At 54.0% G+C, this 59,344-nt stretch overlaps 15 protein-coding genes across 15 annotated transcripts; 6 read left to right on the forward strand and 9 right to left on the reverse strand.

The window, feature by feature from the left end:
• Positions 1-400: 400 nt before the first annotated feature.
• On the reverse strand, positions 401-2,536 carry J7T55_001107 (uncharacterized protein; the record flags this gene model as incomplete). Its single annotated transcript, XM_053140389.1, has 1 exon — positions 401-2,536. One exon carries the CDS (start codon positions 2,534-2,536, stop codon positions 401-403), a length of 2,136 nt encoding a protein of 711 aa, XP_052996753.1.
• Positions 2,537-5,768: 3,232 nt separating this feature from the next.
• On the reverse strand, positions 5,769-6,941 carry J7T55_001108 (phosphoglycerate mutase protein; the record flags this gene model as incomplete). The annotated part of the gene is made up of 2 exons (XM_053140390.1): positions 5,769-6,713; positions 6,774-6,941. The coding sequence occupies 2 exons, from the start codon at positions 6,939-6,941 to the stop codon at positions 5,769-5,771; spliced, it is 1,113 nt and encodes a 370-aa protein (XP_052996754.1).
• A 475-nt stretch (positions 6,942-7,416) lies between these two features.
• J7T55_001109 (DNA excision repair protein) lies at positions 7,417-9,194 on the reverse strand (the record flags this gene model as incomplete). Its single annotated transcript, XM_053140393.1, has 3 exons — positions 7,417-8,644; positions 8,723-9,007; positions 9,163-9,194. The coding sequence occupies 3 exons, from the start codon at positions 9,192-9,194 to the stop codon at positions 7,417-7,419; spliced, it is 1,545 nt and encodes a 514-aa protein (XP_052996755.1).
• Positions 9,195-9,386: 192 nt separating this feature from the next.
• On the forward strand, positions 9,387-10,142 carry J7T55_001110 (uncharacterized protein; the record flags this gene model as incomplete). The annotated part of the gene is made up of 2 exons (XM_053140394.1): positions 9,387-9,507; positions 9,586-10,142. 2 exons carry the CDS (start codon positions 9,387-9,389, stop codon positions 10,140-10,142), a joined length of 678 nt encoding a protein of 225 aa, XP_052996756.1.
• A 6,104-nt stretch (positions 10,143-16,246) lies between these two features.
• Positions 16,247-16,489, reverse strand: J7T55_001111 (uncharacterized protein; the record flags this gene model as incomplete). Its single annotated transcript, XM_053140395.1, has 1 exon — positions 16,247-16,489. The coding sequence occupies one exon, from the start codon at positions 16,487-16,489 to the stop codon at positions 16,247-16,249; it is 243 nt and encodes an 80-aa protein (XP_052996757.1).
• Positions 16,490-23,373: 6,884 nt separating this feature from the next.
• Positions 23,374-27,102, forward strand: J7T55_001112 (uncharacterized protein; the record flags this gene model as incomplete). Its single annotated transcript, XM_053140396.1, has 7 exons — positions 23,374-23,605; positions 23,653-24,059; positions 24,120-24,229; positions 24,290-25,783; positions 25,840-26,001; positions 26,057-26,686; positions 26,745-27,102. The coding sequence occupies 7 exons, from the start codon at positions 23,374-23,376 to the stop codon at positions 27,100-27,102; spliced, it is 3,393 nt and encodes a 1,130-aa protein (XP_052996758.1).
• Positions 27,103-28,550: 1,448 nt separating this feature from the next.
• Positions 28,551-30,084, reverse strand: J7T55_001113 (tg5 protein; the record flags this gene model as incomplete). Its single annotated transcript, XM_053140397.1, has 4 exons — positions 28,551-28,741; positions 28,919-29,119; positions 29,485-29,572; positions 29,722-30,084. 4 exons carry the CDS (start codon positions 30,082-30,084, stop codon positions 28,551-28,553), a joined length of 843 nt encoding a protein of 280 aa, XP_052996759.1.
• Positions 30,085-35,182: 5,098 nt separating this feature from the next.
• On the forward strand, positions 35,183-36,769 carry J7T55_001114 (uncharacterized protein; the record flags this gene model as incomplete). The annotated part of the gene is made up of 1 exon (XM_053140398.1): positions 35,183-36,769. One exon carries the CDS (start codon positions 35,183-35,185, stop codon positions 36,767-36,769), a length of 1,587 nt encoding a protein of 528 aa, XP_052996760.1.
• Positions 36,770-37,285: 516 nt separating this feature from the next.
• Positions 37,286-38,667, reverse strand: J7T55_001115 (cell surface protein; the record flags this gene model as incomplete). Its single annotated transcript, XM_053140399.1, has 3 exons — positions 37,286-37,457; positions 37,541-38,467; positions 38,522-38,667. The coding sequence occupies 3 exons, from the start codon at positions 38,665-38,667 to the stop codon at positions 37,286-37,288; spliced, it is 1,245 nt and encodes a 414-aa protein (XP_052996761.1).
• Positions 38,668-42,399: 3,732 nt separating this feature from the next.
• Positions 42,400-43,458, reverse strand: J7T55_001116 (uncharacterized protein; the record flags this gene model as incomplete). Its single annotated transcript, XM_053140400.1, has 2 exons — positions 42,400-42,885; positions 42,961-43,458. 2 exons carry the CDS (start codon positions 43,456-43,458, stop codon positions 42,400-42,402), a joined length of 984 nt encoding a protein of 327 aa, XP_052996762.1.
• Positions 43,459-44,169: 711 nt separating this feature from the next.
• Positions 44,170-44,727, reverse strand: J7T55_001117 (uncharacterized protein; the record flags this gene model as incomplete). Its single annotated transcript, XM_053140401.1, has 2 exons — positions 44,170-44,616; positions 44,683-44,727. 2 exons carry the CDS (start codon positions 44,725-44,727, stop codon positions 44,170-44,172), a joined length of 492 nt encoding a protein of 163 aa, XP_052996763.1.
• A 1,116-nt stretch (positions 44,728-45,843) lies between these two features.
• J7T55_001118 (uncharacterized protein) lies at positions 45,844-46,323 on the forward strand (the record flags this gene model as incomplete). The annotated part of the gene is made up of 2 exons (XM_053140402.1): positions 45,844-46,001; positions 46,098-46,323. 2 exons carry the CDS (start codon positions 45,844-45,846, stop codon positions 46,321-46,323), a joined length of 384 nt encoding a protein of 127 aa, XP_052996764.1.
• Positions 46,324-46,962: 639 nt separating this feature from the next.
• J7T55_001119 (uncharacterized protein) lies at positions 46,963-49,175 on the forward strand (the record flags this gene model as incomplete). Its single annotated transcript, XM_053140404.1, has 4 exons — positions 46,963-47,043; positions 47,109-47,238; positions 47,470-47,848; positions 48,191-49,175. 4 exons carry the CDS (start codon positions 46,963-46,965, stop codon positions 49,173-49,175), a joined length of 1,575 nt encoding a protein of 524 aa, XP_052996765.1.
• A 1,739-nt stretch (positions 49,176-50,914) lies between these two features.
• J7T55_001120 (uncharacterized protein) lies at positions 50,915-51,948 on the forward strand (the record flags this gene model as incomplete). Its single annotated transcript, XM_053140405.1, has 4 exons — positions 50,915-51,118; positions 51,214-51,265; positions 51,450-51,649; positions 51,730-51,948. The coding sequence occupies 4 exons, from the start codon at positions 50,915-50,917 to the stop codon at positions 51,946-51,948; spliced, it is 675 nt and encodes a 224-aa protein (XP_052996766.1).
• Positions 51,949-53,399: 1,451 nt separating this feature from the next.
• On the reverse strand, positions 53,400-55,703 carry J7T55_001121 (uncharacterized protein; the record flags this gene model as incomplete). The annotated part of the gene is made up of 2 exons (XM_053140406.1): positions 53,400-55,311; positions 55,375-55,703. The coding sequence occupies 2 exons, from the start codon at positions 55,701-55,703 to the stop codon at positions 53,400-53,402; spliced, it is 2,241 nt and encodes a 746-aa protein (XP_052996767.1).
• Between the last annotated feature and the right edge of the window lie 3,641 nt (positions 55,704-59,344).

Raw genomic sequence — 59,344 nt, forward strand, 5'->3', positions numbered from 1 at the left:
AATATAGGGTGATGAGCTATCTGTCGCCTTGACCTTCCTCCTGCAAAGCAGTCACGTATTTTTAATTGCACTCTGTAGCTTCATGTGTAACACGAATAAGGGGGGTATCATTTCGTCAACTGCTATTGTAATTGTCCCCTTCATTTCCCAGTCCTTCGTCTTAATAATTCCTCTGCCACGGTCATGCACCTCAAGTTGCTGGGCGCCGAGTGCACACCCTCATTGTAGATAGGCCCTCTCTACCTGACACTGGAATCAAACCCGCTCTTGTCGTCTCGTAGAATACAGGGCAAACGTAGAACCGCACCCCTTCATCCAGCGCTCTGTCGCTGCCGCAAGCGTAGCAGCTTCCACCACGGTTCAAGATAGTAGATGTAGACGCGAACCCTACCCCGTCATCCTAGGGCCCGACATTAGTCCGTATCCATTCGCACCAGAGCCCAATGTCTTCCAAGAACATCAGCCGGCGGCCCAGGCGGTCCCTGCTCCATGCCGGGTTCGGCGCCGCGCCCTCGACCGGGTTGCCCGCCTCGTCGACCGCCCGGCCCTCGTTGTCGACGATATTGCACGACTCGACCTGGACCACGCCGTTGCGCTCGATGTCGACCGTGATTTGCGCGGGCCGGCCTCGGTATGGGAACATAATCTGCAGCTTGGGGTTCGGCTGTGGGTGGGCGTTCAACGTGATGTCGACCTTGAGTGGTCCCTGGTCAGGCGACGCGCTGATGGTCGCCTGTCCGCTATCCTCCTGTGTCTTTGTGTCCTTCTTGCCCTCATTCATCCAGGTATCGAACTCGTCTGCCTTGGCGGTTACCACCTGGACTAGTTCATCTGCCCTTGTCTTCGCGGGCGCCAATGCCTTGTCATTCCCGTTGCTGAATGCCCTGTCGAGAAGACATTGGAGAAAAGCATACTGGCGCAAAGTAGGGAGCATCGCGACCAATTGTGAGGGGTGCGAGAACGGTAGCTCAGTCAAGGCCTGTCCGTAAACGGGCTTGTGTATGAACAGGCGATTCTCGTGCGTCTTTGGTGCCGGCTTCTTGTCCTTGTTGAAAGCTTTGACTGTTTTCGTTGCTGTGATCATTCGCGGCTCTGCTGCGTTGTAGTCAGGCCCGGGAGGGAATATGAGACTGTCGAATGTTGGCATGTACGGCGGTGGGTCACCGACCGGTGCTCCTGTCACATGTCGCATCTCTATCCACACACTGAATGGGAGAGTGACAGGTGGATCAAATGCGGCCATGAACATGACATCGGGCAGCTTCGGGCCCGTCAGTGCCATCAATCCGTCGTGAGCCTGCGAGGCGTCGTCTCCGGGTAAAATGCAGTCGGGTGGTTGTTGCCAATTCAGTATAGGCTCTTGAAGCCCATCTGTGGCTGGCAGCTCGATGCCATCCGCCAGCCACTCGCTGGACACTCTGACTGGGGCAGGATAGAGGGGATCTCTTTGCGCGCAGCCGACCAGAATGCCCCAGGTTTTGGCACTCTTGTAATTTTCTTTGGCTTGCTCGCTGCGTGGGATGTATAACCTGCGCTCGCGCCAATAGTCCAAACACATTCCTACGCGCCCCCTCTCGTGCATGACAGGTCGGCCGTTCCGTTCACACATCGCAACGATCCGGATGTGTTCGTCGCCCTTTGCACTAAGCTCTGCGTCCTCGTGAAGCCGCTTGATGTCCCATTCATGCAACTTTTCCAGGCTCTCAAAGACTCCTGCTACGGCATCGTGGGTCACAAGATGTGGCTTCCCATCCTTATCCAAGACGCTCAGTCTGTCCAAGGCTGCGAGACGCTCCAGATTCGCAGCAAACTTGTCGAGGGACTTGGTCCAAGGATGTTGTCCAGGTGCCAATTTCAGGTCATCGACAAGAATGGCCTCAGCCTTGCTCGCGTGTTTCGTCACGGAGGGCTTCGACACAGTAAAGTTGAGCTCGACTTTCTGCGCAACATGGTCTTTCATGCCAATGTCTAATGAAATTGTTGCTCCCGCAACGACAAACGTCCTGATGGCTTTGTCGTCTTCCCACAAGCACTCTAGTCCGACCCTCTTAGTCAGTCTTTCCAGGCCCTCGTCGCTGACAATACCCTTCTTTTGCTGCGGAACTGTTAGCTCATTCTCCAGCCACGCCCCGGGGGGCCATGATCGAGTTCGCACCCTCAAAATATGTATCACATCATGAAGTCTCTTTTGCCTTTCCTCATCACCACTGGGCCGCGGCATGCCCATCGATGTGATCCCCATATTGTCTACCAAAGACGCATCGAAGCTAGCCATGAAGGCTGCGGCGGAGGGGCTGTCGAAGTTCATGGGCGCAGGGCCAGCCTGACTGTTGGATCCCATCAACGTGCCAGTTGTCGCAGGCGACTTCTTGATTTGCTGCGGCGACGATCTTGGCCCATGAGGGGAGAAGGCGTGTAGATTCGAGTACGGGGTCGAAGCCGAGGCGCCTGGAGTACCAGTCGCGCCATGGTACGACTGCTGAGGGGTCTTGCCCTGTTGCGAGGGCGCAGGTTTCATGGACTGCGGTGTGGCCATCTTGACGAGTCTTCCAAGATGAGATTCTTTCGGAGGTTGTTGGGCGAGATCGACGGTCGTTCCTGGACAGCTCGGGAGAAGCTCAAGCTCAAGCTCAGGGCACCTAGATGATCAGCGAAGGTGGCGCGTTGCCATTTCTCTCAATGGCCGAGCTTGGTGATTGTTTCAAAATCCGTAGAATCGGATGCGATGATGCGCACCCCGATGACGATAGATGTTGAGGGCGGCGACGTTGATGACTGTAGAGTGTTTGGATCGCCGGAGCCGAAGAAGCTGGCCAGGTAACGCGCCGACCGGCAGGCATCCTTAGTGCCTGGTCAGCCGGTCTGGCAGTCTGGTTGTGGAGCACGCGGGGCTCTGAGGAGCTGTAGCTGTAGGTAAGCTACGCCACTAGCTGCAGCCTGTCCACCAGGGGTCCCGCCCCCAGATCTTGTCAGATCTCAATCGATCGGAATCCCAGCGCACCTCACTAGGTAGGCCAGGTAGTAGTCTGTGGAGGGCGTCAAGGTCTGTGTCTTTTCTCTCAATGTCTCAGAGTCCCTCTACATCAAGCAGCATCATCGCTATGATCTTTCTTAGCTACTGTCCTTGGGCATTGAAACTGCGGACATTGGACGACAATCTGCACGGCAGAGCTCTGCTGCCGTCTCTGAAGTCCCAGAGTGTCGTCCAGAGTGTGATGACATCCCGAAATCTTCTCCTTCCAGCCTATTTTAAGGATTACGAACCAATGCCAAACATTGAGTAGCGGCCCAGAACAAACTAATGCAAGTTTGGCAACGTGGTCAGCCGCTTAGAACCGGGTGCTACAGATACTCAGTCCACCTGCGTGTGACGTGTTAATGTCTGGATCATGTAGAGACTATCCACCCAGGACCGTGCTATGTGAGGCACCAGTCATTGTCACATGATGAACTTTTTGGTGTTTTTGCATCATCACCTTTTAAGGCTTGGGTGGGATTCGGGGTCACTGTTATCCCGATATACACGTATTTGTCCAACGCGCGTTGTGAGCGAACAGCCTCGGTGTCAACGTAGCCACATGCCCCATGCCTACTCCTATCCAAACATAGCATCAAGGCATAAATATCTTCCGCGACATGAGCCCAAGTAACCCATGAATTCATTACGAGAGGGCATGGACATGCCAGAGCCGACATGGAACTCTAAACAGCTGCCGTGAGTCCCGGGGTGCGAGCTCGCTAAGACATCGGCCACCTGCGGATCCGCTCCTCTTTCTCCTCAAATAATAGCCTTTCGGTAAACAAAGCCAAGTTATAATGCGGAAGTTCATGTTGGTAATCATCAACGCGGATCAAGACAAAATAGTAGACAGTGCCCGAGCTGTCACCGAAGAACATGGGCCAGGTCGTATAGGTGGATCAATGATACGCATGCACTTTTGCTCATGTGACCACCAACGATGCCCAAAGTTTTTGATATGTTTGAGAGGCTGGTCGTACCAGTACCTAGACCCCCTTTTCTTGCTGTGCCTCCTTGTGCGCTCCGGATCCGCTTGACGCAGGTTGGTTGTGCTGCCTGTAATTCGGATATTTGATCGTCGGATTATCGACGTTGGGCAGCAATGTCGCGCCGCAGGTCGCGAGTGTAACGCTGCCCACCGTTTTTCGGCGGCCTCGGGAGGATAGGAGCACAACCAAAAGGGCAGGGAGGCCAATCGAGGGGAAACGGTGCCGTGACGGAGGTAGGAGATTTGCGTCGTATCCCAGATTTTTTCAGTTGCCCAAGGGTACCACGACATGTCGTCGAGAGTCTGGACCCGCGCATCGTCAATTCTCCGTCATCGGATGTGCCTTATTTACGGCTAGCTCCCAGCAATCCCACATATTTGGGTATGACTGGTATGACTTCACTAGCACATATCACACCTTCCCGTGTAAATAACCTCCTATGGCAATACCTCCGGGAGGATAAATCCCTATAGCATTAACAACTGCGAGATAATCTCTCCTAGGATAATCTGTAAGATGGTATCTTGTGAAGGTATCTTGTCTGCTTTCTATGTAGTTCTGAGTATTTGGCAGCCCTTTGGGATCCCTGTAATATGTACCGTGGTAACATCACCGTCACATTCTTGCTTTCAGTCACTCAAGGTCAAACATTGGGATGCCGAGGCCTCATTCGGAGACATCAGCACGTTGAGGCGTCGCGGCGCGCGATGGCACGGCATCGAGTACCATGGTAAGCGCTGGCTTGGTTTCCCCTCTCGCGACAGCGCTCGCAACGGGGCACACGAAGGGGCCGGCCGCGCGATCCAACGCCGTGCCACGGAGATTGCTGCCTTTTCCACAAGGCTGAAGGGCGTTCCACCCAGCCGCCTTAAGAGCTCCCCCTCCTCGGCAGGACCTACACTGATGTGAGGCTGAACAGATGAGACGGGCGGAGCTAGCAGGGGCTAGAGGGAGACGGCGCCCCCGGGGGCCATCAGCGTTGCATTCCTGTTTCCTGACCTGCATCAGCTCACGATCACGGGTTCCCCCACCATGCTTCCTCGTGGGCGTCTCCGAAGTTTGATTGATGCCCAAACCTTGCCACTCGGATGCTGGGGGTGCCCCAGCCGACCATGCAGCCCGTGGTGGAGGTCGTGGTTCCTGTTTGAAGATTCAAGCAGGCTGGCGCTCTTCGAAGAGGGGTCCTGGGTTCAGGCCGAAACAATGTCAAGCAAGCCACGCATTTCGTCAAGCCGTCCCAGGTTTGCCTTCGCAGGGACCTTGATGGCTCTAGCTCTAGCACGGTGTAGCACTTCTTGCATCTCTTGGCAACCCCCCATGATTCGTTCTATCGAGGAGTTCGAGTTTCGGTATTCCACCCGTATTATTGCATTTGAAGACGGCCGTACTACTATCGACGCGCCTAGAGTACCGCAGCGTTCACCAAAGTTGCCTAAAATTCGGCGCCTTAGTCTCGTACAAGAATTGAGGAGCCCACATACCTCGACTTACATGATTTACTGAGATCACGCCTCTTGCCAGGACGTGTTTGAACAAATCCCGCGCTGTCCCAAGTTTTCGATCTCGATATGTGACGGTGATACAGGCGCTGGTGGCCACTGAAAATGAGCGGAACCCTCTGGCTTGAGGGCGATCATCAAGTCTTGCGCAAGAGTGATTAGGTTTATCTCTTCGGCTATGGATTTATACAAAAGACACAAATTTATTTATATCTATCGAAGCTGTATTCGACAGCTACGTGGCGTCCTGCGTAGGCCAAGCTAGCCTCTCCTTGCGAGCTCCGTCGCAGTAGCTGTCGCCGTCGCGCTAGAACAAATACACCCGCCTGTGGCGAGACTGGTAACTGGTGGGGCAGTGCACGTCGCCTGAGATGTCCAGCCCGCAACAGTCGCAGACGGATATGCCTGATAGAGCCTTTCGGCCTTCACAAGCACCGGTATCGCCTGGCCCGTCGCAAGGCGGAACGCCCGGTGTCCAAGCACGGAGAGGATAGTCGAGATCTCGCCCGAGTGGCTTGTCACGGAGACCCACGTCGCGTCGTCCTCGCTGAAGACCTGGTCAAGCACAATCTTGGTGCGGGCTGCTTGGCTGGAGGAGTCTTCGCCCGTGATGCCATTCCAGTAGGGGTCTTGCTCGGGGAAGCCTGGCTCGAACTCCCATGAGGGGAAGAGACTGGAGATGTGTGTGCGGCTGGATCGGCTGTCACATGTATGGATGCTGATGCCCTCCCGAAAAAACTCCTTGATAGTTGGGGTGAATGGTCTGTCTGCAGGAAGATCTAGGCCACCAAATGTGATGTTTGCGGTGTACAGACATCGCCGCAACGGTGAGGTATAATACGACTCCGGTGCTGGAAGCCCAACTGAGCCGATTTGGCTACCCCAGAACGTGTTGGCCTTCTCAGCCTGCGCGATGCCATCCGAAGTCAACAGAGCATCCCTCCAGGTGGCGTTGGCATTGCCTTCCTGTTCGGCCCAGTAGCAATTCCAGGCAGGAGTGCCATAGAACGTCTCAGCGGCATTATGATAGCCTTCCCCGTGCCTTGCCAGAAAGAGAACCTTGTACGCGACATCGTCACTCGAGTTTGTGTTTAAGGCATCAACATAAGCTGAGAAGCGCTGCCATTGAGTCTGGTTCAGGACTCTGCTCCCATAGGACGAGTCGGTGGGGTAAGTCCTGTTGAGGAGACCAAAGCTGACCGTCGTCTGCAGATTCGTTAGCACAAATACATATGGAGGCCGAATTTTTGAATGACATATTCCTACGTAGTCAAAACTTGATGGGTCAGTGCTGGCTTCGTCCTGCAGGAAAAATCCTGGGACCGTGGTATAGTTGATGTAGTGGCTATAGGCATCACATTTCTCAGCTCCGATCTTCCACGCCGTTGAGGCCGAGGCCAAGGCTAAGACGAGTGAATGGGTAAGGGCAACCATGACTACAATATGGACAAGCTGGGACACATAGAGCACAAGAATCAAGAGAATCCTCGTTGAGCGTGTCCATTAAATGGAACTGCATTCCCTTCAGATCATCGCCGCCATGTCGACAGTTCGACTTAGTCCATCATGACATCTGGATTCCTGGAGATCGCGCCTTGGCATATTAACCAGCAAAGGCATTTGAGCCGTTGCATGTGAAGTGGTATTCGCTTGACACTGGTCCATCAAAGATTCCCCTCTCAGTCGCGGTGCTATCAAAATATTGATTTGGAGTTCTCGTGATGCCAGACCCACCTCAAGTGTGCATCCAGAGACGTTGACCAATCAATCGAAAACGTGCGTCAACTATCGCAGGGGTGTGAACTCAATTGAGCTTTCATCCGAACTCATGCATAGTCTGCAAGGATACTCAATATTTGCTCCTTTCGGAGAATGGTCCAGTGATGTTAATAACGATTCCCAGAAATATCTAGTTGAATGTGATCTTCTGGCCCATAAGACTTTTGAAGGCATCGTCAAGAGCTTTCCGCTTCTGAGTCTTCTCTTGCTGAGCCACTTCAGAAGTGTCATCTTCGTCCTCTTCGTCCAATCCCTGGACCTGTGGCACCCAGGCACGAATCTGACCATCGGTATGACCACTATAGACTCCTCCTGGAGCATTGGATGCACCTGGCACAATGCCACTCGAGCCACCCACGCCCCCGGCTCCTCTCCACACGATGCTTGTGACTCGGTTCTTCACTGTTCTCTCACCTCCACGCCGTGCCCTCACTCCCGAGATACTGGCGCCCACGCCTCGGAGACGGGTAACAGTAGTACCCTCATGCAAGTCCATAACCAGAATTTCTGTCTCGTTTGGCCAAAAGAGCAGTTCTTTCCTCGGTGACGTCAATCCCACAGGAGTTGTAAACATGGGAGTACTAGCAAGCTGGCCATTCTTGATGCTCGGCCCAAAAGACGCGAGAGTGTTCGCGCCTGTAGCAGAGTCCCACACGCGAATCCGTCTGTCATGACCCGCAGAAACAATATAAGCGCCGTCGTCGGTCCAAGTCAGCCCGTTCACTGGGCCCGAGTGCGCCTTTGCCGATGATCGGACCCCACGATCCGAGATGTGATTGCCATTGACATCTCCGCGTCGTCGTAGGATGCCCAGGTTATCCTCTTGATCCAAGAGACCTATCAGACCACTTGCACGCCGGACGTCCCAAATTCGAACTGCTCCGTCCAGAGTCCCGCTTGCAAGCACATGTTCGTGGCGCGGGGACCACGAGAGGGAGAGGACGGCACCTCCTCCAGAACCTAGTTGTCCAGGCGCAACAAGAGACTGGACAGCTGCGCCAGACCGAAGGTCGACAAGCCTGACTGCTGGATGAGCTGTCCCGCATGCTACTAATAGATGATCGGCAATGGGTGAGATAGCATGTGTGTATAGCTTCGATTCGAGGTCCCAAGAACCTGATATCTGTACACTGTCCGTCGCCCACAGTTTCAACGTTTGGTCATAGGAGCTCGATAGGAACGCGGCCGGGTCGAAAGGGTAGAAGGACAGATGTGTGATGCCGAATCGATGCGACTTGGATTTGTCGTCGGAACGTGCGATTTGCGCCGAAGGCTTGTAGACATGCGAATTGTTTGGATTGCCGCATTGCTCGATGTCCCAGAGCCTGATGGTCGCATCTGAGCCCCCAGATAGCAATCTGTAGGATAGCCATTAGTCGAATCCAAGTAATGTCCATGAAGTAGGACAACAATGGTCGAAGGGCAGCTTAACCAACATTCTGCCATCAAATCGTTCTAGCGCGAGGGCATTCACACCAGCCTGATGGGCCCATAGATTCGACTTGGAGTCGGGGAGAGCAGAGTTGGACCTGCCCTCTGCAATGTCAACAGCTGCACCCTTCTCGCCACCATCAAATCGAAATCGTGGTGCTGGTCGGAAGGATCGCAGCAGCCGTGTGGTCTCGAGCTTTGCGAAAGAGTTGGCGCCGAGGCCGCCCGTGGCCCGTTCAAACAAGAGTTGATTCATGCATCTGTACGAGGACTCAATCGTGCTTGAATCACTGACAGAAGAACCGGGTCAGCACAGCGATGTTGAAGCTGAGTCAAATGCGCTGAGTCGAAGAATGCGAGGTCAGCGTGGTCAGCTACAGGGCGTGCTACTTCAAGCAAACCCCGCATTCTTTCTCCTGTGTTTCTCCTCAGACCACCTCTCTACCTGTTGGCTGCGAAACGGGGGTCTCGGCGCATGTCATTCAGAATAGAGAAGGCTCAAATTCTGTTTCATCCCCACCGCGCAGTTGATGGGCTTCCAACTGCGCAACCGAACTGGAGATTCCACGCTGCCCGAAGATGTGCTGCGACTCGGTAGAGCACAATCCTGACGACCGCTGAGTGCCAGGCTATATCCTCGCCTTGCATCACACAGCACAAGGGGAAAACATGACATCTCAGAACCGCCAGAGAGGAACCTACGTCTATGGCGAGGACGCCACCGAGGCGCTCTCCACGGACTACGAAGCGGCAAAGCAGAGACATGCCACTTTGTACGATGCAGTCGCAGGTATGGAATTTGTTGCTGTTTACTTACCACTGCAATTGCTTCGCGAAGAAGCCCAGCTGACAAAGGCCTCACAACCAGGTCGAGTGTCACTCAAATTCTCAAAAAATGATGCCACCGGTGGCAGCCACAAAACTGCCTCTGGGCAACACCATCTCGGCGACCCAGTCTTGACTCCCGAGGAAGTTCTATTCTCCCGCAAGCGTGCTCCCCAGCGATATGCCGAGAAAGATATCTATTTTGCAAACGAGTCCCTGCCCGATGGCGGTCGCAACATCCTCCCCGACAGCGACATGGTCAAGGCCGTACACGGCTACGCGAGTCATTTCTACGAGGCGCTAGGTCACCGGCGTGCAGGGGAGCCACGAGGGTATATTGGCCGGGTCAACGAACGAAGCATGGATGAGACGGCGATCCTCGCATTTGGAATCCTTCTCGAAGAGGCCGCCTGCGAGTCCCTGGGCAAGGAAGGCGACCTGGTGTTCACCGAGGGTGTCGAGGACGGTGAGGACAGCCGAGGCAAACGGAAAGCGGCCAAACCTCCTGCGTCGCAGACTCCTGTTGGATTCGAGGGCGAGGAAGCCTTCTGGAGGAGACCGTACTCGAGGAGTAGGAAGGTCAAGGACGAGAGAGAATAGAGCACCGGAGTTGGGCGATTGTGAAGACTAGGAGAGAGTCATCACAGCATCTGCGATTGACAATGCCGAAACTTGCAGAGGAAATCGCTCCACTGCGTGGGAGATTTGCCCAGTTGCAAGATACTGTGACCGTAGCTGTCGCCATCGGCCATGATCAGCTACAGCTCAGCTCCACCCGACACATTGCGCGATAGCCGCCGTCATTTGAGACGCAAATTTGTAACACCGCCCTGTTTTCCTCCGCAGGTCGAAATCGACGGATCGCTTTGAATTGTGGTTTCCTGGGCTGTTTGCTGTCCTGTGGTCACCTTAAATATGCAGGTGTGGCATTCCAAAAGGGACGAAGCAAGGGTGTCTTGCATGCTCCAGCGCGATGGTATGCATGGATGCAGGAAGCTTGCTAGCTTCGGGAAGGGAGGCAGGGCCCGTCTGCAACGCGGGACCAATTTCGACGAGCCCAAAAAGCAACCCAGAATTGTTCCGATATCATGTATCCTTATATGACTTGTGGGACAAGACGAACCCGTGGTCTACTCATCAACAAATCACGTCCTTCTTGGCCAGGGCGTCCTGCCGGCGAGACCCAAAGCAAAGGCGCTGGCGATGCCACGCATCCCCCCCTGATGCGCGCCCGCAGAAAACCATTGGTACATCTCAGGGCTCAACAACCTTAGACTACCGGAGATCTCCATACAGTAGTACATCATGCATCTTGGATTGCCATCTGGCGAGATAAGCGAGTCCGGCTTGGGACGGTTTACCCCTCCACGATCCCACGGTTCCAGCCAGGCCCAGCTTGCCACCTCTCCACACGGCGCTCTAGCATTGCTTTGTTTGCCCTTGTTGTTTTCGTCCTGCCTGGCCGAGATTCTCTTCGATGCGCACCCCCCATGTCTTCTCCAAACGAGCATCGCATAGAGGCAAACTCACCTTGCAGCTGTCATATCTCGCAAGCCGTTGCTCTCTGCCAGCATTGGCAGTGCTTGTCGTCGAGGTTACACTACTTGGAGTCCTCGATAAGGCAACGTGTTCGGCGGCCTGGCCGCATCGCCTGCAAAGGACACCGCATAGATGCCCACTCCGGCGCTATTGCGCTCTTTTCCTATGCTCGCCAAACTGTACTGTACGGTACTTTTCCGAGGCCCGGAGCTTTCCGGCCGGATGAAGTCCAGGCAGGCACTTTCTTCGTCAGCGCCGTGTCCTGTGACCCATCTCTTGCGGGTAAAGAGAGGCTGGCTATGCAGTGTGTGGCACACTCGCCGCAGGATGTGTTTGCTACCTGTCTTGGAGTCGTATGCTCTGAGGTTGCAATCGGCCGCGTATCAGAAAGCTGAGGCTGAAGAGCCTCGTCCTTTTGCCGAATCTCACCCTGTGGCTTGCGGCCAACAAGCAGCACAGCATGCATCGATAGCCGTGTGTATTTCCGGTAATTGGCATTCACTGGACTGACTCCCAAGAGAGGCGTGAAACGGTGGGAGAACGGCGGCCGAAAGAAGAGCACAGCCGTGTGATTCGGCTCGAAAAGGGCCAGGCCTTGCCTCAAAATCACCCTTGATCTGCAGACATGTTGCCAAAAACCACCTGTCACGAGGCTTCCACAACGGGGCTTTTTAGCTTACCCAGTCAGCCTGCCCCGATCCGTGACAATCCCTCACTTCAGTCAACATCGCGCGCATTTGGAATGTGACAGCTGGCGGTCACTGGCTCAGATGACATCCAGCTCCAGTTCCGTATGCGCAGCTCAGAAATGACAGCTCACAACGGGCAAGGGCACGACCGAGCCTCGCCGCCGCTTGCCTTAGCGAGCCGCGTTCCTGGTACCCAAAAACCGAGATCTCGGGGCATGGGATCGCTCCCTTGCTTCATCGAACTCCTGTCTCGCCCATGCTCACCCAAATTGTCGGTACTGTCGTCTCTCTCTGCTCATCTCCAGGCACAACGTCGCGAGGCTCAACGCCACTCGGCAGCAGGTGCGATCCTTCCCGGGCACAGCTTGCTCAGCGGCTTTGCAGTGGCTGAGAATTCGCCTCGATCCCCATAGAAGATTGCAAGAGGATGAAAGAAAAGCAAATTTCGGTCAGCCGCCTCTTGCGGTGTCACCGCGGGGTCCTTGCAAAGTGCTGCCCGCTTGTTGCACGTCTGTTTGTGTAAAACTGTTCCCAATTCAACTGACATGTCAACTCCGAATATGGTCGGCAGCTCCTGGCGAGGCAATAGTGTCGCGATTGTCCGTCATCACGGGTCTCCAGTGAGTTTCTTCAGGGGCTGGACATGTTTGCCTCGACCTGGTGACCGCACGTGGATATTGGGAGAAGCAAACACGATAGACATGGGTACGAAGATACCACAGCGACATGCGATTATCGGGGTCCCAGACAGTAGACTTCTCATTTTGGGACACTGTGTAACCGTCACGCATGCCACGTGCGGAGATGTTTGAAGTTAAGGGAAATCGCCTTCCCGTCGTCTGAAGGCATCCCACTCGAACGCCAAGTTCACCCACAACGTTCAAGCTAGACGAGGAATGCGTTCCCTTGCTTTACGTGGAAGCATGCCGAATTCCCCGGATCGGAAGTCGACCAGCCGTCCCTGCCTTGCGGTTGTGGGAGTGCCTCTACCGATCATCTTGAAGGAAGCCTAATGACAAGCCCTCCGCTCTCATCCGGCAACCTCTATGTTCAGATCTTTGGTGGCGCTCCAACAGGCAATGTGTCGCAAGTCCGGCTCGGAGATTGAACCACGAGATGAGGTTGCAGTGGAGACTTACCGCTCGACACTGGGAAAGTTGGGCAGTAAGATCGGCAGCGCTGGGACGGTGGACAAGTCAGAGTGCTGCAAGTATCTTGACATCGCTAAGAGTGCCCCTTTCCGACGGCGACGACGGTACAGCGAACAGAGTTCTACGCGCGGGGGCGTGACCAGGATACCCTCGCCTCGCTCAGAGAGACACTTGATGCTTGCCGTCACGTGGGCCGGTCTGTGAGGTCGCATCTATGGACGCGACGAACGAAGATCTAGAGCGGTGATGGGCGATGGCTTGCAGTCATCCGTGATCACGGTGTTTCGGTGTAACGCTGCGTGCCCTGTGAAACGCGACTCTGAGGTTGCGGTGCCATGTTTGATGCCACGCGCAGCCCGCACAGCACCTGGGCTGGAGTGTCATCGCAGTGATGATGGACCATCATCTCATCCCCCCTCCCATGATGATGTCCGATGCGATGCATGTACGAAACCACTGCTGAAGCTGAGGCAACGCCGACGACTGCTTTCCTCCTAGTTCTTCGCCCCGTTTCAGTTACATACTCCAGCCGCAGTAGCTGGCTCTCTGCATGTTGACGATCAGGTTTCTCTAGCCAAGGTCTGATTGACTGCCGTAGCCTATCGACCTGGCAGACGTGCAGACAGTCGGCTGTGCTGTCGTCGTGCTGCGTAATGATTATCAACCACCAACGATTTTTTCCCGGCGGTCAAGCAGACGTGCTATACAGTAGAGTTTGGCCCAAGACCTTGAGCCGGCATAAGATCGGGCACCTGGTCCAATTGCACGACGGCTCCCGCCCCCATATTTTAGCAAGGTGAACAACGACTCGCATCAACTATCGAGCGGTCTGAGTTGTCTGCGTTCAATTCGTCGTCCAAGTCCGCCCCGAAAGAGGCGGTGATGAGAATCCGACCCGGCGCCGACATAAGTTCTGCAGTAGCCAGCTGCCCCTCCAAAATGTGACATCGGTATTGCCTCATCTCGATGAATGATGGGCGGAAATGACCGGCTTCGAAGACTCTATGTGCTGACGAGTCGACCCGAGTCTCTCCGAGCGAGGCATGGATGGAGCGTCCGAACACGACTGGGGAGCGAGGCCTCGGCGACGAGTCAGCCGGGAAGAGGCAAGGTGAGGCCTGCCCTCACCCTGTCCACCGCAAAATTGGAGGTATGATGCCGGCAGCCGCGGTCGATCAGTTTCAGTCTATCATGATATAGCGTGAACTCTATTTCCGCTGACACTTTAAAGGGGCGACTAGGGTATCGCAGATAGTGCTGCCCTTCTCAACTAATTCCCCATTTGGCCATCCGGCGGCCAATAAATGCTGTAACGCGTCACCAAGTGAACAGAGCTCTACTGTGATAGCCTGTCGAAGACATCTCTCGTATCGACAGATCTGTTAGGAGACGCAGCCTTGTGGAGGAGATCGTCGTTCTAGAAGGTCCCCTGGGCATCAAGATGCATAAGATCCCGGAATAGCCCTCGAGTTGCGGCCCCAGGAACCGCGTTGATGCCCAACGAAAAGGGGTCCAATGACGCTGGGGCGAGTCGTGAAAAGGTGCAGAATCTGAGCCGTTACCGAGATTGAGGACATTGATGGATAGTTTCAAGACGGTATGAAATGGAAGGATAGAGCAATTAGCTCGTCAAGTCAAATCACACAGCGCTGAGCGCCAGCTTCACGGTACGCCAAGACACCATCATCAGCCGTGGCTTGGGAGAGCGGCTCTTCGTTTCGCTCAGCTGTTTGGTCAGGAACGTTTTGGTCCTGCGATAGCGCCCAACAAATCGGTCGTCCCAAGCTGCATAACGGTCACCGATTGGGAGGGCCGCGCCGTAGCTCGAGCCCCTAGAAACCTCGTGGCATCATGGCTTGTTTTTGAACAAGCTACTTTCACGGAACAGGCAACCTCCACGCAGCGAGCCCGCACTTGTTGTTGGTGCGGGCTGAAACACACTTCTAGCTTGCTGAGAGCCGCACAGCCAAAGCTGGGGTAAGCTGAAGCTAGGTCAAATGGAGCGATGTCGGAGCCGGTACCTATTAATGAGGCCATGATAAAGGCTCCAGCCAGCACGGGCTGCTTCGCTTCCCACTTGGGTAGATTAACCACCGGCCGGAGATTGGCAAAATCATCGCATCCTACGCTCCCGGGAGGTTCGAAGACAGATCATACATTTCGCGTCTTGAAATTGCATGGCTGCCTATCGTCTTGCAAGTGCTACCTAACAAAAGACTTGACAGGAACGTTCTCAATCAGCCGGATTGCAACAGTACGTCGCGTGGTATTGCATATGCAGCTGCGGTGACCAGTGCCGAAAAGGGTCTGGATTTTAGGAGCCTTTCTCCGCTCCCGCACTCCGCCGTTGGAGGTGCCTCACAAACGGTCAATTGTGTGACCGTGGAAATGCATGTCAGCATTGCTACCAACAAGTACACAATGAGACCTCACCCCAAGTGCATAGTTGTAATTGCAAATAGTCATCTTACGATTCCGGCGCCATACCCAGGTACGCATTTCTGGGCATACAGGCCTGGCATACCATTGCCTGCCTAAGATGGACTCACAATCGACCAAGATACGCGATGAAGTCTGCCTGTCGTGGCGATTGTTACGGAGAAGTTGAGATGTGAAGCTGTGCTTGATATGTCATAAAGTACGGACTTGAGTGATTGCGAGCAGATGCAGAAGAAATGACCATCGGGATATTTGAAATCGATGAATCGCACTTGAGCTGCAGATGACAGCCAGATCGCACCCAACAACCAACGACCCCCTCGTCGTCCAGATCAGGGCAAAACAACAATGCATACGGTTCATGTCTGGACTGCTCAAAGTGCAGTGGACACACACCGAAGGTCAATCCAAAGATCATCAATGCACCTACCCGGGTCGGTCTGGCCGCTCCGACCTCTAGGCTTGCGAGCCACTCGAGCCTCGGCTGACCACCGCGATCTTGGGTTCTAGATAGAGCATAGATGGTGCCAGTCGGGTCACACAATGCATATGATTGCGAGGCAAGGATCTAGGACAGGACTCACTGCAATGTGAAAACACGAGCTGTTTGCCTGACAGCAAGTCGCTTGGAGGATGTTCCCCCACTTTCCGTCGCGATCCCAGCTCATCTAGTGGGTGCTCCTGGGATGATTGGACGCGACTACTAGAGTAAATAACTGATCCTGCGTAGGACACACGGACAGGCAGTTCAATGCCGACCGAAGCCGAAGCAGGCTGTTAGAGACAGAGCGAAATGTTGCAACACCGGGTCGTGCTTTTGCGTCAAAAGTCTAATATGTTCAGATTGTCGAGGGCCGAGGCTGCCCTCGTGAGAAGACTTGGCCAGTCACACCAATGACGATGAGGGAACGCCCATCAGGTGAGCAGGCTGACCGGGTCGGTGAGGCGCCAGGTCTGGAGACTCCACCTTGACATCAATCTGCCCGGCCGTGCCGGTGTAGCCGTAGTTCGTGAGCGTATCTACTTGTGATGAGGTCTCCGCACCTCGGGTTGAGATGGAGCGACTCAGGATGCTTTTGGTTGAAAAAGTTTTCTCTGCGCCAATATCGTCGTCATCACCAAGGGCCATCGTGATAACCGGGCTCGCGGGCGAGCTGGCTGGCAGGCCCCCCCGGATCAGGACCCACGGATGAATTTGGCTCTGATGTTTCGCAAGCTTCCAGAAAACAAACACTCCTTCCAAATGGTGGGGACTTTGCGTCAATCAATCCATCACGAGGGAGGGGCCCACAGACATCAATGGTGAGAACCATGCCACACCGTATTTCCACTGTCCCAGAACTCGAGAAGCAAGTTGGCTCCCGAGGGCAGCATTCTCGAGCACCGTACCACGCTGGACTAATTGGCCCGGCCATGAAAGAGGCCCCATCAACCAAAAATTACAGCCCAATAGTGTAGTTGCTGATTAAGGGTGGCGAGAACCATGGCAGAAGCAAACCTTGCCGGCCCACCAACCGAGCAGCGAATTCAGCTAGCCCCAAAACTGTCAGTGACTTGCCAGCTAGCAAGCCTGCTAACTCGCTGTCATTGCACGCCAGACACGGTAGTTCCTGGCGAAGCGAATGAAGGCGCCAGTCTATAGAAGCATGCGGCCCGCCAGTGGGTATTCGCGCTGTAACAGTGTTCCTTGGAACACCTGAAAAGCGGTCTGTCGTCGACAATGGACTACCGACAATGGACTACCGAGAGGGGAAAAGCGCCCGCTTGTCAGTCAATTACTAAATAAGTAATTGCTCCTCTGAGTTGTCTCCTGCTGGGTGAGTGGGTGGCTGGCTGATCGGCATGCCGTCGGTTATTATGATCTCTGGGCTTGAGCATCCAAACCCGCTTTCAGTGTTCGCTTGCTCCGGCGTGGGGAGCTGCAGGGAAAAGAAAAGAGAAAAAAAAAAGGGAACCCTGGACGTTCGGACCGCTCTTTGGAAAGTTCGGAATTTTTTTTCCCTCTCGCAATGACAAGCGGTGCCCAGGCCCCCGCCCTCCCCCAAAAAGCCAAACCGTGATTTCGCTTCGAGGTCATGATCGGCCCACTTGATGGGCTCGCGGACAGGCAATACGTGCAGGGCACCCCGATCGCTGTCAAGCCGGGAAGAGAATCAGGTTCGAAGGTTTGTTTCCTGGGAGCCAGGGTAAGTGGCGGTCAGTGCTGCGTTGACGAGCATGAGGCCGTGGTCACGGGGGCCGCTGGGATGCCAGCACTGGCTTGCTCGCTGTTCTGAGCGATGGCATCACCGCTGCTCCTGCTGGCTGGTTAAGTGGCTGGCTTGCGGGTTGTCGCAGTCGATGGAACATGGCGATTGCAGTCCATCGAGGCATCATTGAGGGCGCTGGCAAGACTGGCGACGTTGCAGTATGCGGAATGAAATGGCCGTGATCTTGACGTCTGCACTGTGACGAGATTTTCAACGCTGTCCCCACTTTCAAGGCCAAGCCCCATGTCGAAGCAGGTGAGAATCGCATCAATGAAGGGCTGAGAAACAGGAGCGATTTGCCAATTCAAACAGGCCACGAGTGGTCTAGAACAGAAGTTGCCTGGCTCACCGGCACAGTATCAGTAGGTCTACCTACCTACCTTGGTAGATGCGTCGTGGATGGGTACACACAGTAACCCCTCGAAGTTATTCCTGGCGTCGACTTTTGTCCTGGTGCCTGCATTGCATGTTCGGAGAGCGGCCCGCACCTCGTCTCGCCAAACCCATGCCCACCTAGGAATGGTACCCACGAAGCGAGCGACCTGACTAACCATAGCAACCGAGCACGAACAACTCGCACACACTGTACAAGGGCCAGGCCACAGCTGCTGCGATTAGTACAGTATGGGCATGGTGCTACCCAGGTCATAATGTGACCACGCGACCGCGCCCGCCAGCCTCATCACACGTACACGCACACGAGGCGACAGGGCAAAGCAGCAGAACCCACCGCGTCCCTTGACATCTCAGCTGAAGCTGTCAACGCCTCAGTGTATTATACCCCTGCCGGATCTGACATGCCAGGCGACCAAAGCGATCAGTGACACCTCACCGTTACGGTCATCTGCAAGGTTCACAGGCAGGGTTTGCTAGGGCCGCCGCCGTCTCCGTTGCGATGAGGTCAAAATCAGCTCATGTCCAGGACGCTTGTCTGGAGCGACAGCAAGGAATTTGCAGGGTGGTGGTTCACCTTCCTCTCTGGGCCGTCAGTGCCCCCGCCCAGGGCTGTCCAGTCTCTGTTTGAGATGTCGTGGGGGGAAAAGAAGAGAGAAGAGAGAACGGGGCGAGCAGTCACGCTCTGTGCGCTTCGCAAGCCCCAATTCTGCGTTTCAACGGCCGCCCGTCAGCAGTCCAGCCGGCCGGCCTCAATCGGAGATGTGATCTGATACGTCAAGATCGCCCCGGGGTGATAAGTGACAGCTGCTCGACTACGGCGCAATCCCCCCATAGTCAACGCCACGGTACAGGCGTAGGGCCATGCAGCTAACCCATGATGCATTCCGAGAGCACCAAGCTGAGCGTCGTACTGTACCGGTGCTGATTTGCATGCTCAGGCACCATGTGGCTGCTTGCACAACGTGCAAAGACAGCCACCAGTGCCACCCTTTAACGCCACGAGATCCACCAGGTCCTGAGGCAATGCTGGACGACGCCGGGAAATTTTTTTCTTCCTCCTTGTCCGCTGTCTACTCACAGCCTCTCTGGATCCCTCGGTGCCACCGGCCGGGCAGTCCTGAAGCTCTTGTCCTGTTCTTGGGTCAGGATCATCCTTCTATGGAGCCGTCACACCGATGGGCTTTAACAACGTTCAGGGCTTGTCCTTCGACAGCCCAGCCCCGCGCGATCCGTACTAGCCTTTCACACTGGGTAGGGTGAATAAGAAAAAGGAGGCGTCCACCGGCCTGTCCATACTTCTGGGACGAGGGCTGTCGGTTCGCAAATGCCACTATCGACTTGCATTCTCTGGGGCAGTGTCGGCCACGTTTTTGCCTCATGCCGCTCCCGCTCCGCCTATCCTTTGCCGCTCGCAGAAAAATTCCAGACGGCGTGGGTGCGCTAGGTCTGTTTCGTCTTTTCTTAGAACAGCAAGCAGAGCCGTGCCGTGTCAAGCCCGAGGATACAGTACCTACGAGCCGCACCATTTAAAATTTTCACCGATGCTTTTGAGATAGCCTTTTGACTGCGAAATGAGCTCGCCTCGTCCATTGCTTGGTGTTGCAGCAGCTGGCTGGGTGGTATCATGGATAGTACCCCTCCTCGCATCATCCAGACCCAGGTCAATCGAATATGGACAGACACGCATACGAGCACACAGGGCCAGGGATCAGGCCGCAGAAAGTAGCTTTATGCAATAAGGCGGTACGTGGTGGTCTGGGTGGTTGTGGTGGTGTGGCTCCCTGGCGAGACAGAGAGGTGGGACACACACCCACTCTCAAGAAGCATGCACCACACACCTGCACCGCGCTGCTGCACGCACATGCATGCTGCGCAGCCGAAGCGACCATTGCCTTTCACCGCCCTGTCCTACGACCCCGCAAAGACCAGTCAGTAGACTGACTATCCCATCCTATCTGCGCGGAGCTTGTTACATGTACGCAGTACCAGACCGTGTACTGCACGGCAGAGCAGAAAGGGCAGACTGTGCCGTGCAGAAGGGCATCATCACGTCCGAGAAGAAGCATCTGATCAGGGTCTTGTCCAGGCCCCAAGGCTCTGCCGGGGCAATCTCAAGACGAAATGCGCGTATCATCCCCATCCCCACTGTCGGAATCAATGCTGCAAATTCTGCCATGCGCTATAGTGCCTCCCACTACCCAAGCTGCCCAGGCAGCAAGTACCTACATGGGTTGGGTTGGGTGGTGGTGGTGGCGGTGGTGGTAGGTGTGGGTGACGGACCAAGCGAGCAACACCTCTTTTTTTGTGTTTATTTTTCCCTCAACGAGCAGCGGGCCGACCGATTGAATGAACGACTGAACGCCTGAATGACTGACTGACTGACTGACTGACTGAGGACTGACGGGACTGGGTGTCTGGCCGTCCCTCATGCTTCGTCATGGCTGCCTCCACAAGCTTCACCGTTTTGTTTCCGTTCCGGCAGGCCAACCCCTGCCCCCTGGGTCCTGGGCCCCTGCCCGTGCCCCAACCTTGTCAGAGGTACCTGGCACGCAGCGTGCATTGCTAGTGCAAATTTTGTCACAGTGTGGGGCGCTCTTCTTGCTTCCCGTGGTAGGCTGGGGGCGCGCCCTCCTCTCTTCACTTCTGCGTGTCTGTGCCCATGCCTCAGCAAACCTCCGTCATGCCATGACTGGCTGGCACACACACACCACACACACACAAGCACACCACACGCACACTCGCACGCGCGCACACACGCACACACACACACACACACACACACAGATACGGTCGAGAACGGGCAGGGTACGTACAGTAACATCGCAGCACAGCACAGCACCACGCGCCCCGCAGGTACACGCCAAAATATATGCTTTTTCGAGCTCGAGCTGGCTGGAAGCTGGAGCTGGTGCTGGAGTCAGTGAGAGGCTGGATGTCGGTTGATGGTCGATGATTGTGATTGATGATTGACTGATTGACGGACTGATTGGAGAAGTAAAGCGGGCAAGCGTCTTCTCCCTGGCTATCCTGTCCTGTCTTGTCTGCTTTGCTTGTCCTGCCCTGCCCTGCCCTGTCGCTTGAGTCGATTCGAGTCGAGTCGAGTCGAGCCGAGTCAATTCTCTGGTCTGGTCTCTCTTGGTCTCCAGTTCTCTGCCATCAAATCGCATTGCATTGCATCGCATCGTACGTATCGCATCGCATCGCACTGGCCGGTCGCGTCGCGAAACGTGCGTGCACTCTGGCACTCTTTTTCCCTCTCTTTGCCCACCCCCTCGTCTCCACGTCCAGTCGCCCGCTTCCCAGTCGAGTCCAGCCCCAGCCCACAGGCAGGCAAGGAGATCAGATAGAGGCAGAACATACAGACATACCATACCACAGTACAGACAGACAGACACAGACACAGACAGGCTGACGAAGCTCTCGTTGTCGTCGTCCCCTTTCCCATCCGTACAGTACTCTCGACTCACTCTTTTTCTGAGTTTTCGCTTGGCCCTCGATTTCGGCATTTCCTTCCTCCATCTCGCCAGGATCCACCTCTCTCAAATCCACAGACCTGCTCAAACCCTAGCTCGTTCGTTCCCTCGGCCAGTGCGTACCGACCGGTCAAACCTGCGCACGCTGTGGCTTGTCCTATTCTGTCTTGTCCTGTTCTGTCCTGTCCCGTCCAGCCCAGTCCAGTTTTCAGTTTCCAGCTCCTATTCCTGTTCCTGGTCCCGGGTATTGGAACGTGGTCTGCCCTGCCCACCCCCCCAAGGAAGAAAAAAAAAGTGACACAGTCACCGTCACCGTCACCGTCTCTGTCGCTGCGGCTGCTGCTACCGCTGCTACTGCTGCTGCTGCCGCTGCCGCTGCTGCCATTGTCCACTGCCACTCTGCTCGCTGCCCACTGCTGCTGCTACTCCTCCGTGTGTCAGCAACCAAGCAACGCAGCAATCAGTATCCCGTGCCCTGTTGAGCAAGCAGGATCTGGACGCTGTTTCCGGTCTCTGGCTCATCCATCGCTGCCCAACCGTCGATCAATCTCGTGCTTATCCTCCCCCGCGCGCGACGACACTGGACGACGCTACGGTTCGATACGCAGCGCTACCTCACGCCTCAAGCTTACCTTACTCTACCTTACCTTGCCTGACTGCTACCTTACCTTACCTTGCACGCATGCAGGCTCAAGCCTATGCCCAGTCCAGCTACTACATACCACTCGCTGTCTGCCTCCTCCAAACCTAAACCTTGTGCCGGCCTGGACCTCTGACGCACAATCAATACAAGCTGCCGGGCTTTCGGACACGCGCCAACAACCACGTTTTGAGCAGATCCTGTTCCTGTTCCTGTACCATACAGAGTCACCCTCAGGCCTCGCAAGCTCGCCCTCCATCCGCCAGTGCGCTTATTTGCACCCTGACCTGGCTTGCCCATCCCGTACCTCCCGGAAAGCCCACAGTCAGGTCGGCCTGCCTTCACCCTGCCTGGGCCGTTTCTACCCAGCCTGAGCCTGCACGCCGTAACAGCAGCACATCTCATATCTCGGCACCTGCTGGTCAAATATCGCTTTGTCCAGACCAATAAGACTGCAGCTCCACGATCCGTCCCAACCCCGGACTCGATCGATCATACAGTAACTGTGCCTTGATCGCTCGACGCCCCCGAGGCCCTGCGCACATTCCTCCATCGCCAACCCATACGGTCCAGGGCCAGTTTCTCTCACAGTATTGCCGCGCCCGCCTTGGATACGTACCTCTTTACCGACCAGGACCTTGGGCCTTCTCGAATCTCTCTACCCCTGTCAGGTCTGATCCCGGCTCATCACCAAGCTCAGGCTCAGGCTCTGGCTCTTGCGCCTACCTGCTTCCTGCTCTATTCCTCAGGCGCAGGAGGTCCAGCTCCCCAGCTTCCACCTCCCAGCTCCTCCCAGCTCCCGGTCCCGGTCCCGGCTTCTAAGTCTCAGGTCTCAGGCCCAGATTTCCTTGTCGTCAACCCTTCGAGACTTGCCCTCTCCGCCCCTCGCTCCTTGTACCTACCACCACTCACACCAGTGCTGCCGAAAGAAGAGTCCTGGGCGTTGCTGCCCGTAGAGTCGCACACGGGCATCCACCCCATGGCCTCCGCGGCTGCGCTTGCTGCCTGACTTTCCGCCATTGCTGTTGGCTGTGGCTCCTCTGGCTCTGACGCTGCTGGCTCTGTGCTGTGTTGCTCTCACCCCAGACGCGGTCCCCTAACTCGTTCTTGAATTTCATCTCTTTTCCGGGGTCCAGGTATTCATGTACCTGCTTCACATATACCTTACCTCCTGGAAGCATGGACCAAGGGCATGAAAGCAAGCGGCCGCGCCTCTCGACTGGTCCTCCCTCGTGGCCAGCGGGGCCATCACATCATGGTCATGGTGTCTCGCTCCCCCATCCCGGGCCACCTTTATCTGCTGCCCACCATCCACACCCACCTTCTCTTCCTCCTCCTACCTCTTCTCAGTACTCGCCCTCACCGCATCTCTCACACCCTCCCCATACCTTCCCTCACCGTCCTCAAGAGCTGCACGCGCCGCCACATCAGCAGCAGCCGCCGCCACCGCAGCACTTTGATGACCGCCGACAACATGAGCCAGAGAGGTACCAGCATATCCAGGACCCCCATCACCAGCCTCCGCCCTCTCCAGCGCATCAACAGTACCCGCCTCCTCCTGGATACCAGCCTCAGAGCCGAGAATCTATGGTGAAGAGAGAGTCCGACGACGTCACACTGCCTCAACTCCGCAGGCCCAACTCAACCGGCAACGGCCCCGAGCAGCCTCTCCCGCCTCCCCCTCCGCATGCTGGCCCTCATCCTCCGGGCCATATGGAGGAGAGGAGGCACATGAGTTACGACAACGGTCCGGGGCCCCAGATGTACCGGCATCAGACATATCCTCCCCCACCACCTACCCCGTTGCCGCCGCACCCTCAGCCACCGCCTACCCCCTATGACCAGAGTCCGATGTATCCCCCACCGATGGGACCAGACGGTCCCTATCCCATCACCACGTACACAGCCGCAAGCAAACGGAAATCGCAAAGAGCTTCGCAGGTACGTCCCCTTCGGCTACCAGATCAGGCCAGGCGACTGACCCGCTGACAAAAATTTCAGGCATGTGAAAGCTGTCGACAACTCAAGGCAAAATGTGACGAGAATAAGCCCTGCAAAAACTGCACTGACAAGAATATAAATTGTCAATATCGCGATCCAGCCCCCAAACAGTGAGTGTAGTCCTCCATGTGGGGTAATTCCCCATTTTCTCTGACCCGTGGATTTTGCAGGCAAGACAAGGCAACACAAGATATCTTGGACGCTATGAAGAGCATGCTGCAGTCGTACGACGAGAAATTCAGTGCTGGTTTGGGCGAAGTGAGATCCGAAATTCGGGAGCTCAGGGGCGCGATACAGGTCGGGTCTTCTCACAGCATGCAGGAACCACCGGAACTGGATGACTATGTCAAAGAGGAACCGAGACCAGCAACACCGCAACCGATTGCGGACGTTGACGAGACAATGTCTTCTTCTTCGCCCGGTGACGATATTGGAGGTGATGCGCCAGACACACAATCTTCTGCGGCCAAAAGAATGCGAATTTTGGAGAACGAAGAGGAGAATATGGATCCACCTGGCGAACCAGTCCAGCCGCAGCCACCACCATTTCCTCACAACCATACGACTCCGGCAGGGCGTCTGCTCATGTGGCCAGCTGTCAGAAAGATCGTGAAGCCGTTGCTGGACCGCGAGCGCGTCAAGTATATCGAGATCTACCCGCAGCGATATGAGGAAGATCGCGGCGAACTACCTCTTTTCGGACGCGGCGAAGGGTCAACTTCGCGCTCGGTTGACCGCGATTCCACGTTGGACTATATTGATATGGCAGATGATTCCTCGGTTGGCGATCACCCGTCTCCATCGGGTGGTACCGACTGGGGTCCCATTGGCGGCTTGTCTCCACATGGTGGCTTCGCGAACGACTCGCGAAGCCAGACACCCAGAGAAGGCACGTTGGACTTTGACCCTGTGAGGGTCTGGGAATACGTGAATGCCTACATGAATTACATCCAGAACATGCACCCCTTGATACCTCCGAAGGACCTGAACGCCATGGTTACCACGTTCCTGGGTGAGGTCAACAGCAAAAAGCAGAAGCCAGTTGCCACATTCGCCAATTCACAGCCGTCGTTTGACCACGAAAAGAAGCGCAAACGTTCGCCCGTTCCCAACGGTGTGGAGCCAGGTCCGGCACCGAAAAGACCGAGGCCCCAACGCTCTGTTCAACATGCCTTGGTCCTACTCGTTCTCGCGCTGGGCAAGATTTGTACGTGGAGGGATAGGAAATTGCCAGATCCGCCGGAGAAGGAGACACCAAATTCAGGCTCACCGCTTGTGCGAAATGGCCACATTACCTCGCCGAATCACGGCTCACCACCGTCCAGCGCAGTTTCTCAGTCTCCTGGGCAGGCTGGGCTTCCCTCGCCGAAGGATCATGAAAGGCCGGGTGCAAGTCGACGCTCTTCGATGCAGGCTTCCGGCGTGCAAGCTCCGACCAGTGCCGCTTCACCTGCGCCACCGAAGAAGAACTATGAAATCATACCTGGTCTCGATTACTTCGCATTTGCGAGTGACATCCTAGGCAACCACTTCGGCAGTTACAAACTGAATTACATCCAGGCCCACATCCTCGCCTGTCTGTACTATGGGCAGCTCGGACGAGTGATACCGAGCTTCCGTCACATCAGATTTGCATGCTCGGCGATCATTGATAAGCTCCAGCCGTGAGTAGATCGACCGCCCTGCTAAGACGGGCGAAAACACATGCTGACAATGACAGATCCATGGATCGATTGAAGAAGGCGGCCGAGTTGGCCTCTCAGAAGGCAAGAGGCGAAGTCCCCGCTGCCGCCCCAGAAAACGAGGGCCCCGAAATAGAGAGGAATGTTGTTATAGACAACAAGCTTCTTGTTGCCTTCTGGTCTTGTTGTCAACTGGAGAGGTAAGCTGTCTGCTCTATCTCGGGACGTGTCGAACCACTCATCTGACTGCCGCAGTGACATTCTCGCTGAGTTGAACCTGATTCCCTCGGGCATCCTTCAATACGAAGAGATTTTACCATACCCAGACCTTATGGTGCTGCAAGAAAAGCTGGGCTTCTCGGATGCTGTTGCGTTCAGCTACGCCGCCCAGCTATACTTGCGGAAACGGCTCAACAGAATATCAGGGTCCCTCTATGATCCCCAGAAGAGGCCTGACGCTAAAGAGCAGAAGAAAATTCTGGAAGAGATTGAAGAGGATCTGGGGAGTCGAAGCAACGTGTGGCTAGGAATGTATAAGTTTGACAGAAACGACCCGCCAGCGAGAGATATTCTGTCGGCACGCATCCGGGCCAAATTCTGGGGAGCCAACGTCATCACCTATCGCCCATCGATCAAGACGGTCCTAGACTTTTCGCATAAGCGCAGCAATGCCTTCTCAGAAGACTCGGAGCGAGCCATTCCGCATGAAGACGCTAGCGGTTGGGCCACGGTAAGAAGCGATGCGAGGAGTCCAAGCGATATCGACGGTGTCGTTTTCGAGAACGCAAGGAAGGGGATCGATGCCGTTATCAAGAGCACTATGGCTTTTCATGGCCTGGAGGACAAACGCTTCATCATCACCAACGTGTTCGGAACGGCACACGCGTATGTATCCCGCATTTCCCCCCTCATCTCTTCTCTCTCAGTGCTGACTTAGGTACAGGCAATGGGGCAACCTCATCACACTCGCTGCCGCTTACCATGATCCGCTCCTTGGGGATTATGTCGACGAACGACAATTACGACAACTACTTAGGAAGACGATTGAGTTTTTTGAGATTGTGGCTCAGGACTCGAGCAGTCTGGCAGTTGACCTTCGGGTTTTACAGGGTTTGGAGGAAAGACTGCCCTCCAAGGAGCAGTTGCGCACGAGGCCGAGTCTCATGCCACCGGCACCTTACGAAAACCTCCCAATGCCGTCCTACGCATCCAGCGGACCGACACCTCAATCAGCAGCAGGTCCTAGTCCGATCACACCAGGTGACATGACCCAGGGTCATCCTACTCCGATGGAGTACTAACTGGAAGTTGTACTCGACCCAAAGCAGGATGCCCCCCAGCCGGGTCGTGAATTTTCTTTTGTTCCACAGCCAGTACACTCATTCCTCATGCAGAGCCAACTTTTCATGATAAAGTGTTGAGATGGTAACCTCCACGGAAGGACACAAAGAGAGCGTCACCACGATCGCACAGAGGAAAGCAGAGGGCAGCAATCGAATGAGTTGACGATTCACGACCCGGTGCCTATTATCTAAGGTTGGTCCGCCAACTTCTGTGTGACGCTGGTTGATCCGTTACATAATGTTACGATATGGACGCTGCAACGTTCCCTGTTGGCAGTGATTGCACGGCAGAGAAGCAGACGAAGGATGAGAGGGAGTTTTGGGGAACGACATTATAGCAGACGGAACGGAACGGATCGACAGGGTAGAATTTCGACAAAAAGTCTTTTTAGGGTTCGCACCCAGGGGAAGAAGCAAACCAGTCTGAGCAACATCAACGTCGTCATCATCATCATCAAACGCGCAACAGTCACGGGGCTTTTTCAGGCTTCATTTAATAATACCCAGTGGGACATGGAGGAGACGGGAAATCAATAACTGGTACTTAAGGGGTTCTACATGGTGGGAGAGGAGGACACCGGCACGGTTGCATAGCGAAAACAAAACATTTGGCGGGCAGTCTGGTATGGTCTGGTCTGGTCTGTACGGTTTTTTGGACACTTCCATTTTCATTTCTTCTTTCGTGCTCTTCTGGATTTGCATCATGTTCCCTATTCCATCATCACATCATTCAAAAGAGAGGGTGGGATGGGAGGAGATACCACTCATATGTCCGGACAACGTTTCCTTGTTCTCTCGGTTTGATCTCTACAATGTCATTGTTTGCGCGCGGTCCCCTCGCATCATCTGGACTTGTAATGCTTGTGTCTTTCAACAAGTGGGGGAGAGCGGGGGTCTCGTGCGCATGTGTGTTGATATAGCAGTATGTGTGCAGTGGGCTGTTGATAGGATCTAGAGTTTGGGAAGCAACAGAGATCTCGCAGAGCAATCAGAACCAATGGGCAGTGAGTCAGCGTGGTGCGCGCCAAGGTACCTGGCAATAACATACACACAAAGGTTTAGAATTCGTGGCCATAATTGGATAATGATGGGCCCGCCCTGGGACCTCCCTGTCTCTTTGCCCTTGCGCAACGAATGTCTACAGTGCAAGGGAAAAGGGCTCTACGGGCCCCTTGATTTGTTCGCGTTGATCAACTCCCAACTCCGAAGGCTGCCAGAACTACCATGGCCCGGGAAGTAACTCCTTTCTGTCTATGAATAAGATTGCCTGAAACCTGCCTGGTCAGAACTCAAACGCCACAAAATAAACCAGACACGGATCGCCAGCCTCTGAAATATCACGGTCCAGGCCCCCCCGCGGTCAGACAGACGATGGATTGAGCCGATGGATTGGGCGCCTCAATAGGTCACAACAGGGTGATGATCAGACAAAGCCACCCGTCAGGATAGGCCGCCTCGCGCATCAGCTCCTCGAGCGGCGCAGAAAATGGCACCGGCGCGCCGTGCAGGACGACATTGGCCAGCACCGGGTCTCGGCTGCTGGGGAAAAGCGACGGCAGCATGCCACGCAAGACGGGGCCTAGGGTCTGTGGGCTACCTGGAGATGTGGGGGGCCCACGGTGAGTGAGTTGTCAAGCGTGAAACGAAACAAGATGGGGGTTGGCAGACAGGAGGAGGAGGAGGGGCGCAATGACAGGGCAGGGCAGGGCAAAGCATGGCATGGCATGGCATGGCAGGGGAAGGGAAAGTGGGCGCGGGATAGGTCGTCACTCACGATTTGCCGACCGAGGGGGCACGAGCGACTGCATCACCCTGAAGCTGCCAGGTGCCGCTGCCGCCGCCGCCGCCGCCGAGGCCCCGCCGGTGGAGGGACCTGGCGGTGAGGAGGGGATGTAGATGCGAATTGGGACGTGTTTGAGCGGTGTCGGCGGGTTCAGGAGCTGCGAGTTGACCTTAGAGAAGGAGGCGTAGTCGTCTAAGCGAGCAGGTCAGCAGGGTCAGTGCCCATTCGTTTTTTTCGTTTTTGCCATGGCTGGTCGCGGATCCGGGATGGCGTGCAGGACTGACAGCAAGGCCCGCTCCCCCACCCCCCACTGTCAGAGATAAAAGGAGAGCAGGCCGGCTGTCAGTCAGTGTCAGTGAGCTTGACGGCGGTGACGTGCATGATGCTATCATGCTGGGCCTGTCTAAGCGAGGTGGAGTGGGTAAGGGGAGATCTGAGCGCCGGAGCAGATGGACGAAAAGCGACAAGAGCGATGCAAGAGTGTGGGGACGGCTCTCGAGGACGACGGCGGATTGAAATGAGGACCGGTGGGGGAGGTCAGAGAGCATGACACGTACTATCTTGGACGGCGTTCCAAAGAGCGGTGGTATGCTCCTTTGAGAGGCTCATGATCTGCTTCGCGTTGCCGTTGCGCACGAAGTCTGCCTATTTTGGAAAGCAGCCCCAGCAACAGAGTCAGCCTCGGCTGTCCCGTCTTTGTTGGCGCTCCCCCTGGACGCGACCTGGCCAGGAGCTACCTGGTCTGGCCATCATCCATAATCCCTCCTGGGGGTGGGCGGCGACAATGCACTCACCTCCTTGACGCCGTTGAGAAACGTGTCCCCAATATCCCATTCGTCACCGTCGCCGACCTGCAGCTTCCATGGCAGCTCAGGCTGGTAAAGATCGACGAGCAGGCCGACGGTCAGGTTCCGCATTTGGACCTCTTCATGGTGGAAACTGCTGCAGGGGGTCCCAAAAAAGGCCGACAGTCTCGGTAAGAGCTGCGCCAGGTAGCTGAAGCGCGGGACAGAGGTGATGAAGGGGGTGCTGGGTGCCGCCTTGCGGGTGATGTAGAGGGGCACGCGCAGGCTCCAGAGGGTCTGCGGGATGCCCGCGTGCGTCTCGGATGATTGATTGCCAGGAACAGGCGACGCTGGAGAGGGAGATGAGGCCATCACGCTCGGATTCGGGGCGCGCGGCCCGGTTGATACTCTGGCTCTGCAGGCGCGTGGGCAGCTCAATGAGAGGCTGGGTGGTAGTCGAGGGCAGACAGGGGCCGCCGGGTGGCGATGGATCCTGGAGGGTTCTGAATGGCCTGGCTGCTGCCCAGCAAGGCGCTGATCGCAGAGTAGGATGAGAAAACAGAGCCAGTTGATTGGAGACTGCGCAAGATGCTCTTCCGATATGAATACAACTCAAGGAGCAGCCATGCCTCAAGTGCTGTCTCCAACCGTCTCGCCTTGACGACGACGCATCAGTCCAAGGCAGGCTCTGGCGTGGCGTGGGCGTGGAGTGGCGTGACGTGCGTGCTATGCAGTGGAAGTCAGGCCTGGACGGCAGGGCTGCATGGGATCTCGGGACAACAAATGTTGACAGGTGACATGTTGCGTGCAGTGCAGTGAGCCGACCAGAGCGGAGTCGAGCGCAGCGAGAGAGCTCTCGTGTAGTTGCGTAACGGCCACGGCCACGGCCACGGCTCTGTTGGCGCGCGATAAGCGACTGCTGATTACGATAACCGATAAGGAGCTCTCCGTCTTAGACGGTCTAGCGTCTTGTTCTCCGCCACATGTCTACGTACACTCGTACAGTGGTGTAACGGTGGACGGCTCTACCCGCTCCGCCTTGAGGCTACTCCTGACCTGAGAGAGGCATCACCATCATCAACCTGCCCAACATCGTCATCACTAGCGAACGAGAAAGAGAAACATCGACTCCATCTACAGCCTGGTAGGAGCCACCTGACCTGACTTTATAAACTTTTCATACATAGATGGCTCCTACCGACTCCAGCACTCGGCACAATGCGATGCCTGCCACTATCACCTCGCGCTCAAGCTCCAGGTCTGTGGGGGCGAATACTGGCTCTCGTGAGATGCGCATCTCTCAAGCAGCAGTCCTGGCTCGAATCAAGGAGGGTTACACCACCCAGCGGCCACGCTGCCAAGACCACGTGGCTGTGGGGTCTACACGGGAAGCAAGGAATGCAAGCCAGCCTGTGCTGTGTTGACAGCAAGCACCTTGATAGATGCCGCAGAAGTCCGTCATCTGGGGGCCTGTCAACGCTTTCAATGCCGACATCTTCGGTTTCGCACTCCTTGCCGAAAAGCCACTGGGGCGACCCAAGTTGCTGCCCATCTCGTCCCGAACAAAAGTCGAAACAACGCCGAACGCCCAACACAACCTTCACAGATGCTCGGGGCAGACTACCCCCTACGCTCCCAATTGAGTTTCTGATGACAGTTGTCAGTCCAAGCGCGGAGCAACTGCCTCGTATCGAACCTCGACCGGGGCGGGAACACCACCACACGGCCTACAGTGTGCTCCAAATCACCCCCCAACAAATCTTGTCTGACAATCTGATACGCGGGATTTATACGCCCGTTTGCTGTGATTTGTGACAGGCCCAGCCTGAAGCGCCTCCGTGCACATGCAATCCACGCCCAGGTGCCGTCGTCCCTGGTCCGCTGACCGTTGCGAGACGCGAGATAAGCGAGGGTATGATCTACGTCTGGGATGTGCTATTTGCGTAGCACGCCGAACAATAACATTCTTCACTTATGCTTCGAGGCCATGCCGGGCCAGGATCGGACGACATCAAGGTGCGTGGTAATCAACACGGGCCCTCCACGTCCAAGGAAATGAATCCGGGGGCCACCACTAGACGTCGATCCCGTCGCGCTCCTTGCCCACCGTAACCTCGGACTCACCATTCCAACCTCACAAACAATGAGTGCGAGGACGTGTGAAATTGCGTGTACGCATGCGCGTGGCAAATTTCTCCACTGGACACTTCCCGGAGCCAATTCCAAAGGCCGAAAAAGGCAAACCAAGCCATCCACCCTCCAAGGGCATTAAAGTTTAATGTCCGCTCCCTCATGTTACAAGACATGCAACCTGTACCGGGCGGGAATCCAATCCACCCCGCCCCGTGGGTTGTCTTCCGTACATGTACACAATTACCGACCACGCGCCTGTGCCCAACCACCAGCCCGAACCCGCCCGCATTGAGCCACGGGGATTTCTGGCTTCCGCCCCTTCCGCCTACTGGTGGTCGGACACAAAAGAGTGATTTGATATCTCCGCGGGGCTGAGGGGGGGTGGGTGTGTGCGCTGGTGTGCCTGGCCTACTGAACCTTATTTGCCAAAGCAAATAAGCGAAGGGTGGTCGCCACAATGGACGCCGCCCTGAGCCGTTTTGGGCCGTCGACGTCGGCAAGTGCTGGTCTCTAACTCGCACTCGATGCGAGGTTTAATTCAGTGGGTCTCTTTGAGTACACAGTACGCCTTGTGGTACTGCTTAATTGCATGGTTTGACAAGAAGGCATTGTGGAGTGTCACAGTAGCACTAATGTAGGCAACACACCCCGTTATATGTTGTAAGCCTCACCGAACCTCTGGCAGTTGAGGTGTTGTGGCTTCAACACTAGCTAGCTAGCTTCCACGTGTAATCCTGCTGCCGCCACAAACGTGAAAGTTTTTTCGTGTCTATTCGAGGTACACGTTACATGCATAGATACTTTCAAAAAGTCGTGACAGAGAAAGAGCCTGAAGAAGACATCCAAGCTCTGTTTGTATACATGGAATCTCTCAACACTTAGATTGGACACGTTTCGCATTATTTGTTTGTCTGCCGGGTTCTCTTATGACAACTTGTTACTGCGATGCTTATTGACTTTGCTTGACTTTGAAGTTGTTGCCCGCATCTCACAGCCCCTTTCCATCTAAATGTCTGCTAAAGACACCCTTAGACCCAACTTGACTTTACTAGCTTTTGAAAGATTCAGTGCAGAATGCCTTGCGCGACTCACCTATAAATTAAAGTCCGCTTAGAGTATAATGAGAAGAAGAAACAATCGTCCACACATGTCACTTTGAAGCATCGTCGTAGTAGCTGTGCTTGGACGCGTATGTGAATAAAGCAGGTGATTTCATTGAACTGAGACAATAAAAAGGACAGAAACTAGTGTTTTAATATTCACACAAGCGACTCAGGATTTGCAGTAACCATAAAGCACCCTGTAAGTGGTTGAATTACCTCTTTACACAAGCTTTGCAACGCCAGACAAGACGGCCCTAGCGATGATCCAGTGAACACTTGCCCTGATGCTCCAGGGTATTATCACGATAGCTACTAAATCGAGTCACGGTAACCAGCTCACAGTCGAGAGAGTGTCATCTCTAATATTACAGGAAATATAATGCTTTAAGGAAAATCGTAGCCAGCATGCATTCGCAGTTGACAGCTGTGGGCACTGCCACTACGAAATCCAGCCTTTCAGTGATTCAAGGTGTAGCTGTCAGCAATTGTTCCACATTGCACTCTCTTGGGAAGAATCGGTGCTAATGCTGGTAGTGTGACTGAATGAATGATGATAGGGAAGTCCACTCACAAGGCCGGGAGTGAGCAAGGGACAGGTCAAAAGCGAATTATTTTGTTCGAGATTATACATTCTGCCAATGACCGAACTCATATTCCATTCTATGTTCTTCATTTCAATGAGAGCCTTCGAAAGTGTGGGGATGATCAGATCACTCTGCTTCGCCAGGTAGCCTTGCCATATGTAGCATCATGACCCTCGACATTAATGCTTCGTTCATCCCCGGGGCTTGTGGCTGAGATCTCACAACATGCCAGGAACATTCTATGCCTTCCTGGGAACTTGTCTTCGTTTAGTGTACATATCCTGTCACATATCACATTAGTAGTTTGGAGGTCTTCAATTTCGGCTGCCAAATTACGGTCAGAGGAGCATTCATTCTACTGGGTTTCACAAAACATGACATATGAGAATGACAAGAGATTGATGCAATCATACCTTATCTTCTCGACCATTGCAAGCGGATGCTCGAAATGCAGGTCTGCCTGGGCCGCCTCAAGGTGTGCTACACAGATCTCACTAAAGGTGGCTATGGGCATCAATTGGGGGCTAAGACTTTCGATTTATAGGTGCCTGACTTTTCCCCAATATACTGCAACTGTCGTTCCGATGACATATGTACTGTAAACATAATTGGTTCATGTGGTATCGTAAGCAGCCCACCATCTAGTGGCTCCTAGAGTAGTCTATATGTGGGTTTCGGAATACGCCACGGCTGAAATGGTGATGCATACGGCCTACTTTTTGAGGCCATGCTACAGCCTCACGGGCTGTGTTATCACTTTATGTCGTCCCTCCGTCTTTCAGCGACCCAGAACAGCCAAATGCTTCAGCACGTACCCACAGCTTCAATCTATCTACTACAAAGCACCAGTGGTGCCCTCCTGCGATATCTCACATCGGAGAAAAATTTCAAGTCAAACTCAACAGACAATCGGCATTTTTTGGCTCACTAGAATACACCCCATCAGCAGAAAATCGTTGCTGTGATCAGTCTAGAGTCCCTCAACTGAGATCCAGAGCTCTACTGGCGGATATGACGGACACATCGTTTGAATTGCGCGAGCAGCTGCTCTCTGAACAGAGAGACAGGCACAGCAACCTTGTGAGCGAACGGGTAGCAACAAATAATTTGGATTCGACAGAGGGTCGACAAGTGGATGTTGTGGCTTCGAACCAAGATCTCCCACCAAGTTCTCAGTCGTCTGTAGTATTCAAAATTCCCGGCTGGCCAGACCACCCACTCCCGCTGACACAAACACGCACGGCAAGGTTTGTCGCAGTTGCTCTTGACATTGTCCTAATCGTCTTTGCGCTGCTATTTCTGGCACTTTCAGCAGGAGCTTTGGCTGTCAGCGGCAGAGGTATTGGCGACAAGAGTGGAGGGCTGATCGAGCAAGCCGCAAGACTAGGACCAACTATATTTCCTATCGTATTTGCGGCACTGGTAGGCCGTGCCCTCAAAACCGTTGGAAGGTTCAAAAGCGAAAAAGGAATAGAAGTGTCGGTAGGTCAAAAGATTACAGCCGTCCTCCCAAGGGCAATGACGTGTGGCTGGGTGATGCTAATATGTTGCCCTAAACAGACGCTCTGGGCCTTCGTATCCACCAAAACAGTGTTCGACGCTTTTATTCTCCAGTGGTCAGCAGGCGCCTTCTCAATTCCAACAATTCTCATGGGCGTTCTCTGGGCAATGTCTCCAGCTGGAGGTCAAGCTTCGCTGAGAATATTGTACCGAGCGAACCAGACCTCAGTCAGCTCTACCAGCATACGTTATATGGATACAGGCCCTCTTGGGTTTTTGTGCACATACATGACACTATTCGAGGGCTACGACATGGAATTCAACCAGACCGGCGATTTCCCATTCTCAATGGCGTCTTCTCTCGCTGCCGCACTCATGCAAAACGTCGAGACGAAATCTGGTCCCAGAGATTCGTGGGGCAGCCCCAAAGTTCCCCGGCTTGATATGGTGGATGAATCTACCGCCGATGAGAATGGCTGGATCCAAGTCTCCCAATCCCCTGCGGTGGAGTCATTCACTTCGTTGTTTGGCTTGCCACTTTTGGGTATCCCGGATCACGGGACGGTGGAATTTGGAATTGAGTCCGCCTATGTACAGTTCGGCAACGCGACTGTTGAGCAAGTCGAGCCATTTGCGAGTTCCTCAAGTGTTGAGGCTACATGTTCCACATGTATCAACAACTTCCGGGACCTGTCGGACCCCGGGGTTTCCCCAGGAAGGGTTGCGCGGCTTTTAGGGCCGCCCTGGACACAGCCCAACTCGTCGCAACTTTCCCAAGAATCATTCACCAACGCTAATCACGTACGAATCGCACAATCAAGAACAGGGACCTTCGTTTCTTCTGAGGTTACACAGGTCCTTGTTGAAACATATATTGTGTGCGAGGAAGGCCTTTGCAGAGCCACCAAGATCCGGCCGTCGACGACAGATCACCGACCAGAAAACATAACAGCATTCGATTTCTGGGGAGTAGTCGCGCTGGATATGTTGAATCACGCGAATGGAAATATACAATGGAGCCCTACCTTGTTGGAACTCTTCATGAATGAAACATCCACGATTCCTGTGTACCACGCAAGTACCTGGCTGGATGCTGCGGAAGCCTACTGGCCCAATCTCGCAAAAGTGGAACCAGTTATACTGTCAAGAAGGGTCACTCTACTCTTGAACTCAGCGATACACCTACTTTACTCTTATTATGGGTTCGCGGGTGCGTTGCCTCCAGTTGAATCTGTAGATTACGGGCCACCTCACACTCCATCAGGTGGCCTATCTGCGGCAGCAGCGGCATACAACGTAACAACTCCTGGAGAACATATGAGCGATGTCGACCAATATGTCCAAAATATTGTATCTCGTGGTGCTGCCTTCGTTGCCGCCTCTACCGAGGCGTCAGTCACACAGAAAACCGTCATCTACAAAGCCGACTACGTCTATGTGACAGTGTTGGTGATATCGTCCCTTGCGCTGACCATTACCGGTCTAGTCGGAATGATCATGGGACTGCGGACGAGAGAGCCAGATGTGTTCGACCCCGTGATGGGCCTGACATATAACAACAGTTCCCTCGGCTTGCCAAACCCGGGGAGCACACTTGATGCCAACGCGAGAGCGAAACTGTTGAGAGGAATGAGGGTTCGGCTGGGTGATGTCGCTGGAGAGAAGTCTGTCGGAATGGTCGGTGTGGGCAGGACACCTGAAGTCGAACCGTTGGTCCAGGGCAGACTCTATGAATGAGCAGTCGGGAAACCAAGGGCTGATTACACTGAGAACACAACACCATATCGTGCATGAAGTTGACAAGGCTACCTAACTACACTACCAGCAGAAGCATATGTCTAATTGATCTTCATAAGCGTGATGAGGACCAATAAGTTCCAATGCACAGCGCGAGTGGCACTCAAATAAGTTGTTAGTAAGACGGGTTAACTTTAGAGAATGGAAAAATGTAACATCATTCCGCCAAGTGTCAACACATCAATAATGCCTGGATGTATTTAAGGTTGGCGTATTGGTTATGGTGAGCTTAGCCATGTGTACAAACGTGGAGGCTTGAGCCGTGTGGGAAATGTTGACATAGTTGTCAAAGTAACTAGTAGTGACCACATTTCACTTATTCAAGAAGAGACAATTTGAGAGACAAAAACATGGGTATTGGTATTAGGCGAACTAATTATAGGGGCCGTAAACACTCTGGTGTGAGCCCATCCATCCCGAAATCAAAATCGCTTTTCATCAGATGAATTTCCCAGCTTAAAGACCTCTGTGCGCCTCCTGGTGAGAGACAGACTGATGTCTCTCATCACGACCATGGTGGTGGTCGCCGTGCACTACATCAGGGTCGCCAATGTGGTCACGGAGCACAGACGGAGGCACCTGGGCAGCGTCCGTAGGATCCTTGTGCGCCAGTGAAGAGTTGCCAGTCCTATTTATGATTGTTAGTGACATGTTTCCTGTTGTGCTGTACAATCGGGTTGGCATAAATGAAAGCCTGAACTCACAACTTACTGTCCATACGTCTTGTTGCCGCCAACGGTCTTGCTTCCGTCGAGATCGCTGTCGACTCTTGGGTCGGCCTTGTTCAGGATGTCGGACTTGTGAGGGCCAGCGGTGTTGGCCGCAGGGCCGGGACCGGAGCCGACGTGAGCGGTGCCAGCAGCGCCAGGAGCTCCACGGTGGTCACGGTCGCTGTCGATGCGGGGATCGGCCGCATTTGCGATCTTGGAGCCGTGCGTGCCGTGCGTACCGGTGGGGTCGTCGTAGCCAGTCGTGCCGTGGCCGGCGTGAGAGCCAATGCCTCCAGTAGAGCCGACACCAGTGTGGGTACCGGTAGAACCAATGCCGCCAGTGTGGGTACCGGTGTGAGTTCCGGTGTGAGTGCCGGTGTGGGTACCGGTAGAGCCAATGCCACCGGCGTGAGTGCCGGTAGAGCCAAGGCCGCCGGTGTGACCAGTAGAGCCGATACCAGTTGTGCCGGTAGAGCCAACACCGGCGCCAGCACGGCGGTGATCAGCATCGGAGTCGACGCGAGGGTCGATTGCGTTGCCAACGCGGCCGTGAGGGCCATGTGTTCCGGTGGGGTCATCGTAGCCAGTCACGTTGCTGCTTCCGTGTGTGCCGGTATGACCAGTGCTGCCGATACCAGTTGTGCCAGTGTGGCCAGTGCTACCAGTACCGGTTGTACCGGTGTGGGTGCCAGTTGTGCCAACACCAGTGCCAGCTCCGGCGCGGCGGTGGTCAGCATCCGAGTCAACACGGGGGTCGAGGGCATTGCCCACACGTCCGTGAGGACCGTGTGTTCCGGTAGGGTCATCGTAACCGGTCACATTGCTGCTTCCGTGTGTGCCGGTGTGGCCGGTGCTGCCGAGGCCAGTTGTGCCGGTTGTTCCATGAGTACCGGTGGTGCCGTGAGTGCCAGTAGTGCCAGTGGCGGGGCTGTGGGAGATGTTAGATATTGGACTGTTGCATCCTGAGTGAAGGGAGACTTACTTGGCACGGTGGTCCCGGTCGGAGTCAACACGGGGGTCGGCAGCGTTGGCTGCCCGGTTGGAGTGAGGGCCAGTTGTTCCCTCAGGAGTCTCGTGGGACTTGTCGGAGTGGAGGGCGTCCTTGACCTTGTTGATAATTCCAGACATGTTGGGTGGTTGTTTGTTTGATCTGTTTTGCGTGTTGGGTTGTTTGGGGTATCAATTGAGTCTTGAGTTTGAGTAAAAAAAGGGTATCAAAAGTCAGGCTGTTGTTGAGGTTATGTGATGAATGATGATGTTCTTCTGGAGGAGGAGGAGAGGGGAAGATGCCCCGTTATATAAACACGAAGTGTTGTCTTCAAGATGGTAGGAGGCATCCAGCTTGGTTGCCGCGGGCGCCTCTCATTGCATCATATTGATATCAGCCTTCAGGGCTAACAAACAGCAAGAGCACCCTTGGGTACAAGGTACCCCACTCTCATCTGGTTCTCAAGGTGCTCCAAGGGAAGCAGTACCATACATGCCCACCCGCATCGTCAAAGACCCTAGCCTCCTGGAGAGGCCATGGGTATCTTCCACCCCGCAGTCGTCATCGTGTCAAAGAGGGCAGGAGTACTGGGGTACGAGACTGGCTGTGGACAGCCCAGTCAGCGGAGGAGGTACTTTCGCGATGTAAAAGTACTGCACAACGGGACAGACGCTCCGTCATCTTGATGGGCTAGTAACGAAAAGCTACCTTCCCGATCCTGGCTGGGAAGTGAGGACAGGGGAGTGGCCATGTAAACAGACGAGCTGACGAGACGGCCCGTGGGACACAGCTGACTATTGGCGCTGGACTGTCGCCTAGAGACACCAAGGCAGAGTGGCAGGGTACAGAAGCCTGCAGCGAGAAGACGTGTGTGCTGCAATATGGAGGGGCCTGCTGCTGTGCCATCGGGCCAGTATGCGCCAGTATGCTCGTACAGGGCCAAGACACGAGCGCGGCCAAAACCTCCAGCCAACTTGGAGCTGGCAAAGTTGGCAGTTGGCAGCAGGTACATCAGAGCACGACATCTAGCGTCATGAAAGGCCAAAACGACGTCTCGCGTCCTGCGACGGGTGGCAAGGGAGGGATGAGCAAATGCAACTCCACGAGCTAATCTGATCGGTACCGTAGTAATGTCGGGTCCATCCTGTCTGGCCAGCTCGTAAGGCTCGACTGAGACAAAGTCGACGCCCAGGAGGAGATGCAATGACGACGGTGCACGTCGTGTGTGGTTAGCCCGCGAGCTCTAGAGGCAGCGATCAGCCGCTAGACCCCACCACGTGTGCACAAGCGAAACGAGCCCAATCAATGAGGACTGAGAGGCTTGACAGGCAGGCTGGATTGTTGCGGGTTGGAGGCGGTTTTACCATCGATATTCCAGGAAGGGGACGTCCTGCGTTGCTCGGTGCTGAAACGGGACACTGCTGCTGGAACTTCACAGTCAGACGTCGTCAGTATGAACGAAGATGGTGGTCACATCTGGGTTAAGGCGCTGGGAGGACCCAGGCCCCTAGCCTGCAATGTAACCCAACCAACAACAAACTTTCGGGAACACTGCTAGAACGTCGATCATCCTGTGGCGCAGCACAGCCACCTATGTGAGGGGGAGGGGCATCTGTGGCGTGAGCTCCGTTCGGGACTAGTATTGTACCTAAAGACACGGCAGGGCAGGCCAGCCTCCCGCGAGCCTCTCAAGCTTCTCCACACTAACGTCATCAGCCGACGTCAATCGAGATGATCAACATACATTTGCCCGCGAAGCTGTCATCCTCATCTTCATCTTGCAAGGCCTAGATCGCGGGCCCTCCTGTTCTCGTGACAAGTCGCAAAAAGCTCCAGGCTCCTGCTAGTCTCCCGAACGCAATTTCCGCCACTCAAGAGGCGAGCCAGCGCACGCCCATGCCTATTCGGCCTCACGGTCCGGTAGATCAACGTCACATCACGTCTTCATTGTCGTGACTGTGGACAGGGAAGGTGAGACCATCGTGAGAGCATTACTGTCACGGCTAGCCACGGCCAGCAGGGGCGCCTGCTCTGGACAGGGGCCAGACCAGACTGTGGGCACAGAGCCGCAGCTCTTCGGCAAGCTTGTGCCGAGCACCTCGCGCAGGAATCTGGGTGTCTCTTCGATGCGGCCAACCAATAGCAAAACTCACGCAGCAGTGCATCGACTGTGTCTTTGTCGCAATCCCGTAGCACACAGGCCGTCTGCTCGCACACATCAGCCGCAGTTGCTGGAATCTGACGCCTAAGGTCAAAGAAGCGAATGTTTTAGTCTGCCGTGTGGACGTGGCTGAGGTGAGACGCACAGCTATGAGACATCCATAGGCTGTTAGTCCCCTTTCGCCCCGTTACAGAGCACGCATCTCCAATGTCTCCTCACGATAGCCTCGCTGATCGGTATCATACCCAGATGTGTCCGAGTATCTAGAAACTGACAGCAGCCCGGATTCCACCTGTTTGGAGAGCGTTCATCTTGGCTTGGGTTCTGATTGACAGTGTCAACGGGCCTTGATTCTGCAAAGTCGGCCACGAAAACATGTCAAGCAAGTGCTTGGCCTGGCGTCATTATCCGTCGACATACCAACATTCTCGCGTGACTGATCCACTCGACCAGCTGGTTGAGAAGTTTCCCCCAGTCGTCTGGGCGTATGGACAACATCTCGGTGAAACACAACCGCCTGCACAGATTCCCGGGTCATGCAAAGCAGGCATCGAGCTGCTCATATAGGGATGCGCTTTCCGAATGGCCACTAGTTCCGTTGTGTCGTCCAGCAACAGCAATGCAACAGCAGGCAACGAGCAAGATTGAGCGTACAGAAAAGGCTGAAACGGTGTCACTGGGCTAAAACCTGATTCAACATGCGAGAGGAGAGTCACAAGCTAAGCTGCTGACACTATGGGACAAGTGAATATGGGACAAGTGTATCGTCAGACGCACGCCTTGCCTGGCTCCCTAGTGGAAAAATGCTCGTTCATGTGCGCTGCCGCCTACAGAGCACTGTATCGTGGGTAACACCACTTTGGTGCTTTCTCGTGTAGTCCGGGCCCAATCAACTTCAGAGCCCGACCGGCGGTGACATGTGAGAAGAGCAGTAGGGATATCGGGACCTGTTTGGTACATACCAACAGCATTGTCAAGGGATATTCATACGCTATTCATAGTTCCTGTGCATACTCCTGTTCATACTCTGTCCTAGTTTCGGTTCGCCCCATGGTTGCGATCGCAGGAAACGTGTTACATCAGGAACAGACTATAATGCCCCATGGCGGCGGTTGGGTGTCGTGGGTGACCGCAGATTTCACAAAGTCCCGATGTGCTGGTGATGCTGTCCTGCCATCTGGGTATTAATATCAGGAGGACAGCAAATTGCCACACTCTCCTTTCTCCGGCTCCCTTGTACAAATGATCAAGTCAAATTTCAAAGTCAGGGCTTGTATCCTATTGGTCTGATTGCCTGCCGCTTTCTAGCTTATGTAGTTGACCTGTTGGTTGGCTAGTATTCGATGGCGGAATCAACATTTGTGGGCTTTCGGCTTATAAGATTTTGACTTGAGGCAAAGGTTCCTGCCTTTGTCCCCTCAGGTTTGCTAGAGATGAGCTACCCACGCACAATCGACAAGCAAAGATCACTAACGCGAAGACCCCACCATTCTCTCTCCTGTGTCTTCGAGAGGTCTGTGAGGATGGAAACGAGCACCATTTTCTTTCATTCTGTTGAGCACTTGCATTTCATTTGAAGGCACGATGGTACATTTGTGTGGCAGCCGTGATATATCTCATTGACCGCTACGCCGATCATAGTCCTATCGATCTCCAGCAGCAGCAACATCAACATGTTGAGAAGTTTCCCGGGGCTCTCCATATGCCCGAATTAGTTCTCCTCCTGGAGCATGCTCAAGTCAAACTCCAAGTAGCGCCTTTCCCATTCCTCCAGGCATTTCTTGCCACCCATGATAATGAGATCCCATAGGAACTCCTGAACGTCGTCTCCGTAGGCGAGTAGGTAAAACCCATACGACTCGACGCTGGTGTAGACGTCTCGGGGGTAGTCAGGAACCCAATCTTCTCCTCTCTCATTGAAGAAGTCCTCGGTGCAGCATGGGAGGTGACTACTGCCACAGAAATCGCACGTATGCCGCCACACGTCCGTGTATTCAAGATCCCATTCAAGATCCCGCATCTTGGTGATCTTGCCGCAGACGGACGGCGGAAGAGGCTCTGTGACGCAGTCCCTAGTCGGCTCCCAGGGACCGGATTCATCATCGGTGATGCTTCGAAAGTACAGAGACTGCACAGCAGTGCGTGGAATGACCCCGGTGATGAACATGTCTTTCTTGGGGTTGATGTACAACGAGCCCTGCAGGCGAATAGTCAGAATAAGAAAAAGTTAAGCAATAGTGAACAAAGAACCAAGCGCGTCGGACGGTCTCACCTTGTGTACACCGTAGTCTTTGGCCTCCTGGTCGATTTGTCGGCGAATGTCGACATAGTAGCCCAAGTAGTCAAATTCGGAGATTGGAGAAATGTACCAGTCATGCTCGGGGCCGTACTGGTCGTCTTTCGGAGCGCCGAGGCTAAAGACGTCGAGCTTGGTGTAGACGGTCAGAGCCATGCCACGCAATTCGGAGTTGACAAACAGCAGAGGGGACCTCCGAGCAGCAAGCTCTACGGTTGGGGAGATACGGTCGGTGCCTGGATCGAGGATTACGACGCGGGCGTATTCTTCCTCCTTGAGTGCCTGCATGATTACCATGTGGCGCAGCTCAGGAGGCAGTCTGGGAAAGAGGGTGAATCTGTCGCGCCACTTAGCGACGGCGGCGTGCTCGTCGGTCTGATTCTTGGCCTGCATCTCGGCGTGGTCTTCGTTCTGCGACTCGGTGGCGACGAAGCGTGTTGGCAATAAGGAGGCCAGGAAGGAGAAGAACGACATCGTTGCCGTGTATTGGTGTCATGGACGGCGAGTGTTATTTCAATCAGTGCTCAGACCATGCCAGCCGATGACATTCACCTGTTCACAGCGTCAATGGGATTGGGAGGGATGATGGTCGTCTTGAAGTTCCAATCCAAGTCACAAATGGTTGTCCGTAGTGTGTTTTCCAGAGTTCTGTTTGTTTGGAGTTTCTTCATTCACTTGGGTCAGTTGCGTGCCTGTGTCCTAGACTTGCTCAGCCACATGTCAACCTTGGAGATTATCTTTGCTCTTGAGACTGTCACCTCTTGCAGAAGATAGGTACAAGAGTGATTTTCAATTCAAGACTGGAGTTAAACGCTTTCACTAATATTAGATTTGTGGTTATTATAGTGGTATCAAGTGAGGGTATCAATCTTCATGCACATATGGTATCATCCCTTCCGAATCTCGTGGTTCAAAACCACTCCAGAGCAACTTGCTCAACGTCCCCAACGAAAAAAACAAACCAAGCAGAACACCAGGTTCAACACACCGCAGCTTTGCAACCGTCATTCAAGAATGCATACAAGCCGTACTCCTCCAGGCAGAAGTCGGAGTGAGGTCGCAGGCTGCGGTCCGAAGTCATTCGAATCCATCCAACGGCAAGAAAGGCGTAAGTCAGGACAGACAGACAGACAGACAGCAACTGTCATTCATCACGCCAAACTTTCAGCCCGTCAAGCGTCCGCCTTAGACACGCGAGCGGTACCAGCGCCTCCTCCGAGTGGTGGTCTGAGTCCCAGTTGCAGTGTGGCGGCGCACCCAGTAGATGCCAAGCAGGGCGGAGACGAGCCAGCAGATGGCAGACAGGAACGCAAACGCCTCGTCAGCCTTCCATGAGCCGCAGTTGTTCCCATGGAGGCCGATGCCGCTCCAGTCAAAGGTGTTACCGCAGCTGCCATGCAGCCAGTCCACCAGCAGGCCGAAGACGGCGAACCAGGCGAAGGATATGATCAGGTCGACAGGCCAGTGGATGAAACTGCCGGAGAAGGGGAGCAGCCAGAGGAGGGCCAGCAGGATGGAGAGGCCGGCGACGACTTCGGCGTAGATGAAGCGGCCTAGGGACCAGGATGATTGGCCCCGGCTGGCGTGCAGGTGGTTGCCCGTTATACCGGCGACGATGGCTGCGAAGGCCAGCTATGAAGCGAGAGTCAGCACCTACGCGTATACACATTTGTGGCTCAGGTGGTGGCAACGACTTACCTCCGCTAGGCGGAAGATCATGGAGACGAGATCGGTCAAGATCATATTGGCGGTTGACTTGCCTCAAGACTGGGAGACAGGTATAAATTTGGTATAATAACAAGGCGAGGTAAAGTGGTGCTGGTATAAAACCGGACGCTGGTTATTGCTGCCTGTCTTATTGAAGCTGGAGGAGCCCACAAACAGGAGCGCGACGCAAGGAGGTACCACAAACAGTGGGTGGCTATTTATTATTGAAGATGGCCCGCTGTGCTCCTGACAGTCACCAGTCACGCTGAGTCGCACGCTTCTGCTCTCAACGTCGTGGCCAGGGCAAAACTAGGCTGCAAGCCAGATTGGACAAGTCACAGTCACATCCACGGTCCACGGTCCAGACGTGTGTCGCCGCCCCCGTTATTTGCCAGGGGCCTGCGATGGTTCCCAGGTTCTCAGGTTCCCAGGCGTGCCAGGTATCCGTTACAAGCGCTGCCACGGCCATGAAGCTATTCGGACGAGTCCTGAGCACCTATCATCTCGCCATGGTTCACTGTTTTACGTCGTGAGACCTGCATCAGGTTCCAAGATTCTGCCCCTGTGATACGTCATGGTCGTGTACCCCGGTCGAGACAGTTGGCTCAGGAGCCACAATTGGGTGCCTCTCCAGATCTGCCGTGTCCTCGTGGTCAGCCCATCTTCAAATCATCGACCAGGGCAGCAATTTCCGAGCGCCCTAGTCGACAGCCTGGGCTGTCGCTGGCCGGTGAGATCATAGTCTGTCTACCTTGGCCGCGACGCGCCTGTCCAGACTACAATGGGCGTTGTGGCACCATGTCGCAGATCCCTACACCAGCCTAGAACACCGGTGGACCTATAGCGCGATCTGATTGATGGGCTGGTCCTGAAACCGCATTCACCCTCCGCTTTCTGCCGGTTCTTCTCGCTGCAGCAACCTGCACCAGCCACAAACTTCTTTCAACGACATGCGAGGCAAGGGATGACATTGCACCCATCTCTTGCTCGTGGAAAATAGGGCATAATCTGCCGAAATACAGACGTTACTTCGTGGCTTTGCGGATATTGTACTCATTGAAGACACTGCACTAGACTGCCTAGGTACTGGCTAATCTTTGCTCTTAATCAAAAGCACTTGGCCTATCCTTGCCATGTTTATCCCCAACGTCGATGATCTCTCGTCACGACGACGGCGCCGTCTCTGCCCACCCAGCCAATGTCCAGCCTGCCTGGATCACCTCACACGTCAACCAGCGTGAGCCCAGCAGCGAGGTCGATCCGATGAGGTCTCCTGATTCCGGAGGCCTCAGCGGTGTTGCTGCTGGCGGGTTTGATTGACAAGTGGTAGGGCTAGCCACTGTCAATCACTTCCCGTTGTGGAAATCCATATGCTGAAAACCTGCTTCCCCTGCATACATCTGCAGATACTCAGCGGCACTCAATAGCGGGCTCCAGGTCGGCAGCCACGGCGGGCACGCCCGCCTTGGCGAGCTATCATTGGTGTTTGCGACGCCTCATCTCTCAGCGCTAGATGTCCACAGTGGCAGTGCTGAAACTGTCCAGTTTGCACAATGTGAAGTTATCTCCAGGGCCCCTCGCGCCAACATCAACATTGTCAATGTGAAAGCAAATTGCTGGCCTCGGCAGTAGAACAGCAGACTTTTGGAATTTGAGTTAACTGTAAAGGTTTTCTCCTGCTTCGCTTCTTGACCTATTGACGTAAAAGAATAGGTAGGCCCTGTCTTGATCATGCATGTGTTAGTCCTGACCTGAATTGCCGCTTAAGACACAAGGTAAATCTTGAGCTTTCAACATGAACACAAACAGCTAGAGACACAGTTCACGAGTGGACGAAACGGACCAAAAGACGTCAGGACAATGGTCTTGTCTGCCTGCGACAGAGTCTGGGTCAATTGGACATATTCGAGCCATATGGTCTGGAACCTGTTAATCAATGCATACACGAGGAAATGTTGACCGAAACGTATTTACAATTGCTGTCTCCAAGAAATAAGTAAGACAGTTCTGAAGTTAAGCTTCCGAAAACTCACGTAACGTGGCGCATGCGATGTAGGAACATCAACCCATGCTCACGATGTAGTATGCGGTCCGACCCTCACTATCTCTACGCTCCCATCCCTGTCCCGAAGGATCAGGCAGCCTGGCTCAGTGGGGCTCTGGTTTTCAGCTGGCACATTTTGTCAACACGCACATTTGAAGCATGTAAAGAAATTCCATTTCAGGACAGACAATAGAAGACGAGCTCAATCCTGGCGCATCGTTTACAGTATGTCTTCAGAGTGGCTTTCGGCCTGCGAGGTTTCTTGCGGAGACTATCCGGTGGGCATCGATGACCTTGCCGGCACTGGGGTAAATCCTGGAGAATCTCTACCTGTATGTCCAGAAGCGCTGCTGACATCTTCAAACATCACCAGGTCATTGTCGGCTTCGTTGGCGGGGCCTTTATCGCCATAGCCTTTATGGTCCTGTATTACTTCTGGGCATACGATCCTGCTATCTGTAGTGCAGCACCGGTCAACCCAGTTGATGACTGGGTGCTTAGAAGTATGCGAGGTTGGGGCCGGAAAAGGCTTCCCCGGCTTGCATTCTGTTTGGAGCGTAATCAATATCGCCTGAACGAAGCACTAGGAGAGGCAAGTTTGCCCTTCGTCGGGTACTAGCCAACGAGCATAGAAACTGATCGTATTACTCACTCGCAGGGCAATCTTAATATGTGTGATTTGCAAATCTTAACAGGATTAGGTATTCTGCTCGCCGGTTTCGTATCCCTACCAGTCCTCAAGGGGGCACACTGGCAGATGGTGTGCTACCTCGCTTGGTTTGCAACCGTTACGCACCTGTCCGGGTTAAGCATCATGTCCAAACATCTCCACGGACGTTCCTGGGAACGAAAATCTCGAACGATACTCATGGGTATCCTGCTCATTGTTCTCGTAGTTGCGATGGTGCCTATGGCAGCCATCACAATATCCGAGGACGATGGTGGAGAAGACCTCATACTGACCTGGAACTGCAACGCCACCTGCTTCTTCAGTCCGCAGTTCATGGCCAACAATCTTCACTCGGTGTCTTTGGGGCTTCAGTGGGGCGATACCGACATGCTGACACAGACTGCGGCCCAGTTTGGCTCAGCAATATTGGCCATAGCATTAATGTGCTTCAGTTTTGTTGTTCGATTGGGAAGAATAACCCCTAAACTTCTCTCAACTACAAAATCGAGAAGGGCGTCTTTGAGCTCGAGTACTCAGACGGTGCTCCGCAGAATGGCGAATAAGCATTTCACAAGAGCATGGCAAGAAGTAATGTGGCGAGAATTGGTAGTACGGCCATTTTTATGTGTTTTTCTGCTCCTACGGACCTGGCTACTCTTATGGTCTTCTATGTTCTTCGAGGTAAGTGCCACCGCGAAGAGGCAAGCGTGCTACGTTCACTCTTGTGGCTCACACATGCCATAGATCCTTTGGGTTTGCTTCCTCGCCTTGTATGGCTTGAGCAGAATCCTTCAGATCTCAACTGAATTTTACACGGTAGAAGGCGCACTAAACCCCGATCCCGACTACTTGGTTCACGGCTACCGCACACCTCAGGGTGACTATCGTGGCGGAACCTGGAGTTTCGGACAGATTCTGCCTGTGTTCCTCCTCATCGCACCTGTGGTGGGATTTCTAAGGTCAATTGCCCCCAGCGACAGTAAACTGCAGCCAAGCAGTAATTCAGAGGCTTCACCTCTTGGCATCGGTCCGTATCCCACATATCAACATGGCAACAACAAGGGAGTACTGACCTTCTCCACAGGGAAAGATATCCCACATTCTCCTGCCATCTTCAACACCCTTACCAGGACGAGGTCCTCTGGTTCGATGATCGATGCGGATGCGGATGCGCTTCCACAAGGCAGCCTCAGATGCCTCAGGTATCTGGAGAAATCCACGTTTGGAGCCAGCCAGCTTGCCAAGAATACTTTTGTCTTCACTACGTTGCTCGTCATTGCCCTAATGGCATGGTTCTTGGCCGTGCTTTTCCTGGATATTGGGGTGTCATACTCTCTCTCAACAATAATCTCGACCCTCCCAGGCGCCGTCTTGGTGGGCGCCCCGTTGGCAGGCTTTCTCCACCTCTTTTTGGCGACAGTTATCTTCGACACGACCCCAGAATCAAGTCGCCGTCGTTCAGTATATTACTGGGCTGCCCAAGTGTTCGTGGACGGGCTCCTGGCTACTAGTATCGGAGTTGGGTCGAAGCAGTCAAAAGCATTGGATAAGGCTTTTTGGCCGCCTGACAAGTACGATGAACCTACGAATACTGATGAGCTGGTCATGTTCTTGTCGCCGAATTTATACATCATCTTCTTGATGACTTGCATTACGATGCTGGTTATGTTGATTGCAACTGGCACGCACCTTTGCACATTGAAATCTCGGCACGCACCCCAAGATTCCGATCAAGCAAGTTCTCTTGTTGAAGATTCTCCGGAGATATGAGAATGTGGGGTAGAGTATATGGTGCGGATGTCATGAAGTATCCTGGTAGCTATACTACAGCTGGTCTGTGAATAGCACACAAGTACGCTGTTGCAAATATGTCGTCAGGATGCTCGTTATTTCAGAATTAGAAACACGGGAAACCAATTGCTGATCGCGTCGTGTGGAGTGATGACCTACAACCAGATCGAGAAGTGGAACTGTAACATTAGAGCCAAACAAGAATACTGAAATACTGGGTGGGCTAATTCTAGCCGCCTTGAATGTTCCAATCGACGGTTGAAGTCGTTAATCCCACAGATATAAGATACAAAGAAGCGTCAGCACTGTATTATATAATACATGTGATACAGTGCGGCCGGCCGGACTATAAAGAGTATCATGCATGTGCGGAGCTGGATTCAGGAGCACACTTGGAGGACTGGCAAGCATTCCCGAGATCATGATGATATACATTTAGCACCAAGTACAAATTATCTTAGAAACCATTAATTATTTGTTAGAAATATACATGCTCATCATACTGTACAAGCAGCGCGGGGTTGTTATTGCAATACCTGGTGAGCAATCTCACGTTGTGAAGCTGAAGTATCTTCTTACAGCATTCCAAAGCTCTCATTTATGTCGCTGGCAAGTAGGAAGTTCTCACTGCCGCACTTCCCGATGATGTACCGTTTGAGACCTCACATTTTCACATTCATATGCCAACTCACTGCTCGGCTTCTACCATCAAGAAGATTCCTCTAGCCTCCAGCCGTTCCGCATTTCTCGACTTCTGATTTTCGGACAGCGTTCTCATCACTGACAAATTCATTGTCCGCAAACAAATTGCCGCTATCAAGCTCATGAGGCCAGTATCAAGGGGATGAGAAATCTAACCCAAACATAAGATATGCTGTGCCGCATTTCAATGCACACTGCATACCACTCGGGCACACCTTTTCACTTTACTCGACACCTGTCCCAGCATCGCGCTGAAGAACAGGGCCGTTTAGAAACCGGATGAGAGTTTATTCCAGTGACCATTTCTACGATATACGCATGACGGCCTGTCTGTTTTGCTTAGCAGTTGTTAGGCTTGGTTTCAAGAATCAAGGCTGCGCACGCTCTACAAACCATGGTAAACACTTGGCTAGCCAAACGGCACCGATGTTTTCAACGATATGCAACTTTTTCAAACGATTTAGTCAGTATTAGCACCAAAATGAGTGACACTGGATTCTTCTGACCACAGAATATGTCAATGTACAATTCAACATACTTGAGAACAACAAATACTACAACTGCTTACCTACAAAGAGACTTGCAGTCGCGTGCGGGAACTGTGACCCTTTGGATTGATACACTGTACGCAGGCATTAATAAACACATATGTGGCGATGTTTACACACTGGAAGATACAATCACTTGCTTCAACTTTAATCATCGCTGGTGAATGGCCGCAATGAAAGTCTTACAACGGTAAGCCGAATCCATCATTGACTCACTGCCTTCTGCGATTCCTTTCGCATAACAGGACCATTTGAAGACGTTCAGAGTGATTCACTGTTGGATGAAAGCCGAGACACCATGAAGAGATTCGTAATATTTGCTGATTTCTCGGACCTCGATCTTCTACAAATCAAACCCAATCCAGCTCAATTCGATAACCTCTGTTCCTTCCTCGTCTTAAGAACTCGTGTTTCGTATTGACAGCCATATCGACCATCTATTCATCAATTCACCACTAACTTGCCACTATGGTGTCTATCACACCACTCATCGTTGCCGTCCTGGCTTGTAACCTGTCCAGCGCCTTTGGCGCTCCAAGCGCTTTGGCCCAGGCAAATGGCAGGCAGTCAGCCCTTCCATTCACGAGCGACGCTCGGCCAGCCAGCAACTTCTACTCCGGTCCTTGGTCGAGCTTCCCTGCCATGAACACGTGGGTGGGCTTCGACAGCATGGTACGTTTCCTTTCCACACAGTTCCGTCTTACTGACACGCACGTTTGAGATGTGATAAGGCTCACTAACATTGAAAATGTCGTGTTTGTACGCAGTTCAATTCCAACAAGCCCTCCATGCTTGCGGCTGGAAGCACTCAGCAGGATGGTAAGCAAAATTTGAAAACCTTCTCTCAACGGGCCTTCGCACAAACGGCTCCAAACGAATCTCACCAGCTCGAACTCCACCTGGCGTTCTAACATTGAAGCTGGTCAACAAATCACTCATGTTGCCCCCTCCCCCCCCAAAGAAAACAAATAATAAGTGGAAGAAACTAACAAAATATTCACAGTGAACCGCATCTATACCGCAATCACCGGCGTCGCCAGCTCCTCCGGCATCGACCCCCGAGTCCTTCTAGGCATCATGATGGAGGAGAGCCACGGGGGCGTCGGAGTGGTGACGACCTGGAACGCGGACGGCCAGGCCACGGGCGGCCTGATGCAAGCAAGCGGATGCCACGGCTTCGACAGGCAGAACGATCTCGCCCAGGTATGCAGAAAAGACCCCCAGCACTCCGCCCAGCGGGGCCCACACCCCAACATTTGCTAACCCACCCACCCGTATCCCAGGCTGATATCACCTACATGGTGGACTGCGGCACACAGCACTACAAGAGGAACCTGGTCGACTGGGGTGACCAGAACGCGCCGCAGTCCATCTACCCTGCCCTGCGCGAGTATAACTCAGGCAGCGTCATCCCCTCGGACTTGAGCCTCGCTCCCAACGGCGCTGGCAATTCCGCCTACGTGAGCCAAGTCGCACAGCGGTTCGTGGGCTGGGTCAACTGAGTGAGCACTGGACGATGAGATAAACCCTGAGATGAGGTTTGATCTTCGCTCACCCAGGTTTGTGGGGCTTTGGGTGTTGGTTGTGAGGTGTGTTGATGTGATACAGCTAGAGGGAAACAAGGCTTTGAGGCTTTAGTATGAAGGACTTGCCTTCGACAGTGGTCCATGTCGGTTTTACGAGCTTTTCCTTTCTGATTGGTGTCTCTGCTGTATGCTGCTATTTGTGTTCTAATTATGCGAAACATGTAGGTACACTGCCTTCAATGATGATGCCGAATAGTTAGGTCATTGCATCCTCTGGGAATAAGCCGTCGCCGTATCTCTGACACTTCAAATGTTATCAGACCAGACTGAGATAGAGATCACGTTGAAAATAGATATTTTTAGGATCAAACTCACTTACCCAGAATAGTCTACAATGTCGAAGGAACAAATTGAAGTGATCTTCGATTACGCACACCGCTCCAAGTCTGGATTAGAGCACATATAACCGAAGTAGATAGATCTGCCCTCACACACCTTTTGAAGCGACCTGATATCAGGCCATTTTCCAATTAGCACCGGGCTGTATGTCTCTCAATGAAAAAATCCACCTGCATTCCAATGCTCGGATGAGCACCTCAACAAAATAGCAGGCAGACAGGGAGGACTTTGTCTGCCACAAAGTCAGCCTTCACTCAGAGAGGGAAGAGAATGGCAAGCCAGTCGCGGAAGGACGTTCCACGCCCATTCTTAAAAGCTCTTAAAAGCTGACTTTATTCAGCATCTCATCCCCAGTCTACGCCCGCTGAGAGAAGCCAACGAGGGCCTGAATTTTGCTCCCAATTCATATCTTGAACGCTTCAGAATGGCCTGCATGGTAACATTGGAGACATTGCTGTGTGAAATTTCCCTGTCCTCCTCCTCAAACCCATGTACGAAAACAAATCACTCAAGCGAAGTCTGCTGTAGCACTATGGATTTCATTAACTTCCAGGTCTTGATTCTATACGACGGTTCTGTCTCTTCAGATCACCAAGGAAGTCTTTGTCCGACATGCCCTAATATCAGGTCCCCGAGGCACCTATTACTTCCGAACTCTCCACTGACTCTGGTTGTACGGAAATGGCCTGTGGCATTTTATCGTAAAGTGTGTGTATCTCGCGTGATCTATCTCCCAGTGTTGATCAATATGTACATCATGTTCATGCAGTACTCAGAATGTACTAATTTGCGCCATTCGCCGAAAATGCGGTCCCCCCAAAAAGGCCCAATGACGTTGCCGAGAAACCATCCGGGACCTCGGATCAAAAGCTGACAATGCTGCCTTCTTGTTTTGCTTCAGACATGATGTTAAAGCATCCATCCATCGATCAGTGGATCATGTTGGTCATCTCCCCTCGCTGTGCGTTCAAAATGCAAATCGTTCTCCTGTCCTGATCGCTGTCAGGCAGGGAATGGTGAAACCCTCCCTAGGTTCTCTCCGATGGGTTCTCCCACTTGATGGGATGCACGAGCATGCTCCTCAGACATAACCGGCCCGTGCTGTCTGGTCGGCTTTCCTCTGCCTTTCCTCCACGTAGGGTCCCCTCCCCAGCGCGTCCACCGTTGTCACCGCGTCCGTCATACTGGGCGTAACCCAGCCAGCGGCGCCATAACAGACCCGCAAACTCACTGTTATAATACCAGCTAGTGCCTGCGTGGTTGTGCTCGTTGTCGAGATCGTATGGCGAGCCGCGGCCACTGGTACTGTGAGAACGGCCTCCGTTGAAAGCCCAGTCGACCCTGTCGATGTCCCATTTCCTGTCAATCAGAACGGGATGTGGTGCGTACACAGCTTTCATTCCGTGATGCAGTGCCATCGAGGCCGGGAACATCTCGGAAAACATGCTATGGTGCAGACGCCATGTCTCTTCGTGCATGACCTGGAGTAGACGCCTGGACAATCGGGAGGCTGTGACGATTGCACAACGCCGAGGCGGAACTGGCATGTTGCGGTCGTATCCAGACACATCTTTAGCAAAAACCCAGCCGGACTCGTCCGTGTCAAATATGGGATTGAGGGTAATTAGGTCCGCCTCCTCGCCTATGCCGCACTCTGTGATGTTTCCTCCGCTGGCACATGTATCAGGCATGAAGCTGAACCCGCGCTCTTGCGCACGTAGAGCCTGGCGACCAGGAAAGATGACGGGCCCAAAAATTGTTCGACGGCCAGACGCGTCAGTCTCTTGGTGAACAACGTCTGTAAAGTTGGACCAGCTGCCGTGGTACTCGGGGATGTAGTATTTTTGTGAGCGCTCCCAAAGTTCGACTCGACTCTGCTTCTTGGCCCAGGCACCGAGCCGGTCGAACAATTCGTAGTAATTTCCGACATAGCGCATATCCATTTCCCAGTTCCAAAAGTGCTCGTACTCGGGGTGCATCATTGCGAAATGCTGCAGTGGCATGTGGGCAGAACGGTAAACACCGTGAATGTCGCCGTTCGATGGGTTCTCAAATGCATCTCCAAAGTGCCCGGGATACAGCAGCTTCATCTGCGGCTCAGACCACAGGGAAGTGATGGAATGGAATTCGGGTGGCATGTTTGAGTCAAGGATCTTTTGCACGGTTTCCGCGTCGGCCCAGATTGGTTGTTCCTTGTCTTTGACGTGGAGGAGGAAGTGCACGTCGTACTCACCACCTGAACGCAAGGACAACTCGGAGATCATGGCGCGGAAGTTGAGGATGGCGAGATGTGTCCACTGAAATCCAACATAGGTTCGTATCACGATCGCAATACGTCCTATCTTTTGCTTTGACGCATTGCCGAGACGCGACTGGGCGTCCTTCTCGCTGTCGTTCTTCTCAATCTCCCTGTCCTCGGGTTCGAAAAATCGTGCACGGTTCTTCTCGACACAGCGCTTCTGAAGCTTTCCCCAGTTCATGTTGTGGTAGTCGATCTTGCCGGTATTGTTCCATACGTACTCGCTTCCTTCGCTCTCGGTATCCATGCCCTCTCCAACACCGCCGTCCTTGAGGCTGTAACCCAGACCGTAGGGTCCATATCGGCCAAATCGATCGTAGCAGATGTCATCTCGAAGTCCCAGGAGCTCGTATGATCCCAATGCAGGCCTCGCGACGCCCTGTGGAAGTCCATCGTACACGTACAAATCCGGGGCTGGGATTTGCTTCTCTTCGTTGAGGTAGCATGTTTGCACAGGATAGTGCTTCTCTACATATTCCGATGACTGATAGTCCGGGTGTGGGGCATAAACTGTAGGAGTCGGAAGAGCGGTTTGGAGAGAGACGGTGATGACAGGCGGGGTATCTGGCCTGGCTGGAAACTCGGCGACATGCTCCTTTAGGGGTACCAGGGCCTTGATGCCATTGAAGTAGCCGTCCATGCTGCAGACTTGGTTAGAAATCTGACCCTTGAGGCGAGCAAGTTGCCCTTCAGCTCGAACTTACTGCTTGTACTCCAGCCAATGGAGAGGATCTCGGCCTTTGGCATCTTCCTTCTTGCCCTCCTCCTTTGACTTCTCGATGGTCACTTGCTGCTCAATGGTTGCGGAACCTTTGCCAAGGCCGGTTTTAGTGGTCTCGGAGTGGCTGCCTTTCCTGAAGTCGACCAGATCCAAGATCCTGCCATGTCGGGTCTGCACTCCACTCGAGAAAAGCACCAGGCACAAGAGGATGGTGACGGTGATAGCCCATATCATGACCCGTCGGTAGAGGCAATGACTGAGGAGGGCCCGCATGGGGAACCTCGAGGAGGCCTGAACGGGTAAAGGCAACATGGAGTCAGTCTTTCGCGAGGCCGGCGAGGACGTTCTCGAGGAAGGGTGTGAGACTGGCAAACACTTCTTCCTCTCCATACTAGATAATTAGGGGTGGGTTAGACGGTGATGTGAAGCTGCCCGAGGCGACACGTGGTGGAGGTGGGGGAGCAGCTTCAAGGAACTCGAGCGTGGCTCAACATGAGTGAGCGACTCGGCCGATATCTCGAAGTTGGTTTTCGTGGAGGCTGGCAGCGGGTATAGGCAGCCACAAGCTCGAAGACTTGGATTGTTTGATCAGCCCGAGCAGCAAGATGCTGAGTGCTGATTGGGGGTGACGCGCCTCGAGGGAAGGTGCGTGTCTGCGTGACCCGGCGCAGAAGGAGGTCAGGTGGTGCCAAGACAGAGGTGGGAAAGGGAAGGCAAAGGTAAATGTCGAAGATGGCGGAGATGGCAGAGAGGCTCGAGTCGAGCTGATTGAACTTGGGTTTGACTTGATTTGACTTGGTCCGACCAGGACAAGACAGGACAGGACAGGACAAAAACGATGGAAGGGAGGGCGGGGCGACGAGGTGAAAAGGGAAACCACGGGCAGAGACGGAGACAGAGACGTCGGTTGTGGCAGGTGCAGTCCAGGTGGATTGGACGGGACGGGATGGGATGATGCTGTGACGCCCTGCCGCAAGTATTAGGTAGGTACCGTGTAGGCCCAGGTAATGGAAGGGAAGAAAGTATGGGTATGGGCACAGGTATGGATATGGGTCGAAAACAAATAAAGCCCACAAATAAACAGAACCTGCTGCCAAGGCTGTTGACTGAGTTGAATTTCTTGCTTGTTTACCCAGGGCAATTAGAATCTAAAGTATAGGAAAGGAAAGTATCACAGCAGACAACAAGGGGGGCATGTAAAGTCGTGAATCTCTGAGTCGGAGGAGACAAAGGAGAGGACAGAGACAGAGACAGAGACGGAGACGGAGATGAGAGCGTGAGAGGTACCTGCCACCAGCCAAGGCAACACACAGGCAGACAGGCTGGTGTATTCCCCGACAAGATGGTACGGAATCGCCAACAGGAAACCCTAGTGCAACAGTGCAACGGCAAGAGACTAGGAGAATTTGCCGTACGCTATCGCCGTTGGCTGTAACGGTGGATCCGAAAGACCACCTGCAACCCACCACTCACCACTTGGACCTGCCTAGGGACTTGCTAGCAGCAGGCCTGGAGCCTGCAACGCATTGATCTCCCGCTGGGTTGGCTCGAGTCGCACGTACCTGTCTAGTATCTGTCTAGGAACGTAGCTCCCGATCGTGCTGATGGGTGTGACGGCCCCAAGGCCCGACAATGGGAGACACGATCTGAAGTGGGCTCGACTGGGCTCGACTGTGCCTCGACTTGGCCCGATTTCCACTCGACTGCATGGGTCCCTCGCCAGGAGATGCCGATCCTCGACGCGGCTCCGCCCCCGCGACACCAACATGCTTCAGCCTTGGCCCTCATGCCGGCACTCTAGCCGTGCCATGCAGGCCTAATACGCGGAACCTCTGCTGTTAGTAATCGAAATCAAAATCGAACTCGAAATCGGAATACGCAATCCACCTCGGTCGTCCGGACTCTGGCCCGAACCTGGAGTGTGGAGTTGTTTTTTCAAACGCTGCCAGCTTCGCTTGAGCCCCACGTGTCTGCTACAGCGCCGCAGCCACGCGCCCACTGGCCAAGGAACGGACCAAGCAAGGTAGGTTCGAGCTCGACGACGGCGTCCCTGCGTTGTCTGCGGACGCCGAGTACGAGTCCGAGAACGCTGTTGGACAGATGCATTGCATTGCATTGCACAACGTACAGGACGACACTCGGGCTGCGTCGTCGGGAGCACTGGTGCGAGCATTGGACAGACATGGGAATCAGAGCTCGATATTACCTGACTTGTGTTGTTGCAGTCGTCTCTCTTTTTCTCACTTTTCTATCGTCATGCAAGACAACGACATCGCATGAGAATAGCGAGTGCATGAGTTGTCAACGAACCTTAAGTTGAATATAGTTGCATAATCCAATTCCGGTGGGGTATAAAGCCATCGCCTATCTCATGGAGAGGCTATCGAGAAGGAAGAGGACGAGGCCAAGACAAGAAATCGGGGGTCCAGCTGTCGTCGAGCCCAAGGCGAGGAGGCTCTGAGGGCCAAGCCGCTAATGCCGACCGGGGCGCGCGCTGGGATGGGACGCCCCTGCAGACGGACTGGGGATGAAGCTACATTAGCCGCTAACAGACCCCAGAGCCCCCACTACCTTAAATAGGCGAGACGAGAGCTTAGATCTGTTACTGTGACGGTGAGCGTGAGCGACCCCGTCCCACACCCTGCTCTCGCGACATGACTTGACATGTCTTCCGAAACAACCGATGGCGGGATCTGGGGCCTGTTGGAGTTAGAGGCTGCCCTTCTAGAATGCAAAGCGACTGAGCTGTGTGTGTGTGTGTGTGTGTGTGTGGTCTTCTGCAACGGCCTCTCACAGTCGTGACGATAAAGTTCCGATGCAGCCCTGCCAGTCTCTCGCTCCTCGTACCTGCGCGGTCCACTCCTGCAGCCACTTCAAGAGGCCCAGACGGCCAGTTCCATCGTTTGCAGAATCTCGACTTGAGGCTTGATGATCCCCTTTTCGGCCGCTTGTCGGGAGGACAAGAAGTACAAGTGGGGGTGGCACGCCACTGCGCGACCTTCCCAGGGGTTGTGAAACATGCGACAACCTGCCGAGACTCGGGCTCGTGCCGCAGGTTTTGTTTCAAACTTAAGCTCGAGCAGGAGAACCGACCACCAACCACCCACTCACTCTGTCACCCAAGACTCTCGACAATCAATCACTCAGTAAATTCCAACACAATGTGCCCACACACACTCGCTCGTCGCCCAGTCAATCTATTAATATCGTTGCCACTATACCAACCGCAGTGCCTGGTCCAGTATTAATTGCGTGACCCCAGCCGCGCAACCGTCCCTTCTTTTGCATTTGTTTACACCTCGGGCGGAGACCGGCCCATGCGCACTGTCTCTTGGACTGACAAATTCCACGTCTTTCATCTTCAGATCAGCTCCCCCATGACGTCAGCTGCGCCAATGCGTGCCTGCTCGCTGTAAGGCTCCTGACACAGAACAACAAGTGTTGACAGTCAGCATGCGAGTCAGCCAGCAGAAACCAATGAAGCATCAATACAGTACCTAGGTAAGCATACTATCCACCAGACGAAGGCATATTTTCCCTTCGGATGGCAATACCAGGTGGGTAGGATGAGAGCACGACTCGCATGATCTATGTATGACTTGACCGGTACATCGTGATCTTGTGATCTTGTGTGCCATCAAAGTGTCCTGCCACCGACGGGTCCTGGCATATGCCCGATCCTGCACGTCGCGCAAATCTCAAAGCAAAGTGCCGACTCCTGTACGCCTTGTGCTACTTGTTTTTTTTTGAGCAACCGGTCAGAGATTCGCGGCCATTCTCAATATCTTCACATGGCTGGCCCTCAACTCGTCCGGATCCCGCACCTACCGAGCTGCCGATTTTCCCACCCTGCTATCATGTGCTTTGATTAGACGAGTCCATCTTTCGTCTGAACTACCATGAAGGCGGAGTACCACGGAAGTCCCATGTCCACATCAGCCCGCCCTTGCAGA

Source organism: Diaporthe amygdali (genome assembly GCF_026229845.1).
Source record: "Diaporthe amygdali strain CAA958 chromosome Unknown NODE_6_length_1560011_cov_65_102424, whole genome shotgun sequence".
NCBI classification, from domain to species: Eukaryota; Fungi; Ascomycota; class Sordariomycetes; order Diaporthales; family Diaporthaceae; genus Diaporthe; species Diaporthe amygdali.